The sequence below is a fragment of the Monodon monoceros genome, unplaced genomic scaffold, assembly GCF_005190385.1.
Source record: "Monodon monoceros isolate NGI ecotype Baffin Bay Population unplaced genomic scaffold, NGI_Narwhal_1 Super_Scaffold_19, whole genome shotgun sequence".
In the NCBI taxonomy this organism is placed as follows: domain Eukaryota; kingdom Metazoa; phylum Chordata; class Mammalia; order Artiodactyla; family Monodontidae; genus Monodon; species Monodon monoceros.
The window spans coordinates 72,565,782-72,633,382 of NW_021703775.1; the positions used below are offsets into that span (position 1 = coordinate 72,565,782).

General features: G+C 46.1%; 1 protein-coding gene and 1 long non-coding RNA gene across 3 annotated transcripts; one reads left to right on the forward strand and one right to left on the reverse strand.

The window, feature by feature from the left end:
- Positions 1–11,822: 11,822 nt before the first annotated feature.
- APOB (apolipoprotein B) lies at positions 11,823–51,407 on the forward strand. 2 transcript variants are annotated; one of them, XM_029232060.1, is made up of 29 exons: positions 11,823–12,005; positions 12,294–12,332; positions 13,365–13,480; positions 14,533–14,678; positions 16,966–17,119; positions 17,973–18,128; positions 18,577–18,701; positions 19,685–19,770; positions 21,243–21,462; positions 22,219–22,446; positions 22,668–22,785; positions 22,875–23,021; positions 23,716–23,927; positions 24,183–24,420; positions 24,981–25,157; positions 26,570–26,761; positions 28,325–28,492; positions 28,950–29,161; positions 31,702–31,884; positions 32,591–32,712; positions 35,665–35,875; positions 36,442–36,617; positions 36,740–36,927; positions 37,396–37,541; positions 39,327–39,700; positions 40,222–47,778; positions 48,158–48,272; positions 48,371–48,557; positions 49,463–51,407. In XM_029232060.1, the coding sequence occupies exons 1-29, from the start codon at positions 11,939–11,941 to the stop codon at positions 51,101–51,103; spliced, it is 13,701 nt and encodes a 4,566-aa protein (XP_029087893.1). In that variant the 5' UTR covers positions 11,823–11,938; the 3' UTR covers positions 51,104–51,407. The 2 variants fall into 2 exon arrangements, with proteins under 2 accessions (XP_029087893.1, XP_029087894.1); XM_029232061.1 differs by having other exon boundaries at positions 11,832–12,005; positions 13,365–13,764.
- On the reverse strand, positions 26,750–44,288 carry LOC114900703. Its single transcript, XR_003794925.1, has 3 exons — positions 44,249–44,288; positions 40,262–40,384; positions 26,750–26,925 (listed from the first exon to the last, which is right to left on the reverse strand). It is a non-coding gene; the product is annotated as an uncharacterized LOC114900703 (long non-coding RNA).
- Positions 51,408–67,601: the final 16,194 nt, after the last annotated feature.

The window sequence follows — 67,601 nt, forward strand, 5'->3', positions numbered from 1 at the left end:
GCGATGATAAAGCACACATGAAAGAGGAGGAAGAATAGGACAGACAACCTTAATAGAGAAAATGGAGATTAGGGCTGAGGTTTGGTGACCAGGGCAGGAGAGAGAGTTCACTGAGGGAGTGAGAGCAGGAGTGAGAAGGGGCAAAGTAAGGGAGAGAGTGGGAGGGGAAGGAGGTCCCGTAAGGAAGTGCTTCCTCTGCCTCCGTGGGAGGATTTTAGGGAGGGGTTTATTAGGGGGTGAAAGCAGGGCAGGTGCTGCTCTGCCGTAAAGGTGGTGGTGCGCTCATCCATGGGATGGCCTTGGAAGCTGCTCATGTTATCTGACTCTTCCACCCCTGTACCTCCCTCCTTTGAGGAAGGTTCTAGCTTCTGTGAGCAGTAAGAGTGCACATAGCTCCTCTGCCCTCTAACAAGGAGACACAGTTCTGTTATTAATGAAGTGAGAATGAAGTAATTATCTGGATAATTCAGACATCCATCACCGTATTCAACTAAGAAGTCCAGGTAAAAAAGGTGTAAGAGTCTAGAGGAATATATTGATTTGAATTAATTGCCTCAATTTACCATTTTATATTGGACTTGTCCAAATTAAGTTACATAGATGGCCTTTAGCTTTGCCTGTGGGTCAGCCAGTGTTCTGCCAGGGGCTCCAGTCCCAAGAACTGGTCCGGAATAAGAAGACAGACATATCAATTCATACTGACTCATTCTCAGAGATATTTTCTGGATGTGATAACAGTGTCTCACATTCCAGAGTGTTAATCCATAGGAATAATCGTGCAAGGCCATTATGTGCAAGATAAGTATGGAAAAAGAACTGAGGTGTCTGAGCCAGCGTCTTGTTTACCTACTTAATAAAAATGCATGGGGCTTCCCTGGTGGCGCAGTGGTTGAGAGTCTGCCTGCTGATGCAGGGGACACGGGTTCGAGCCCTGGTCTGGGAGGATCCCACATGCCGCGGAGCGGCTGGCCCCGTGAGCCACAATTACTGAGCCTGCGCGTCTGGAGCCTGTGCTCCGCAACGGGAGAGGCTGCGATAGTGAGAGGCCCGCGCACCGCGACGAGGAGTGGCCCCCGCTTGCCACAACTGGAGAAAGCCCTCGCACAGAAACGAAGAGTCAACACAGCCATAAATAAATAAATTAATAAATAAAATTTTTAAAAAAATGAATGAAGGCATTTAGAAGGGGACAATTGCAATAAACAGCATTTACATTAACACATCCAAGGAGCAGCGACCACAGGTGTTTCACCACGTCTTTGCTTCTTCCCTAAGTACATTTCATCAGACATCAGGATGTTATCAAAGGCAGCCCCTCGGAAATGCCGCCAAGCCCCATCTCCTTCTCTGGCAGTGGTTTGCTGCGGTATTTCTATGTTGCCTCTCTGAGTGTCCTCTCTGGGAGCCAGCTACGGCTCAGAACCCCCATGCCTTATCTCTCTACCAAATTCCATAAAAAGTCCTGGGTTCCCTAATCCTCTCATTAAGATTCAGGATGGTGGAGTATGAACTCCTTGGGATATGAAATCAGAACACCTGATTTTGAGTTCTAGCTCAGCTAGTTACATGCCAGGTGATCTCAGAAAGTCATTTAACTCCAGGGAGCCTCAGGTTCCTCACCTGTGATATCTAATATAAAACTCACAGGGTTATTAGAAAGATGAAAAGAAATAGTGAATACCAAAGCCTTTAACAAACCTTAAAGCAACATGCAATTTCAGCTCTTGTTAATAAGACACTAGCTTATTTCCCCAGATAAAGGGCAACTTAAGTATATGTGCCCGGGGTCACTGAGATGAACCTTATGTTGCTCATTTGATCCTCTTTTACATTCATAGTTGCCTCTTCTAGGGATCACAAGGAAGACATTGCATAACTTATGTAGACTTTAGCCCTTGCTTCCTTATTTGTAGGAACGAGGGTTAAAAATACCTATTTTGCAGGTTTTATCTTTTGAATATTAAATCAGATAATTTATGAAAGTGAACTGTAACAATGATTAGTACATTTTGAGTTCTTGATAAATGTTAATGTTTTTTAACATTTATAATGATAGGACTGTTGTTCTGTTACCACTCAGGAGGAGACATGACTATCCCCCCTCCTCAGCACCTGGCACACTGGTACAGGTCTGCAAGGGCCCCTGTCTCAGTTTGTTGATTTATTTGTTTATTTTCCATCCTAACTCCCCATCCCTGCCCTCCAACTCCTGATCTTCTCCCCTTCCTCCCCAAAGCAACCATTCCAATGTGTTTGATGTCACTTTATTCTATTTATTTATTTGTTTGTTTGTTTCTGGTTCTGTATATTTCCTTGTAAAACATGTGAGCTGGTTTGGGTACAGAAAAGCCTCATTTCTCTAACCACTGGATACTTTCTGAAGGAAAAAGGAAGCATGGTTATCAGAGTATCATGGACTTGAAAAGGAGCTTGGGATTTTAGCTTCAGAGACCAAACACATCATTTTTCCTTCTGAGAAGACAAGGCCTCAGGGCCTGTGCCCTCGGTGACTGTGGCTCTCAGTCACTGGTGACTGGTCACTGCCTGGAAAGCACCAGGGAGGAGCAGCACCCAATAAGGGACGATCTGCTCACTGTGCAAGGGGACTGACATCATCCTCGTCAGGAACAGGTCACGCCCTATTAGCAGAGAGGTGGGAGAGGTTACTCAGAGTCAGGTACAGGCTCACAGAACCTAGAAATGTCCAAAAGCAAGGCTTAGACGGTAACTTCTATGGACAAAATTTAACTCTAAATAGATCAGACATAAATATAGCACCTAATACTATACACCTCCTTGAAGAAAATATAGAAGTAAATTTTCTTGCCCTTGTTTTAGGCAGTGTCTCTTAGATATGACACCAAAAGAACACGTAACAAAAATAAATAAACAGAGCAGACTTTATCAAAGGAGATGTGGGGATATATGTATATGTATAGCTGATGCACTTTGTTATAAAGCAGAAACTCACACCATTGTAAAGCAATTATACTCCAATAAAGATGTTAAAAATAAATAACGAGGAAAAAAATTAAAAATGTACTTCAAAGGACATCATTGGGCTTCCCTGGTGGCGCAGTGGTTGAGAGTCTGCCTGCTAATGCAGGGGACATGGGTTCGAGCCCTGGTCTGGGAAGATCCCACATGCTGTGGAGCGACTGGGCCCGTGAGCCACAACTGCTGAGCCTGTGCATCTGGAGCCTGTGCTCCGCAACAAGAGAGGCCACGACAGTGAGAGGCCTGCGCACCGCGATGAAGACTGGTCCCGCTTGCCACAACTAGAGAAAGCCCTCGCACAGAAACGAAGACCCAACACAGCCAAAAAAAATAAAAATAAATAAATTAAAAGAAGGCTCAACCTTTAAAAAAAAAAAAAAGGACATCATCAAAAAAGTGGAAAGACAACCCACAGAATGAGAGAAAATATTTGCAAATCCTATATATAATAAAAGGCTTGTATCTACAATATGTAAAGAACTCTTACAACTTAATAATAAAACGTGAAAATAACTCAAAAAGTTTAAAACCCAAAGGATTTGAATAGACATTTCTCCAAAGGAGATATACAAATTTCCAGTAAGAGCACAAAACTATGCTCGATATCCTAGCCATCATGGAAGTGCCGATCAAAACCACAGTGAGATACTGCTTCACACCCACTAGGATGGCTGTAATCAAAAAAACATACAATAACAAGTGTTGGCCAGGATACAGAGAGGTTGCACTACTGATGGGAACATAAAATGGTGCAGGCACTTTCGAAAAGTCTGGCTGTTCCCCAAATGATTAAACATAGAATTACCATATGACCCAGCAATTTCACTCTTAGGGCATATACTTAGGAGAAATGAAAACATATGTCCTCACAAGAACTTGTACACAAATGTTCATAGCAGCATTATTTATAATAGCCACTAAGTGGAAGCAACACAAATGTCCATTAGTTGATGAACAGATAAATAAGCTGGTAAATCCAAACAATGGAATATTATTTGGCAATAAAAAAGAATGAAATGCTACAGCCTGGGTGACCCTTGAAAATGTTATGCTGGGTAAAAAAAAAACCTGTCACAAAAGACCACACATTGTATGATCCCGTTATATGAAATGTCTAGAATAGGCAATTTGTGGCTGCCTAGGGATGAGGGAATGGGGAATTTAGGGGGTGCTGGCTAATTGGCACAGGATTTCTTTTTGAGGTGTTAAAATTTTTCTAAAAGTCGGTTGTGGTAATGGTTGTACAATTCTCTGAACACACGAAAAAACATTGAATTATATACTTGAAATGGGTGTATTTTATGGTATGAATTTTATCTCAATAAAGCTGATAAAAAAGAAGTCCTTTTCCAAGGTAGATCTCAAAACAGCTGAACGTGGCCATTATTCTTTTAAATAACTATTAAAAGCTAAGTGCCACTATTAAAAAGAAGACAGAGATACTAAACAGCACGTTTCTACCCACCTTCTGCTTCGAATACCAAGACACCAAACCAGATTGGGTTCTGGGGATGGCCTGACTCCTCCCCCCATGCTAATAGGAAAGAAAGGATGTACAGATGAAAATAACATCAGCCAGTCGGGCAGTTATTTGCTCTTGACTTCAAAATACAGGTAAAGACAGTATCAGAAACTTCCATCCCCAAACTGGCACCTTTCACAGCTTTCACTGTGATGGATGGTCTGACCTGGACAGAGGACAGAAATAGAATAAACCTGAGATATGACCACAAGGCATTGCTGTCCATACACAGGATCCATCTGGTCCTCTGCAGATAAACAGGCTAGAGGAATGTCCCTTTTAGGGACTTTTAATTGCTGTGCTGACTAGAGCATCATGTAATTTCACAAAATTCCACCATTTAGGCAGCTTGCTAATGGGTGCCCAGCTATTCTCAGTCTGATGAGATCCCCGTATTAGGAGATGAGTTGGATGCAGTGACTTTAATGGCCCTTTGAAACCCTGAATCTCTGTGATTCTATGTAATTAGTAACATAACAATGTTTATTCTGAATACAAACCCACAAAAAAATCAATTAAGTTTTTCACTTTTAATGAGCAATAGATTATAAGGAAATACACTGATGTCAAAGATTCATTTTCAGTAAAGCAATCTCCAAGCAACTTTATGTAGTCAACATAGATTTAGTGCAATTGGAGTATAATGAATATTCTAAATTATAAACTAGGGGACCCAAGTTCTTGCCCTGCATTTGCCCGTGTTTGGGAAAAACAACAAGAACAAGAAAGAACCTCAGGCTGTCGAGACCTCAGTTTCTCTGTCTATAAAGTAAGAATATTGTCTAGAGTCTGCCTCTAAGACCCTCAGTATGGGACTTCCCTGGTAGCACAGTGGTTGAGAATCCACCTGCCAATGCAGGGATATGGGTTCAATCCCTGGTCCGGGAAGATCCCACATGCCGCGGAACAACTAAGCCCGTGAGCCACAACTACTGAGGCTGCACTCTAGAGCTTGTGCTCTGCAACAAGAAAGGCTACCGAGAAAGCCTGCGTGCGGCAACAAAGACCCAATGCAGCCAATTAATTAATTTTTTTTTTTTTTTTTGTGGTACACGGGCCTCTCACTGTTGTGGCCTCTCCCGTTGCGGAGCACAGGCTCCGGACGCACAGGCTCAGTGGCCATGCATGGCTCACGGGCCCAGCCGCTCCGCGGCATGTGGGATCTTCCCAGACCGGGGCACGAACCCGTGTCCCCTGCATCGGCAGGCGGACTCTCAGCCACTGCGCCACCAGGGAAGCCCTAATTAATTATTTTTTAAAAGACCTTCTGTTTGTCTGACACTCTGGGAATCCCTGTTCCTCCATTTCCCTTCACAGCTCTGGACAAGGAGAATCCAGCCCAATAATCATAGCCTTCTATACTAGCTAGAGTTTCAATGCCATATGTTCCATATTTAATGCCAAATGTCTAATGTGCAGTTTACACAGTAACTCACAGTTAAATCAAAGACTGAATTAGCCAGCATGCTCTCTGTCCTGAGCACAGCAAGGTGTGCTCCCTGCCGATCCCCATCCTGCTTTTCCCCAGCCTTTTCCATGGACTCAGCTGGCTGGCTGGGTTACAGACTGTCAGGCGTGTCAAACAGTGTCAGCTCCCTGCCGTTGCCCTTTCAGTGGTGCCACCCAGTCCAGTTACCCAAATCCTGCCCATCACCCACCCAAGATCCACTCAAGTCCCACCTCCTCCAGGACCTCTGAGACCCACATCAGACCACTGAAGTCTGGCTGTGCAGACCCCACTCTGGATGCTTTATCTTTTCATTTTTTTATTAGCTGTGATGTGTATTCAGGCCCTTCTCCTCCCCTGTAAGCTCTCCGAAGACAAAGTGCTCAGAGGCTTCCTAAATACCTGAAGAGAATCAGTAGTCACGTGGGGATGGCGAGGCTCATCTAGCCAGCCAGCCATCTGTTTATCACCAGCGCCAGTCAGCCCTTCAAGGCTAGCGCATTCTGAGCCTCAGTCCATGAGAAGACAAAGAAAACTTAGGGAAAAAAAAAATCAGCGAAGAGCAGCCAACCAAAACCAGCAAAAAGTCTTTCAAAGGAAAAGCTAAGATATACCTAAGGAAGGCAAGACAAGGCAAGGATGAAGCCTGAAGTTAGACATGAGGGAGAACTTCCCGAGAGTCCCCAGTATCCCCAGGAGGGCATGGCCTCTCTTTATTTGGAAATCTGTTTAAAATGGGTGAAGGGTTATATTCCTTGCACAGTACTATGAGTGCAGGTCTTTGAGGTAGGTGGCCTTCTAGAAATCCATCCCGCTCAGTGATTCCAAATCCTTAGCCACAGCTCCTCATCACAGTGAGGTCCCAGTACAGGATAATTTATGTGTTGTTTTCTTTAAGTTCCAAAGTCTTCACAGAATCAAGGTAGTCAGAGCTGCAATGGGTTTAAAAGGACACCTAGGGCTTCCCTGGTGGCGCAGTGGTTGAGAGTCCGCCTGCCAATGCAGGGGACGCTGGTTCGTGTCCCGGTCCGGGAAGGTCCCACATGCCGCGGAGCGGCTGGGCCCGTGAGCCATGGCCGCTGAGCCTGCGCGTCCAGAGCCTGTGGTCCGCAACGGGAGAGGCCACAACAGTGAGAGGCCCGCGTACCGCAAAAAAAAAAAAAGGTCACCTAGTCCTGTCCACTCATCACACAGGTGAGGGACCATACTCAGAGTCTGAGACTGTCCCATGATCCCGGCTCCGAGATCCTGACTCTCTCGTGCTGATTCAGGTTCACCATGCAGTCTAAATTAAGATATAAGCATACGCAGCGGCACCTGAGGGTAAAACTGAGTTGCAGGTATGAAAAACACCTGTCTCACAAGGACCATCTCACATTATAATCACAGCGTTTACTCCTTTGCTACCATCTGCCTTGCCTAGTGCGAGGTGCTGGTGAGGGAGAGGGAAGGGGAATACAAAGGTGAAAACGACGCTCAGTTCTCATCCTCCAAGCTTATCTCTCTGGTTGGCAAGTTAACATGTAAACACATGAAAAGTTAGATAATATCACCAGAGAGAAATGTAAGTTCAGGGCAACAGCAGGTCTGTATGAAGGCCCTTCAGGATCACTTGCCCTGTGAAGAAACTGACTGATAAGAGACCAGGGTCAGACGCCATGAGGTCTTACTGGACTGGAGCCAGAGGAAGCCTCCTCGAAGGAGGTGGGGCTGGAGCAGGCCCTGGCAGGGTGGAGGGATGAGACCTTCATGGTCAAGGAAGTGATAGCTGCACACACATAGAACCTGACTGCACGCTGAACGGTGCTGACTTCGGACTTTTCTCCCCGGTAAGAACCGCTGCTCAACATTCTGACCTTATCTCTTGGATAGCAGAATAACAAAGTAGGAAAGTTTCTTTCTGCTTCCTCACCGGAGGTTAATCATCCATCAGTAATGTCTTCATCTGGTTGACACTGGGCCCATCCCACCATCTTTCACTTGTACCACTCACCTCAATGCACTTCTTTTCCCCTGACATTTATCATTTGTGTATGTTTTTGTATATATGTGTGTGTGCACTTGTTAATAGCATGCACAGACCACGCTGGGCATGGCTCCATCTACAATTCTTGAAGTTTACTTTCCAGCTTCTGGGCATCATGTGCAATTATAATGCTGTCATAGGCAGAAAAGAGATAGGCTAATTAGTCATTGTCAGCACTGGTCCCTATTTGCCAGATGAGTTATTTGAATGGTACAGCTGGGAATAATTTGCATCAGATTGTATCTCCTTGTTTTATGTGACTGTAAAGATTTATTTAGCGTCATGGTCACTGTACATAAATATCCTGGAAGCAGTGGGGTGTAACTGAATGGCGTAGATTCGTTTGTATTCGGCAAATATATATTGAACACCTATTTCAGTATATGAACTACACTAACTCAGGATATTGGGCTGCTGAGGGGCTTTTAATAGTCTCCATAGGTCCCTGAACTTGACCAGGACCCTTCTGGTCACCTGCAGATAAACAATGCGTAGTTTCACTTCTAGAGGCTGTTAACTGGAATCCTTGGCATTATCTAATTCCTTGAAATTCCATTAACCAGGCGACTTTCTAATGGGTACGCAGAGCTTTGTGATTACTCAGACTGAGGGTTCACCTTATGGGACTTTGCATTCACAGACTGTCAAGTCATAGCCACTAGCTGAGATTAATCTTTGTGATATCAGCACGTGTCTCTGCTAGAGTCACTAGGCTGCTTGCTGTAGTAAGGCCTCCATTCACCCCCAGAAAGGACAGTGATTTCACATCCCCAGAAAAGTTAGGAATCATCAGAGACAAATGGATGTTCTGTCTCCCCTATGCGCAGCCCTCAAGGATGCCCTGTCTTGTTTCTGCTCTCTTTCCCTAATGCGATTTCCTGTTTTTGTTCTGTCAATCTCTGTCTCTATATCCATTGTGGTTAGCTAGCTCAATAGCTACCCTCTAAATATACTTCCACTCCAACACACACACATAATAAATGATAATTTATCATTCATTGTCTTTTTTGCCAGGCATCGTGCTATCAATGCAGTTATTTACATAATTGTTTCACTTAATTCTCACAAAAATTCCTATGAGGAAGGTTGCTATTTTTAATCCGGTTTTAGGGATGGCTAAACAGAGGCTTAGGAAAGTGAAGTCACCCAAGGTTACAAGCCCCACAAGAAACCCAGCTAGGACACAATCCCAGGTCTTCTTGAGTCTAACACTCATACTGCTTTCCTTTACATCAGCTGACCTCGCTCGACCTGGGTTTTCTCTATTCAATGAATACCTTATACTAGATTTCCTGACTCCTGACACCATTTGATGTCTCTGTGAAGACAGGTCACTGTCCTTTGAAACTTTGAATGTGTTTAGGAGAGGGAACTGAGAAATGTTCTTCTTAAAGGCAAAGAGAGGAAGGGTGATATCTGTGTTCACAAATAATGCTATATTTTAAAATAGCTTTTGACAAAAGATCTAAGTGGATTTAGTAATGTAAGAATAGTCTACGCACTAATCCTTACAGTATTTCTGTAAGTGTACCCAAGTCAACTCAACGATCAAACACTTCCTCTGTGGTGCTTCTGTACCTGACCTTGTCAGAGGATGAATACTGCTGGCTGCTACCCAGCACTAGGGTGACCTTTCAGAGAAAATCAGGGGAAGAAAGAGAAGCTGAGCCCGATGCTTCCAAGTCTCCATTTAGATATGGTGACAGTCAGCTCAGGGGCATCTAAGCAACCCACAAGTTTTCCCTGCATCCAAGTTAGCAGATTCATTTTCTGATTCCCAAATCATAAAAATGATGTTCTCTACTTTTTTACATCATAATAATTCAGTATTTGTGTATGTTGTGAAATGATCACAATGCCAACATCTGACACTATACATGCCCCCGCACAATTTTTTCTTTTCTTGTGATAAAGACTTCTAAGATCTACTCTCTTAGCAACTTGCAAATACACAAAATAGTGCTATGAACTATGTTCATCATGCTGTACATTACATCCCCAAGTCTTATTTAATGTTCTCTACTGACAGACTATAGGACAGTGGCTTCATCTGTCATCCAACAGAGAAATCCTGGCCTTGTGCTTATAAATTGAAGTTAACCATCTCGTTTCAGTTTCTTTATACCTAAATATTTTTACCCACATGCATGGGAGCATGACCATTTCCTGATATACTAACAGCAGCTCCTCCTGTGGAAAGACAATCCACGTAAAATAGTTCAAATAGTGTTCAGAGAAATGGGGTTTGGGGGCAGTTACTTTTTCCAGACCTTTCTGAATTCAGTGGTGTAGGTATGAGCAGCCTTGGGTTGAAACCTCTGTAATATCCACTTTTAACAATATTAATATACCTTGCAGCTCATCACTGAAGGGAGTTTAGCTGCCCACAGGGAGTTCCTGGCTAAGGAAAATACATGAATTGAGGAGAAGTGTGGCGACCCAAGTGCCAGTAACAAGACGAACATCCTCCTGCAAGTCTCGGCTAAGGTAATGGGGGGTTTATACACTGTTACTATCTCAGAACTGACCTTTCTGACCATCACATTTGGCACCAGAAGATTTAAATGACTTCACAGGTAGTTTGTTACATCTGGATACGTCTCATAAATAACAAATTGTAACAACAAATACTGACTTCTGCCTCCGGTGCTTCATGTCCCCGTCAGTCCACAGCCCCTCTTCATTGCTCCAGGACCCCCGTCTCCCACGCCTCCCTTTGCTCTCCTCCAGCAGTTATACCCCACACAGTTTAGCATTGCTTTCAGCCTGCCTTCATTGCTCACCAGCAGTTTCCTGTCTACACACTTTGTCTCCCCAACCGGATTGGAGGTGCCTTGTGGACATGGCCAGTCCCAGATATTTGTCCATCCCATCACAGCACCATCCCATCATTCACCCTTTATAATCACTTCTGGGTCAGTAAGTCAGTGTTGCTGAAATATCTATACTGTGCCTTGGCAAAAGTTTCCTGTGGGAAATGGACAGTACCTAGAAAAGAAGGGAAGGATTCATGGAGACGTTTCCGGGATGTTTAGGAGGAACATTATGCATCCACCCACTACTGTACTTCTCCTCGCTGGCCTCCCCCATCCGTGAGGAAACCCAGAAGCAGTTCACGTAGGGAAAAGCCTCCTCTCCTCAATTTCTGAAGAAGAAATTGGGCTGCTGGGGGGAAGATGGGGGAGGCTGGTCTTTTCCAAAGGCCCCACCTTACTGGGGTTTCTAGAAGATTTAGGCTGCTGGATTTCTGCTTTGACTGAGACGTGGTCCCTCAGGTCGAGTGGGGGTCAGTCCCTCACCAGACCTCTCTCCTTCCCCTTGCTGTTTGCTCCCTCCAGATGGGCTGAATCCAGGGCATGTGACCCAGAGCCACAGGTACTGACCTGGGTTACAGGCCCCCATGCAAACTCAGAGTCCACTAAAGGGGGAGGAAGGGGTAGGAAAATGTCTCCACCAAGACGCTGTGAAGGACTGGCTCCCCAGTGGTTACAAAGCTCAGGGAGCAGGGGTGAGATTGGCTCCTGTGCTTGCATCTCCCGGAGGCACCCCTAGCTCAGGTCAGGCGCTTCGGGTGCTGAGCCCACTGGCCTGGGGCCCTGAGACCCCAGGGACAGGAGAGGCGAGAGGCAAGGCCCCAGTGGCCCTGGCTGAGTCCAGGCTGAGCCCCCTCCTCGGGGCTCAGAGCAGGGCCTGGGGCGGAAAAGCAAACAGGCCCGGGACGCTGCCCTTTGGACCTTTTGCAATTTGCCCGGCGCTCTTTCAGCTGCAGCCCTGCGCGGGCGGCCTCGTATAAATCGGGCCCGGGCGCCGGCCCCGCATTCCCAAGGCGGGTGCGGGTGCGGGTGCGGAGCTGCTGCCTGTGGGCGCCGGTCCCTAAGGAGCCAGCGAGCAGCGCGGAGGCCAGGCCCAGCCAGCGGACGGGAGGGAGCCGCCGTTCAGGTCGGCCATGGGCCCCCCGAGGCCTGCGCTGCTGCCGCTGCTGCTGCTGCTGCTTGCCGCCAGCGCCCGGGCCGGTGAGTGAGGCCCCCCGGCCGCTGGGGCGCCAGGCCGGGGGTGGGGGGCTGGGTTAGCTTGGGCCTGGGTCAGAGGGAGGACGGCCACAGGGTCGGGGGACAGGGGCACAGGACCAGCTGGGTGGCTCCTCCAGACTCAGGTAATGGGTGGGGCTGGGGATTGGGTTTTTCAAAACCTGCTTCCCTCCAAGACACTGAAAGTCCTCTACAGTTGTCGTCCCCGTCAGACGCTAGGACCCATCTGGAAGGACGGGAACACCCACAGTTGTCGTTCTCCCTTTCTTACAGGAGACACCGTGCTGGAAAATGTCAGCCCGAGCTGCCCAAGTAAGGCATTTCCCGGTGGGGCAAGGAAGGGCCCCCCCCACCCATCCCCCACCCATCCCCCTGCACCTCAGGCCACTTAAGTGCTGTGATGCTGTGATTGGCGTACCCTGCTCTGAGCCCAAGAAGCCAGTTCCTTGAGCCTCTGACCCCCTCCAAGGGGTCTCCGCTCTCTTCTACCCACCCTTCCCATTGGTCCTAAAAGTTCAGCCTGGGAGTAGGGTGGGGAAGGGACCGCCAACTGTTGGTCCATAGACACTTTAAAGAGACATCTGTCCTGTTTGTCAGCGGCTAATCATTAATTTGAAGCGCAGGAAGGTGAGGAAATGCTGACTTTAACCTTTGTGCAGAAATCCAGATGCCCACCCCTTTGTATTTACCTGACCCCTAGGGGTCAAAGGAGCTGGCCTTGCAGTGGTACCCTGTGTTCTCCCAAGAGCCGGAGGCTGCCCTCTGATGGAGCAGCACTGCCATCTCGTGGGCGTCTGGCATCACTGCATCTGGGCTCAGAACCCAAATGTTCTTTTTCTCAAATTGTTCAGAAAATGCCTCTCGCGCCCTGTGGAAACCTCCGGAAATTCCTTCTTGGGTGTTTCTTAAATCAGCCGGATACCCTTAACGCTTAGTGAACTTAGCCTCAGATGTTTGGTAGAATCAAAAAAGAGCCACAGAATTATGGTATTTTCAAGCTGAAAAGGCAATGAGAGATATTTGCTTTTATGCTGTCAACTCTTAATTTTCCAGGGAGTCTTTCTTATAGACTTTCTGAGCCTCATTACTTGACACTCCCTGCCTTGTGTCTCAGATTATATATTCAAGGATTACCAGCTAATTTAAATATTAGCCTCAGCAAAATCATAATGCAGAAGCTAAATCTATAAAGGAAAATTAAGTATAAGCCAAAATCAATTAAAAATAATTTGAGTTTAATTACCATTTTTTATTATCTTTGCCACTACCCCTCTCTGCCCAGGACTGACTGTCCTCGGGCGAGTTATTTCTGCTGTGTAGCTGACTGACTTCTCCTCATTGCAGAAGATGCAACGCGATTCAAGCACCTCAGGAAATATGTGTACAACTATGAGGCTGAGAGTTCCAGTGGAGTCCCCGGGACTGCTGATTCAAGAAGTTCCACCAAGATCAACTGCAAGGTATGAGAGGAGATGGAGGGCCACTGGAGGACCCTGGAGCCCGGGGCTGAGCAAACCAGCTTGTGCCAGGACTGTCGTAATCTCCAAGTGCTGGACTGGCCCTCAGTTTGAAAGTCAGCCACTTTGCGGAGAAGTTGTCTGCCACAGAAAAAAAAATTTTACCCACCAGGTTTATTTTCCCATTAGCTTCCAAGATGTAATTAGAATATGTGATCTAGAATATCAGGATTGCAGACCAGAAGATTTAATATGTTGAGAGATGTCCAGCGGGTGAGCCAAGGGAGGTGAGCATCCCAGGAAAGCATTCTGGAGAGCGGTTTTTATCATCTAAGTCAAATAGTGTCTGCTACTACTTATTGTTGAGAATGGCTGTACTCCTATCCATGTTCCTGTGGAACAGATCTAAGGGCCACTATCGGGGTTCGTGTGGGAAAGAGAAGTCAGGCTGGGCCACCCTCTTCTTTCTAGGGTCCCAGCGTCTGTGCTGTCAGATAAGGTAGCCATTAGCCACGTGTGGCTATTTAAATTGAATGAAAGTAAAAATTCAGATTCTTAGTCACACTAGCCACATTTCACATGCCCAATAGGCACCTATACCTAGCAGCCCCCATGTTGGATAGTGAGAATATAGAACATTTCCAGCACTGCAGAAAGTCCTTTAAACAGTGCTGGATAACAACTAGGGATCTGTTTAAACTACAGCTGCATGCAAAGCTCTGAATAGGCCCTGATAGGTACAGTGGTCTTAGATTTTTGGTTTTTCTATTTATATTAAGGAAACATTCGCTGTTGAAAGCAATGATAGCCCTCCTCCTGCCTCCTGGTTTTCTTCCAAACCCTCACTCCTAGGCTGCCTTTCTTCTAGCCAGTTGTACGTCTTTAAAGGGAGTACATTTAGAACCAATAAAAAGATACCATCCTTTGCATGCATAGGGGAAAACTTCAGAAGCATGGTACCCTAGGACGTGGAAAAGGCCAGAAAGCCCTGGGCTGAGGGGGGATCTGGTGTTCTTGATGGAGAGTCTTAATGTGATGTTACCCTCTGTTGTCAGGTTGAGCTGGAGGTCCCCCAACTCTGCAACTTCATCCTGAAGACGAGCCTCTGCACCCTGAAAGAGGTGTATGGCTTCAACCCTGAGGGCAAGGCCTTGCTGAAGAAGGCCAAGAACTCTGAGGAGTTTGCTGCCGCCATGTCCAAGTAAGACGTGGGCCTGTGCATTTACATTTCTGAGCTCTGAGTACCGCTGCACGTGTTGTGCATGAGCGTGTGGGTGTGTGTCCACTGAGGCATGAATGTGTGTGTTTATGTTGGGCACGTATGTGAGTATAAGTATTGGTATTCTGTATTCGCCATGGATGAGGGAATTGCTGAGTTTTCACAACAATTCAAAAGAGGGAAGCAGTATTTACCCTCCCCTACTGAAGTTCCCCTAATTATCATTTAAATGTGGTTCTAAAAGATCTCACGTTTTAAAACTCCTTGAGACAGTAAAGCTGAGATGGTTTGTTTAAACAAGTGAACTCACGTTTAAAGAATGAAACAAGACTACGCCTCGTAGTCTTCAGACAGGGTCCCGGCAGGACTTGCTGTGGCCAAACATGGCAGTGCAGGGCCTGCTCAGCAGAGGGCACCAGCTTCAAGGGGCCCAGGGAGAGCTGAGGCCTGAGCTGATCTCCCTCCAGGGCTGGCATTTTGCCAGCGCACACTGACCAGGCCATTCCTCTTGTTTATGACTGGCATCACTTCTGACTGATCAGTGTTCACGTTGTACTGGTTGTTCGATTTTTTTATTATTATTATTATTTTCTTTTTGCGGTACGCAGGCCTCTCACTGTTGTAGCCTCTCCTGTTGCGGAGCACAGGCTCCGGACGCGCAGGCTCAGCGGCCATGGCTCACGGGCCCAGCCGCTCCGAGGCATGTGGGGTCTTCGCGCACTGGGGCACGAACCCGTGTCCCCTGCATCGGCAGGCGGACTCTGCGCCACCGGGGAAGCCCTGTTAGATTTTTTGATCATCCCTGCCTCATCTCCGGATCACAGTTTGTAGTGTCCTGAGTGTGTGCAAATACAGACAGTCATGGATTTGTTGATTTGGTAACATCGGAAACTCCCCCCCACCCCCGCCCCACCGTGCCCTTCTTTCAGTTTGTTAAACATTAGACTCGGAAGCCAGAGTAGGCCTTGATGCTTCTGTCTCTTACCAATACATCTTATTTTATACAAGACTTAGAGGCATCTGAGGGAGTGGGGTACAGTGACAGAAGGGAGTCACAGTTCTTTTTTGGTCCTTACCCTCCTGCAAAAAAGGACTCCTGCTTTTGGCCACCTCAAGGCTTTCCTGTGAGCCTGCATCAGTGTCTGCAATTTTCTGAGAGGATGGACAGCTGTGGGAAACATGCCTGGTCTTCTTTTCTTTACTCTGACTTAACTAGAGCAGGTGCTGCCAGGCCATGTGAAACCCCCTAAGGAAGTCCCCAAAGAAAGGTCCCTTAGATCAGAGTTGACCCAGGCTTTAGACATAGCCTGAGATCATATAAAAGAGTGAATGAATGTCCAACAAATGTATGGAAAGAAGCTCCAATTCGCCAGTGGTCAGGAAATGCAATTAATGTAACAATGAGATATTTATCACCTTATACCCATTAAGACTACAGAAATTGAAAACAGCTATATCACTTGTTGCTAACAAGCCTATGAGGAAAAGTGTACCCTCGTGCACTGATGGTGAGAATGAGTGCCATTAGTCAATATCTACTATAATTAAAAATACTTGTAGCATTTGACACAGCAATTTCAAATGCTGGGACTCTAGCCCATGAAAAGAAAAGTAGTAATGTGTGACAATAGATGCATAAAAATGTTTATTTCAGTGTTGTTTGTGTGGCAAAAAAAAAAAAAAACTAAAAAATCTAGGAAGAGAAAGTGAATGCCATCAAACAGGGGACTATGAATAAAGTATATATAACCACAGAATGGAATGTTATACAACTTTTAAAAAAGAATCTGTTAGAGCACTACCAAATGACTCAGAAGGATTTTCATGGAGTATAATTAAATGAGAAAAGCAAGATAAAGACAAGTATGCATAATACCATCCCATTTGGATAAAACAAGGAACGACAAACTCTTTCTATGCAGGTGTTTTCACTCCCACGCTTCTATATGGGATTGTCTGAGTGTGGAGATACAAATGGGGGATGCCCAGTAGGTTGTTCTGTGGGGGAGTGTGACTGCAGAGACCCGATGTGGGTAAAAAAGAGTGAGAGAATGAGTGAGCCAATCAAAGAAGGAAAAGAAATGAAAGAATACCAAAAGCATACACATATTTGTATGCTCTTGAAAAACAATATATATGTGTTGATATGTATGAAGAAAAAATGTAAAAAGAAAATAAGTAAAAAGGAGGCTACAAAGCCACCCAGCTTATGTCCATCAGGTTCATGGTGGAGAAAGGACACTGAGTGACCACACTCTCTCTGGGACAGGTACGATCTCAGGCTGGCTGTTCCTGAAGGGAAGCAAGTTTTACTTTACCCAGAGAAAGAAGAGCCTAAACACATCCTGAACATCAAGAGGGGCATCATTTCTGCCCTCCTGCTTCCCCCGGATACAGAAGAGGCTAAACAAGTGTTATTTCTGGTGAGAATTTAGAAAGCTGATAACAGTGGCCCTTTGAAGGCATCTTCACATATTGGAGCCGGGTCCCACTTATACATCAGGTGGATCGTTGACTCAGCTGCATGGCTAGTTACACGGGAGGCCCGATATTGGTGTGAAGCACAGTGCCCAGGGCTTGCCCCAGCCTCTGGGCTCACTGAGGGCTCAGCCCACGCAGCCTGAGCAGGTTGGGTCTAATTTTATAGCAGTTTCTGGGGAGTCCCAACCACCCTACTCCTTTGTTTGATTTTGTTCTGTTTCCACAAGGTATAGCCTCTGTGTGTTTTAAACACAGAAAATAATTGAATCTACTTGCCAGCCTCTTTTAAGAATTTCAGGTTTTGATCGGAGAGAGAATTCAATTTACTTCAGTCCCACTAACACTTTTGAGCCCTTACTATGTTCTGAGTTCCATCCTGTGCTACTCGCAGAGAACTCACTGCTGCATCCTGCAGAGGCCTCTCCTCAGGGAGTTCTCAGGGCCTGGGGTGAGAACCAAGACACGTATAACACAAGGCAGATTGGAATGCGAGCCATAAATGAACAGCAGAGAAAATGCTCTGCGAGCACAGAATATAAAACCAGCATTGGCGAGGTCCTAGGAGGGCAGGCAGGTATGCCTCAGAACCAGGATCACCTGTAAGTGGTTTTCTCACTCCAGCTCTGGCCGCCCTTGGAACCAGCAATACCCACGCTCTGTCAAAGAGGATGAAGCTTTCTCCCAAAGCCACGTTGCATCCGCCTTTTCTCCCTGGCTCCTTTCCCAGCCCCACCCCAAGAACCTAAAGATGTTTCCCCGTGTTGAATACACCAATTGTATCTTTTGCTCCCATAGGACACCGTGTATGGAAACTGCTCCAGTGACGTTACCGTTAAAACAAGGAAGGGAAATGTGGCAACAGAAATATCCATTGAAAGAAACCTGGAGAATTGTGATCACTTCCAGCCCATTAGCACGGGAGTTAGCCCCCTTGCTTTGATCAAAGGCATGGTGAGTTTCACGTCAGCATTGCTATTCACCCTGGCAGCAGCCTCTTTATTATTAAAATGATGGAATGTTAGCGCTATAAGGGATCTCAAAGAAAAACTTCTAGGCAAAGAAAACATAAGGAGCAATAGCAGCTGTGAAGTGTTTTATTTTTGGTGGGATGGACAGGCGTGTGTAGGATACCAGGTTATATATACTTTGTGCAGGATCATAGGTCCACTGGGGTAGAATAAGAAGAGTCTATAGCTTGACTCAGCTTTGGATCTGCCAAGTTGTTGCATCCCCTTGTCAAAATGTCAAGTACCAAGCTCTCTTCTCTAACTGAATTTATCTAGTGGTACAGAACCCGCATTCCCCCACCTTCTTCCCAGAAGGTAAATACCTATGGCAGGAGACTCAGGTTCAAGCCCCAGGGACTGATGAAAATGCTTCTCCCCGATCTCATTCACAGGCCCGCCCCTTGTCAATGCTGATTGGCAGCAGCCAGTCCTGCCAGTACACCCTGGATCCTAAGAGGAAGCACGTGACAGAAGCCATCTGCAAGGAGCAACACCTGTTCCTGCCTTTCTCCTATAAGTAGGTCACCCTCTGCAGCCTTGATTCATTATTTATGGAGCCAGTAGGAGCTGAATGCTTCTCAGGTGCCCTCTTGCAAGCTAGGCTGTGCCTGGGAGGGGGTTGTGAAGAGGTACAAAGCAGAGCCCATCCCTGTCCTCCTGTCTCAAGCTAACAGGCAATTTGGTAGGAAAGTCTTAGGCATGCAAAATAATTTGGAACCAACAAAAGATAGCTGAGACCCAGACTTTAAGGGCTATAGGTCAGGGAAAACTGGGGATCATTACAGCCTGCCCTGGTTATAAAGGCTTTGCAGAAGATTTGGGAATTGGTGTAGAGACTTGTGTATCCAAATCCATTCTGAAAAGTGATCAGTCAACTAATGTATATGGAGTAACTGCTGTAGTCTTGGCACTGTGCTGTGGGAGGTGCAAAGGAATTTCAAAGCACAATGTTAGTCCATTCCCTCTGGGCGCTCCAGAATGGTGGAGGGTGTAAGGTACATATGTCCTTCTGGTGGAAGGACAGCCAACATGACCAGAAGGAGGTGGTACTGTTCACCAGGGGGATCAAGGACAGTTGGCTTTTTTTTTAAATTGGAGTATAGTTGCTTTACAATGTTGTGTTAGTTTCTGCCGTACAGCAAAGTGAATCAGCTGTACGTATACATATATCCCCTCTTTTTTGGATTTCCTTTCCATTTAGGTCACCACAGGGCACTGAGTAGAGTTCCCTGTGCTATACAGTAGGTTCTCATTAGTTATCTATTTTATACATAGTAGTGTATATATGTCAAACCCAATGCCCCAGTTCATCCGACCCCCTCCCCCCTTGGTATCTATATGTTTGTTCTCTACACCTGTGAAGGACAGTTGGCTATAACTATGGGTTGAAAGGTGAGCAGAATTTGGGTAGAAGCAGAGGTGGGGGAAACATTCAACGTGAAAAGAACAGAATGGTCTGGGGAGCCGGCCATTGATGACATGATGTGCCTTTGTTACTAGGAATAAGTACGGGATGATGGCACAGGTTACACAGACTTTGAAACTTGAAGACACACCTAAGATCAACAGCCGCTTCTTTGATGAAGGTAAGACTTTATGTGCACCTGGTTGCCAGGGCTGGGAAATCTGCCCATGATGTACCAACCATGGCTTAGCTCCTTGCTGGGCCCGATGAAATGTCTGCTGGTGATGAGGTCATGGGCTCCAGTGTTCTGGCCGTTCTACTGAGAAAGCACATTCACTTCAGAATGTCAGGTGGCAATGGGATAAAGGAAAGCGAGTTCCCCAAAGCTACCTGGGTTTTTGTAAGTAGGAACCTGGTTTCCTAAGTCAACCTTTGGTAGATCTGACAACCTCATACGCCCCATGATAAGGCCTGGGGCCTGGACAGGGTGGGGCAATGAGAGAGACCCTCAGGGTCAGGGATCAGTCTTAGAGCTGAAAGGAACTATAGAGACCTCTAGTCCAACCCCAGCCCTGCATGTGTCTTGTACGTGAAGCTGTCGTATGTCTTACCTCGTCGTTCTCAGCAACCTGTGATGTCAGGTGGTAGCAACGTGTGCTTTTGTACCCATCAGAGGGGAGAGGGACCCAGAGAGAGGCTTAGTGATGTGTTCACAGTCACAGACTATTAGAGGTGGTAAAAAATAGGCCTCCAGGTCTACTCTAATCTAAGTGGACTCCTTCCATTGCACCGTATGCCCGTGCTGATTCACCTGCCTCCCTGGCACAGGTGAGAGCAGGGTGATGGAGGGGACACAAAAGCATCTTCCCCTCCCCCACAAACTGCCATTAGATCCCGCTGGAAGAAAGGGTGGGCGAGCAGCAGTGAGTCAGCTTCAGCTGTTGCCACATCAGCAGCAGCGCCTCCTCACCAGGTCTTTTAGGCAGAAAGGTTATCCGATACCAGAGTCACAGAAGCCTGGATTCAGTTCCAGCTCTGCCTCTCACACCCAGAAAGGTCTTGGGCAAGGTGAGTGGCTCGCTTCTGGGTCTTAGTTCCCTTATCTTTATTTTTTTTATTTTTTATAAGTTTATTTATTCTATTTATTTATTTTTGGCTGCATTGGGTCTTCGTTGCGGTGTGCGGGCTTCTCACTGAGGTGGCTGCTTCTCTTGTTGTGGAGCTTGGGCTCTAGGCGTGCGGGCTTCCGTAGTTGCAGCACGCTGGCTCAGCAGTTGTGGCTCACGGGCTCTAGGCGCACGGGCTCAGTTGCTCCACGGCACGTGGGATCTTCCCGGACCAGGGCTCGAACCCCTGTCCCCTGCACTGGCGGGTGGATTCTTAACCACTGTGCCACCAGGGAAGTCCCCCCTTATCTTTAAATTGAGGAATACTACTACCCTCAGGGAGAGTGTGATGAGTCAATGAAAATACTGAAGTCAGACCCCTAGCACAGAGCCAGATAGATACGTAATGGGCATCAAGTACAGTACTGGATAGTTTTCTTTTCTTTTCCCCTTTGCTGACCCCTCCTTGATCTCCAGTTTCCAGTAGAAATATGAGGGTGAGAAGCAGAGGTAAGCCAGAATCCCTCTGACACATTCCTCCTTCCAGGTGCCGAGGCGGTGGGTCTTGCCTTTGAGAGCACCAAGTCCACATCACCTCCAAAGCAGGCCGAGGCCATCGTGAAGACCCTCCAGGAGCTGCAGAAACTGCATGTCTCCGAGCAGAACGCCCAGAGAGCTACCCTCTTCCATAAACTGGTGACTGAGCTGCGAGCCCTCAGCAATGAGGCAGTCACATCCCTCTTGCCGGAGCTGATCGAGGTGTCCAGGTATTTCTTGAATGGTCGCAGCTCAATCTTTCATAGATTATACACCTGTAGTAGCTGGCCGAGACCTCGGCCAAACAGAGAATCTCAGGGACCACTGAAATTTCAACCCAGTTAATCAATTAGTCAGTCAGTTAACGTTTACTGGATAGAGAAGTATCGGCTAAGGTGTCTAGAGTTCCATGGGCAAAACACACATACACACATTGCATCCAAGGTAGATACATATTTGTGTATTAAGACAGGAGGAAAATATTTCCCACATTTTGATGTGTATCTTCTAATTCCTAGTTCTATAATGGGTACCCTGGAGTGTTTGAGAGAAAAAGAAGTCTGTGCTCTCTGGAAGCCTATAGGCTAGAGGAGAGAGAACTCAGGCAAACAAAATAATACCGTGCCTTCTCTTTACTCCAATGCACTCACTGTTAGTGCCGTGAAGACCAGAGAAGGGACTGAAGACTGGATGAGTGTTTGCCTGGCATGTTCTGTCTTCTGACCAAAGGATGACAGACCTTTCTGGATGTTGAGTCCAGGGGGTCCTTCTTCAGGCTTTGCTCCGTGGTGCTTCTCTGGTGGATAATGCTTATAGGGAAGGCTTTCTGGTTCTAGGGATCTGAGTTAGATTTTGGAAGATGGTTGGATTTGGATTGTGAATAAGGGGAATAAGGGCATTCCTGACAGAGGGAACACCATGGGCCAAGGATATTTTAGCTGCCTAGAAGGTGATGTTTATAACTCTCTCTGCCCTTTTCTTCTCAGCCCCATCACTTTACAAGCCTTGATTCAATGCGGACAGCCCCAGTGTTACACTCACATCCTCCAGTGGCTGAAAAGTGAGAAAGCCAACCCCCTTCTGATAGATGTTGTGACCTACCTGGTGGCCTTGATCCCAAAGCCCTCTGCCGAGAGGCTGCGAACAATCTTTAACATGGCAAAGGAGCAGCAGAGCCGGGCCACATTTTATGCTCTGAGTCACGTGATCAACAAGTGAGTTTTACACTGGTTCTCCTCGTAGGAGCTAAGGAAGACCCCGCTTCTCTGTATTAAGTTTGTACCCTCCCTCCACTTTCAAATTATGATGCTTACTCTTTTGTTTTTCTACTGCTCATTTTGAGAGTAATGATTTGAAATAAGAAATCAGCAAATATAAGTGTATATTTTAAGATAAATCTGGCTATGCTCGCTGAATCCTACCTCTTATTCTGTAGCTATCATAAGACAAACCCTACGGGGACACAGGACCTGCTGGAAATTGCTGATTACCTGTTGGAACAGATTCGCAATGACTGCACTGGGAACGAAGATCACATCTACTTGATTCTGAGGGTATTTTCAGTTTTTTGTATGAAATGCAGTTTTCCTGTACACCCCTCACTACTTCTGTGCCGATTCCCTCTTGTTTCTTTTCAATGCAGGTCATTGGAAATATTGGTAGAACCATGGAGCAACTAACCCCAAAACTCCCATCTTCAGTCCTGAAATGCGTCAAAAGTAGACAGCCGTCACTGCCGATTCAGAAGGCTGCCATCCAGGCCCTGCGGAAAATGGAGCTTAGAGACGAGGTAAAGGCCACAGAAGAGGACTGAAAGTGAAAAGTTTATTCAGACTGACAAGGATTTGGAATGAGATTCTAAATCTCATCATTCTAGTGACCTTATTCTACTGCTTTTTAATTGCAACTTTCAACACACCTGGTGACTGCCTAGCAGTAAGGTGGACCTGAGAGAAATATTTGAGCTTGTTGCTACTCCAGCAGGCCGAGTGTGAGCTGTTCACTATATGCTGTCCTCCCGCCAGATTGACCATCGTTCCCATCTTGGGAAAACGTGTCTGATTTTTCCCCAGTTTCCCTAGACTAGGATAGTCAAACTGGCCCCAGAACGTGGCAGTGGCTCCAGAGCTTTGCAGACAACCTGACTTACTTATTAGCACCAAATTCTCACTGTCCCTTCCCACCTTTATCCTCATATTGAGATAATTTATGTTAAAACAACTTTATCTTCAGTTAGTGGCAGATCTCCGACAAGTTGTAACTTGGCCGTAACTTGTGTATTTTAATGCAGTTGAATTCAACATGCATCTGATAGGTGTCTTCTGAGAACACTTCCTTCAGCTGGTTGCTCTGGGGGGAACACAGGCAAGAAGGTTCAGTACCAGCGTTTGAAGGATTCTTAGAGAGAGATTCAACTTGCGCATAATAAGACCAGGCATGTTCTGTGTTCTGACAGTGATAACAGTCTCCTCTTTTGGCTACAGGTCCGGGAAGTCCTACTTCAGACTTTCCTCGATGACACCTCTCCGGGGGATAAGCGACTGGCTGCCTATCTCATGCTGATGGGCGGCCCTTCCCAGTCAGATATTAACAAAATCACCCAACTCCTCACACGGGAAAAGAATGAGCAAGTGAAGAACTTTGTGGCTTCCCACATCGCCAACATCTTAAACTCAGAAGATCTGTATGTCCAGGAGTGAGTGAAGTCGTCCCCATCTGCCACAGGGGCCTGAAATTCCAAACCTCGATTCTGATTTAGCCGCTGCCTGCCCTTCATACATTGTTCTTTCTTCTGGAACAAACATCTGGGTGAAAGGGTGGCAGATCTGAGCCAAGCTCTTGGGGCAAATGAAACCCAAATAGTTTGGTAGCGATTGGAAATCCATATTTACTTGGGGGTGGAAGAGTAACGTGATGTGTGTCGGCTCACGATATCCTCCTCTTCATCTAGGTTGAAAAAGTTAGTGGAAGAAGCTCTGAAAACATCTCAACTTCCAACTATCATGGACTTCAAAAAGTTTTCCCGGAACTATCACCTTTCCAAATCTATTTCTCTTCCATCACTTGACCCAGTCTCAGGCAGAATCGAAGGGAATCTTATATTTGATCCAAGTAATTACCTTCCTAAAGAAAGCATGCTGAAAATGACCCTCTCAGTCTTTGGATTTGCTCCAGCTGACCTCTTTGAGGTATGTGTGAGATTGAAGCAGAGTCTTACGTTTTCTAGGCCATTCTGTTCTACATCATAAAGTCAAATCAAGGGAGCCGTGAGCCAGCTACAGAGGAACAAGAATCATCAGGCAGTGGTGCCATCACTTCTTTCCCTCCTCCCTTGCCTTCCTGCCTCCCCACTAGGGGCCATCTGAAGCATGACTCCTTATATGAATGGAAATGCAGATGTCTCAGAGAAGCCCTTAGACCCCAAATCCAAGGAAGTGCATGGGCTGCACAGTCAGACGGCTCTGGTTCAAACCCCAAGTCCACTCCCAACTCTGAATCTTTGGTTTAACTATTTATGCTCTCTGAACCTTAGCTGCCTCTTCCAGAAAACAGGCAAGTGATAAGTTCTGCCTGTCAAGATTCTGGTGAGATTTAAATAAGACAACTCACATGGAGTGCTAAGCTCAGCTCCTGCCCTGTAGTTGTCACCGAATACTTGTTTAATGAATTGGGCATAAAGAGGGGAATGGAAGGCTGACAGACAACAGAGAAACATGATGGCATTTTCTTGCCTGATTTTCTTTCTCAGATTGGTCTGCAAGGAAAAGGCTTTGAGCCAACATTGGAAGCTCTTTTTGGGAAGCAAGGATTTTTCCCAGACAGTGTCAACAAGGCTTTGTACTGGGTTGATGGTCAAGTTCCTGATCATGTCTCCAAGGTCTTGGTGGATCACTTTGGCTACAACAAAGATGATAAACGTGAGCAGGTATGTTCCTGTTAAGTATCCTCTCAATGAAAGCTTTGGGTTTCAATGCGAAGACATTCTTGTCTAAGCCTGGAAGTCACCAAGGTACTATCTAACTGAAGTGACAACTATGGCTATTATTAACCAGTCCAGTGAGGGTAAGAGCCAGTATCCTCTGTAGGTATGGGCCTCCTGGAGATTCAGTCTACCCACATCCAGACTCATTAGAGGCCTCTCTAACATAATTAGAGTTCATAATAGTGTGAACTCTGGGGCATGGGTTTGAAATCTAACCTCACTCTCTTCAAGCTCTGCATACCTGGGCAAGTTGCTTGATGTTATGTCTGTTTCCACATCCCCAGATTGCTGATAATAATCCGTACCCTTCATGAGGATATTTAAAGACTAGATGAACTGAAGCATGTAAAAAGTGAAGCAAAGTGCCTGACTCTTAAGTTGATTACTCTAGAAGAAAATAGTATTATACTCTTTATCTTCATATTTTCATTTTTAATAACTACTGTCTTTGGCTCTCACCGACACCAGTACACTAGCTTATGGGAGCACAATCCTCTTTGAAGCTAGCATAAGCCTCCACTTAAGGAGGAGAAAATAGATTGTATGATCTGGAGCTTCTTATGCTTTAGCTTTTTGCTACCCAAAGTGTGGTCATCATTGGCATCACATCAGAGCTTGTTAGAAATGCAGGTTCTCAGGCCCTACTGGGCTCCGCTGAATCAGAACCTGCATTATAACGAGACCCCCAAGGAACTGGTGTGCACATTTTCAGTTTGAGAAGCAGGGCCATAATTTACTCCTCCATGCTCGCAAATGGTCCCACCTCTGTCTTCTAATTTACTTACCTCCACTTGAGGCTGAGGGTCTTTGATCTGTTTGGAGCCTTTCAATCAATCACTCTTTTCTTCCTCAATGCCTAAGCATCAGTCTACGGAATTCTTATCTCTAAGAACTTACCTAGATGAGAACTTACCTAGACCAGGTGTTTTTCAAGCTTTTGGCCAATGTATGTAGCAGCTATGCGTTCCCAAGAAACCCCTAGAGTTTTTGCCTCGTCAAAGGAGAGAGGGAGTAAGCAGGGGAGGGGTTGGCAGACAGAGGGTCTTCTAATCTTGGGGAGCCGTTGGGATCCTGGCGTCCTGGAGAGCGTCCCTTACTATGGCTACATCCTTCAAGTTAAGAACAGAGTGGAAGCGCCGTTGTCCCCGAGCATCTTCGTCTCAGTCTGGAGGAGCTAGTATCTACCTTCTGATAAAAGGTGGGAGCCTGATTTCAGTGTCTGCCCTGTGCCCCCGCCTTGAGCATTTGTGTTTAGGCCCATCCCGGCTGCAGCAGGTAGGTCCCACATCTAAATCTATGGGTGTTTGTTTGACAACACTCACACCTCACTAGACATTTTGTTGTTAAAATCCCAGGACATGGTCAACGGAATTATGCTCAACGCTGAGAAGCTGATCAAAGATTTGAAATCCAAAGACTTCCCAGAAGCCAGAGCCTACCTCCACATCTTGGGCGAAGAGCTTGGCTTTGTCAAGCTCCAGGACCTCCAGCTCCTGGGGAGGCTGCTGCTGAGCGGTGTCCGTACCCTGCAGGGGGTCCCTCAGATGGTAAGTGGGCCAGGCCCCGGCATAGGGTGACGGGATTAGCCTGGGCTCCTTTTAGGTCTCCCAGGCTCCCTTAAGACCCCAGCCACACAAACCAGAGAAAGTGCTTGTACTTCCTTCAGAGAGGCAGGTTTGTCTTGAATTTCAGTGAAGAAGATTCTTGGATCCTAAGGAATTGATAACATTTAGAAATTAAGCTATTCATCATGTTAGATGTATCTTTTAACAGCGTTCATTTGCTCATCTGGAAAACAATGTTAAGTGTGTCTCCCTCTACCTATGCTACAGGTTCCTTTTAATATTGAAATGATGCAGTGATTATGAAACAACATATGTGGAAAACTGTAATCCACTATCTAAATATGAACTATAGGGTTGTTTTTTTTTTAAGATTTTTTTTTTTTTTTTTTGGCTGTGTCAGGTCTTAGTTGTGGTACGCGGGCTCTTCGTTGCCGCGCGCAGGCTTCTCTCTAGTTGTGGCGTGTAGGCTCCAGAGCACGTGGGCTCTGTAGTTGTGGCGTGTGGGTCCCAGAGCGCATGGGCTCTGTAGTTTGCGGCACGCAGGCTCTCTAGTTGAGGTGCGTGAGCTCAGTAGTTGTGGTGCGTGGGCTTAGTTGCCCCGCAGCATATGGGATCTTAGTTCCCTGACCAGGGATTGAACCCACGTCCCCTGCATTATCAGGTAGATTCTCTACCACTGGACCACCAGGGAAGTCCCTATAGTGTTTTATAATTATTAATTTATTAAAAAGGGAGAAAATATCCAAGTATACTCCCTAGGATATAATGAATAATAATGTGGCTTTAATAAAAGAGATCTCAAGTTATTTTGCAGGTGTGTTATAAAGAACAAAGAACAATACATACTTATATGTACATTATCTAAATAGCTCATCAGTTTTGTTTTTTTTATTATTATTTTTTAAAATATTTATTTATTTATTTGGCTGTGCTGGGTCTTAGTTGCGGCCTGCGGGATCTTCACTGTGGCGTGCAGGATCTTTTAGTTGCAGCATGCACACTCTTTGTTGCAGCATGTGGATCTAGTTCCCTGACCAGGGATCGAACCCAGGCCCCCTGCATTGGGAGCACGGAGTCTTAGCCACTGGACCACCAGGGAAGTCCCAGCTCATCAGTTTTTAAAAATCGGTTTTACCATCATATATTGTGCTGCAAGTTAAACCCTCGTTTACGTTTAGACTCCAGAAATCAGAATTACGCCGTGCTATGCAGTGATATTTAAAGTTCATAAATCTCAGAGAACCCTGAGATCTCATAAATCTCAGAGATCTGAAATTTCTCATTTCAGAAATATTCTGAAATGCCTTCTAAATCACCAGTTGAAAACAACATGATATTTACACAGGGCAATTTTTTGTATCCCAATTTGTTGAAATCAATAATCATTCATCTTTACTTATTAAACTATTCAGCTAATTAAAATATGCTGGTCCCTTCCTTTCTGGATAAAGAAGAATAACCATTGTCTAATGGTGGGGGGAGGTCGCATTTCACAAAGCCCACTTTGATGAGGCGTACTTTTCGTCTCCCCTGTCGGATCTACAGATTAAAGAGCTCGTAAGGAAAGGTTCAAAGGGTGACCTGTTTCTTCACTACATCTTCATGGACAATGCCTTTGAACTCCCCACCGGACTTGGATTACAACTGCAGGTGTCCTCCTCTGGAGTCATCACTCCTGGAATCAAGGCTGGAGTGAAATTGGAAGTAGCCAGTGTAAGACTCCGTCCACTTTTTCCTTCCGTAGGTTGTTCTTTTCCTCCAGGGTGGGTGTCTTGTGCAAGTTAAAAAATGTGTTTCCGGTTCAAGACGAAGTGCATCACCATTGGAATCACCTCATTAACTTTTACGACAGACATTAGGCTTCCACTAGGATGCACCACCTTGCTAGTTCTGCTGGGGCACAGCAGTAGCATGAGAACTCAGCTGTTTCTGCCGTCCTTGTGTCTTGTTATGCTTCAAGTTAACTTGGGCACTTTGCTATTCCTGGGTATCAGTCTGGCCCTGGACGACTGAGAACTTGGCTTTTCCTCCTACAAATGAATCTCAGTAACGTTTCCTCTGGTGTGAGCCATCCAGAGATATTTGCCCAGGGGTGGGAAGGATGGTTGATCTGACTGCAGGGGACTGAGGTTATTTAACAAAGCTGAATAGGTTGTTTTGTGACTTACAGATACAGGCAGAACTGGTGACAAAGCCGTCTGTGTCTGTGGAGTTTGTGACAAGTATGGGCATCATCATTCCGGACTTTGCTAGGAGTGGGGTCCAGATGAACACCAACTTCTTCCATGAGACAGGCCTGGAGGCGAGAGTAGCCCTGAAAGCTGGGCAGCTGGAGTTCATCGTTCCTTCTCCTAAGAGGCCAGTCAGGCTGTTCAGTGGCAGGTAATTCTTTCAGTTAGATCTGATGAGCCAGTTTGAAAGAAGGAATTATGACTACAGGGTTTGGCCAGGCTAGACAGCTGATTGAGATAATTCAGGCCCCAGTGGATCTGGGGGCGGTGGTGGCTGGAGAGAGAGAAGGTACTGGATTACCTATTTTTAACCTGGCCTAGACTCAGTATGTAATTACAGTTTCCTCGACTTTTCACATTTTACTAAGATGAGACTTAAGACCTACTGACTAATTAGTTGCTGTTAGGTTGTGTTTTCTTGTTGTTTGTTTTGAGAATGAAGAAGCACTAGCTATAGAGAAGTCATCTTTGGGAAATGGGTATTTTTCCCAGGAAAACCACCAAAGGACATACTGATTTGCAGTGGCTAGTTCAGTGCATAAAGCATGGAAGCCCTACTCTCCTGATTATGGGATGCTGCCTCCTATCGAGAGCTCCATTTTCAATGAAATCTTCAAACATTGATTTACCTTAGTTTCCATATTTTGGACACATTAATTTGTCCATTCAAATACAGTGAGGCAAGCAGTGACTATCAAGTGAGGGCTCGGTTAGAGGAAGCAGGAGAGGACCATGAAATTACGTATCACGGAGCCTGTGGCAGTTAGGGAAAACCTTCTGAAGAAAGCCACACTCGAGCTGATCCCTGGAAGCTGTGTCGGAGTTATGCAGACAGAAGAGAAAGGAATGAGTGTTCCCAGGCAAAGAGAAAAGCACATGAAATGGCCTGAAGGAAAAATGATACGGTTTGGGAACTACAAGAAATTCCATGAGGTCAAGTACACGGGGAACACGGGGAGAGAGGAAGTGAGAGGCTGGCAAGGGTCAGCCTTGTGAGCCGTCTTAGGGAGATTGGGCTCTTCTGAAGGCAAAAGGGTTTCAAGTGGGAGCATAAGTAAACTAAGGTCGGTGCTTTAGAAAACTCTGACTCCAGAGCGGGAAATGGGTGGAAAGGAGGCGTGACTGGCAACAGGGAGACCAGTCAGGAGCCTGTTCCAATCACATACAGGAGGGAGACGATAGTGGCCACACCCAACAAGGGCCAGGTTGACAGACGAGTGAGCCAACCCCAGAAATCCTTAGGAGGTAGAAACACAAGTACTTGGTGATTGACTGACTGAACATGGTGGGCGTGGGGGGGGGGGGCGCGGAGAAAGAGGCAAGAGGAGTCAGGGGTGCCCTTCACTGAAATAAGGACTAAAGAGGAAGAGCGGCTGGTGTGGGGGACAATGACGAATTCTATTTTCAATACGCTGCACTGGAAGTCCTGTGAGCCAGCCGACGAGAACACCCAGGTGTCAGCGGACCAGTGGGTCTGAGCTCAGTGAAAAGGTCTGAGCTCTGAATACAGATCTGGGCATCACTGGCACATAGCGGCGGTTGAAGTCCAACAGTGATTAGTATAGAGTGAGGCATGAGGGACTGGGTCAGAAACAGGCAGAACAGACACACGAGAAGGGGAGAGGAATAAGCAGCAACGAGTGAGAAGGGGTGACCAAAGCCCTAAAGGGGCCCAGAAGCCCAGGAGTGGCCACGGGGTGGATCACCCCGTAGACAGGCCAACACTGGCACGTAGGGTCCCAGCCCACCAGCAAACGTTGGTCTTAGGGCACCCCCTAAGATGAGGAAACAATACTGAGAAAAGAACACGATATATCAAAGATCCTTTCATCCTTGGATGAAATCAGGACATTGTTGAACTTTCTGGCACTTACTAATTTTTTAAGTACATACTTGGGAGGAGGATACCGTAATCTTTTCAGGGGGTTCAGACTCAAAAGTCTTAATCTGGCCATAAGTGAGCAACTCCACTGAATACTTCCAAGAGATCAAGGAAGACAAAGCCTCAAAATGTCCTTTGGAGCTGATTGGAGCTGCTGATGAAGGCAATTCCAGAAGCACCATGGGGGTGAAAGTCAGATCCCTGTTCAGTGAGACGGGTGTTGAAAGAAAGTGGAGACTGCAAAGGCAGACAAATTTCTTGACTGTGAGGGAGACAAGAGGGGGCTAGAAGGGAAGGAAAGGTGTGTGTGTGTGTGTGTGTGTGTGTGTGTGTGTACACACACAGTGGGAGAAGAGACTTGAGCGCGTTTAATGCTGGTGGAAAGAAGCTAGTAGAGAGAGATTTCAGATGAAAGAGAAGCAGGACACCTCTTATCCACACTTCAGGGAGGAAGGGGCAGCCCTGAGGTCAGATCCCAGTGATTGTTACTGACCCCTCTGAGCCTCTTTCCTCTGTAAAAGGAGACTCTTAATGCCCACTGTTGTGGAAATTACAGATAACAAATGTGATGAACTTAGTGCAGTGTCTTAGTGCAAGTTGTTTCGGGAAACATAAGAGTCACCGTGATTGTTAGCCTTGTTGATGTTCTTCTTACTATTCTTTGTTTCTGAGCAAATCAAAGAATCTGAGGTGGGTGTGGACAGAGGGGAGACAGGGCAGGATAAGGGGGCGTTTGTGCTGGGAGAATCAGTGATGTTCATTTCGGTCCGTGACTTGAAGATAACTCAGGTTTTTTCTTCCTTCACCAGTAACACATTGCATCTGGTGTCTACCACCAAAACAGAAGTGATCCCACCTCTCATTGAGAACAGGCAGTCCTGGTCAACTTGCAAGCCTTTCTTTATTGGCCTGAACTACTGCACCACGGTCGCTTATTCCAACGCCAGCTCCACAGACTCTTCTTCCTACTACCCGCTGACTGGGGATAGCAGGTCAGAGACGTCTCAGTGTCCCCACCCAGCACGTGCTTACCTCCTACCTTATGGCAACCGAGCAGGGCCAAGAAAAAACGCTGTGTGTTGTAGATGTCACGTCACCAGCCTCAGGAATTTGCACTGTCCTTTGGTTATTTAGAACAGTTGTCCTTTGCCCAACACACCTGAAGGGTACCTACCTAACCTTTGAGTCTAGGGTGGGCGTCTTCATAGGTGGGTAGGAGTGGGGCGGTGCTGGAAGGTGAGGCGTCATGACCCCTAAGGGAGGTCTTCGCTCAAAAAATAAACAACAAGGGACTTCCCTGGTGGTCCAGTGGTTAAGCCTCCACGCTTCCACTGCAGGGGTCACAGGTTCGATCCCTGGTCGGGGAACTAAGATCCCACATGCTGCACAGTGCAGCCAAAATATAAAATAAAACAAAATAAGAGTTACAGGACAAGTCTTATCCTTGTTCTCAGCTTTGCTGACACAACCAACCAACTCCTGCTTGTCCAAAAACCCCAGGCACCCTGGGATCTGCCCTTGCCTTGGGCTTTCGGAGGGACTGAAAGGGATCGTAAAGATCGTCATTAGTTAAGGACAAGAGACAATGTTAAATAAGGACCAGATTTTTGTTGCAGTTGAGGCTGACTTGTTTTGGGGACGTTGTCATCATCATGAAAGCTCTAACATTCCGCATCACACACATTGTAACATCTTTAGATTTGAACTGGAACTGAAGCCAACAGGAGAAGTAGAGCAGTATTCTGCCAGGGCATTCTACGAACTCCAGAGAGATGGTGAAGCTTTGGTGGACATGCTGAAGTTCGTAACTCAGGCAAAAGGCAAGTGCCCAGAAAAGGGCCCCTCTATCTCTGCCCTTGGTCTCAGGTCCAGGACTCACAAGCAGAATATATTTAATTTAATGTATTTAACAAATATTTACTGAGTGCCAGATAAGTGTCAGGCCTGTTCTGAGAGCTGAGGCTAGAAGAGTAAACAATGGAGAGAAAGTCCCCATCCTTGTGGAGTTTATAGTAAACAACCAAACAAGTAAATATTCAGAAAGTCAGATTAGTGCTGGGGAGAAGAATAGAGCACAGAGGGGTCTAGGGAATGTCAGGAGTGGCAGCAAGGAGGAAGGATGGGGGAAGCCAGTGCCATTTGGAATGATAAGGGAAACCCTCACTGGTAAAGGGAGCATAAAAAAGAGACGTGAAGGAGGGAAGGGGATAAGCCATGTGGAAAGAGCATGAAGGAGGGAAGGGGATAAGCCATGTGGAAAGAGCGTTACAGGCTGAGGGGCGAGCTGGTGCAGAGGCCCTGAGGCAGGTGCATGGCTACTGTGTTTGAGGAAAAGGAAGGAAGCCAGTGTGGCTGAAGCAGGGAGATCAGGGAGGAAAATGGTAGATGAAGTCAGAGAGGTAGGTGGTTGTGAGGGAAGGATAGTCTTCTAGGCTGTGTAAGGATGTTAGCTTTTACGATGAGTGAAGTAAGAAGCTACTTTTTTTTTTTAATTGAAGTATGCTTGATTTAAAATGTTGTGTTACTTTCAGGTGTACAGCAAAGTGATTCAGTTGTACATATATTCTTTTTCAGATTCTTTTCCGTTATAGATTATTACAAGATACTGACTATAGTTTCCTGTGCTATACAGTAGATCCTTGTTTATCTCTTTTATATATAGTACTGTGTATCTGTTCATCTCAAACTTCTAATTTACCCACCCACCCCCTTTCCCCTTTAGTAACCATAAGTTTGTTTTCTATGTCTGTGAGTCTGTTCTGTCAAAAGTTCGTTTGTATTTTTTTTAGATTCCACATGTCAGTGATAGCATATGATATTTGTCTTTCTCTGACTTACTTCACTTAGTACAATGATCTCTAGGTCCGTCCATGTTGCTACAGATAGCGGTGTTTCATTCTTTTTTGTGGCTGAGTGGTATTTCGTTGTATGTATATACCAGATCTTCTTTATCCATTCATCTGTTGATGGACATGTAACGTTTCTTCCATGTCTTGACTATTACAGATAGCGTTGCTGTGAACATTAGGGTTCACGTATCTTTTCAAATTAGAGTTTTTATCTAATGTGGATATATGCCCAGGAGTGGGATTGCTACATCGTATGGTAAGTCTCTTTTTAGTTTTTTAGGAAACCTCCATACTGTTCTCCATAGTGGCTGCACCAATTTACATTCCCACCAACAGTGCAGGAGGGTTCCCTTTTCTCCACACCCTCTCCAGCATTTGTTACTTTCAGACTTTTTGATCACGGCCATTCTGACTGGTGTGAGGTGATACCTCATTGTAGTTTTGATTCGTGTTTCTCTAATAATTAGCGGTGCTGAGCATCTTTTCACATGCTTGTTTGCCATCTGTATGTCTGTTTAGTTCTTCTGCCCATTTTTTGATTGGGTTGCTTTTTTTGATATTGAGCCGTATAAACTGTTTGTATGTTTGGAAATTAAGCCGTTGTTGGCCGCATCGTTTGCAAATATTTTCTCCCAGTCTGTAGGTTGTCTTTCCGTTTTGTTTATGGTTTCCTTTGCTGTGGTTATAAGTTTGATTATGTCCTATTTGTTCATTTTTGAAGAAGCTACTGTTTGATTTATGTTTATGTTGAAGAAAGACTTGAGGGGGACAAGAGCAGAGAAACTAGCATGTAGGCCGTCAGAGTAATCCAGGCCAGAGATGGTGGTGTTTTGGGTTGGAGTGGTGATGGCAAAGGCGGTTGGACTCGGCCATGTTTTGAAGACTGGGCAGACAACAATCTGCTGATACAGTAGATGTTCAGGCTGAGAGAAAAAAGGCAATCAGGACGACTCGAAGTTTTTGGCCTGAGCAGCTGAAGAACAGGGCTGCCACATCCTGAGATGGAGGCGCAGGTTTTAAATGTTCACTTTGGAAGATTTTTTATGTAGGAATAATATGTCACAAAATTCAACAAGGAAAACAAAACCCGCAGGAAAGGGGGGGGCGCACAAGGAAAACAAAACCCGCAGGAAAGGGGGGGGGCCCACACAGGGGGCACATACTGAAGAAAAGTGTCAAGTAATGATTTTACAAGAGATATTAAATGGGTATTGACCTGTGAATTGAAGGAAACCTGGAAATCTTGTGACAAAGAAAGGAGGAGCCGGGGAGAGGGAAAGGCAGGGCAGGGTGGCAGCGAACCAGGAAGGGTGTCGTAGGCAGACGATCATACAGAGATGTCACGTGTGCCTGACACAGAAGGACCCCGAGCCCTTACTGGTCCCTGAACACGCTGAGTTTTTCTCATATCCGAACGTTTGCCTTTCTGATTCCCTCTGCCTGGAAGGCTCTCCCTGCAGAATGCAGCATGGCTCAGCCTCTCTCTTCATTCAGGTCTCTGCCCACATATCCTCTTGTCAGAACTTCTCTGACCACCACACGTGAAATAGCACCTGTTCTATCCCTTTCTCTCCTTTATCACCTTATCCAGTTTTACTTTTCTTCTTAACAAACATGTATTGCCACCTGACATAAATAATGTACTTGCTTATTGTCTGTACCCCTCCCATTAGAATGTCAGTTCCATGAGGGCAGGGGCTTCCAGTGCCAAGAGCAGTGCCTAGCACGTGATAAGCAATCAATAAATACTTAGATTGAACAAATGTGCAAGTACCACTGAGTTAAAAATTTAAGGTAAAATCCTGAACTGTGTCCTCATTTGAGCACATTAAGTACTTGAGGTTTCTCTGCCTTTTTCTCTCTCTTTCCTTCCTAAACACGTCTTCTGCATAGACATCCTGATTGTCTTGTACACTCCTCCAGGTGTGAAGCAGACCGAGGCTACTATGATGTTCACATATAACCGGCAGAGTAAGACTTTGTCCAGTGAAATCCAGATTCCAGATTTTGATGTTGACCTTGGGACAGTCCTCAGAGTTCATGATGAATCTGCTGAGGAAGAAAAGTCTTACAAGCTCACCCTTGACATTCAGAATAAGAAAATCACTGAGGTCACCCTCACCGGCCATATGAGGTAAGGAGGGCTCAAGGCGGGGTCTGACTTGAGCTGTGGGCCTTCGTGGCTCTTTCCTTTCTTCCTTTTCAGCTTGAAAGCTGACCAAGGGGTCTGCACTTTAAGGGGCAGACAGAGCCCTCAACACTGTGACCCTCTGCACGTGTCCAGTTGGATCTGCCTACCGTTCATTGGGTACTTACTATTCATCAGGCACTATACTGGGTACTTTAAAGAAATTATCTCAGCTCTCATAATAAACCGCAGATAGGTATGAGTTTCCCTGTTTTATAGATAAGGAAATGGTAGCTCGGAGGGGTTAAATAACTCGGCCAAGGCAGTAGAGCTAGTAAATGGTAGAGCAGGATTCAAACAGTTTTCGAAAACCTTCTCTCTCCCATACCTCCCTGGAGTGTCCTGAATCTGTAGTGAGTTAGCTTTAGAAGTTAAGGAGTTCAATCTCTGGTCATTTCTCTGAGCGATTCATGTATCTCGTTTTCATCGCCACAAGTGGAACTTGCATTGAACCCTGCCTATCTCTTTGGAATGAATGGAGTCACTGATGTCAACTTTTTCTTTTTCAATAGTTATGACAGGAAGGAAGAAGGCAAAATCAAAGGTGTCCTCTCCATACCCCATTTGCAAGCAGAAGCCAGAAGTGAGATCCTCACCCAGTGGTCTCCCTCAAAACTGCTCCTGCAGATGGACTCGTCTGCCACAGCTTACGGCTCAGCAGTTTCCAAGAAGGTGGCGTGGCGTTACGGTAAGCACGCCTTCCCCACGTGAGCACTTCCAAGAGCGCGGTGTACTCGATGGCAGTGTCGACAGCCACAGGTGGGAGCCGACCTGGCACTACTGACAACTATTTCACGTGTGTGTTTTCAGACGAAGAGAAGATTGAATTTGAATGGAACACAGGCACCAACGTGGATACCAAAAAAGCAGCTTCCAGTTTCCCTGTGGATCTCTCTGATTATCCTAAAAGTTTGCATATGTATGCCAGTAGTCTCCTGGATCACAGAGTTCCTCAAACAAACATGACTTTCCGGCACATGGGTTCCAAATTAGTAGTTGTAAGTACACATCAGCCAGTCAATAAATACACGTTTATAAGTGCTAATTACATAGTCAGCTCTGAGTTAGGTGAAAGAGTATCCAAAGATGGATAAGGCATGCTTCCTACCCCCAGGGAATTCCTGGGGAGAAAAAGAAGCACTCACGTATGCATAGTTACCCAGTTACACAAGGCTATGTTTTCAAATACCAAATGATTCTGCTAAGCAGAAGAGTTACCCAAGATATCACAGGGAGCTTCAGGACACTGACTAGGGGTTTGACTGTGCTACTTATTCCTTTTATAAAATACAGGAAGAGATTAATTACTGACAACCAAAATTCATAATTTTTATGATTTATTTTTTAACTTTGAGTATACCGTCCTGCTTAATGATCGAGCTGCCAAATATGGAATATCACCTGATGTTAATTGTGTTTGATGCCCATCCATGCCCATTGCTTTTAAAACTTCTATTATTTTGTAGGCAACAAGTACATGGCTTCAGGAGGCATCGAGGAATCTTCCTTATGCCCAGAATTTACAAGATCATCTCAGTGGCCTACAAGAGTTGTACCTCCAGAAAATGGAATTGCCAGACTTCCACATCCCAGAAAACCTCTTCTTAAAAAGGTAAAAAGAGGAACCGGAAAAATTTCTTGAACCATGAAAAGTAAATGGAAGATTTTACTTAGCATGATTTAGACTTCTTTTAAATTTACATTTTTAAGGGAAACAAGGTAAGCATTTTAAGGAGATTAGTAACTGTCACATAAACATTGTGGCATTTTTGCATTATTAAATATGAGGTCAGAATGTGAATGCCAACCCAGTCCAAAAAAAAAAAAACCTAAGAAAGCAATTAGGAGATTCTGGTACTTTCACCCTAAGATGTTTTATTCACTTAGTTTTAAAACTGAATTTGAAAGCCATTCACTTTTCCTCTGCTATAAGTGAACTCGCCTTATGCTCAGGATCAGGATATACTCATAATCGTGAAGAATTCAAGAGTGGCTGGCAGACTTGTTGGCTACAGGCTTGCTGTTGAGCTCACAGGGTCAGAACAGCCATTGGGCATGGAATGAAGGCATATTCTGAGAGCATATGTCACTTTAGCAAAATAGCATCATCCTTATGGGGAAGTCAGATTGGAAAATGCTCGGTCCCCTTCTGTCCTTACAGAATTACATGTGATGCTTTGATTTCTGTCATGAAAATTTTAAACTCAGAGCATGAGCTGAAAAGACTACAGTCTGTTCTGGATTGACTGTTCTCTGTGTTATCTTCAGGGTTTAGAAAACAAGTGGCCTGTGTCACATGGGCCTTTCCACAGTCTGTGTCTGGGCAGCAAAGTTTAATAGACCAGATAAGTGTGTGAAAGGGCTAAAATCCACCAAAACAGTCATATGGACAAAATATGAAGATAAGAGAAAAAAAGTGGCAGCTTCGGAGGACCCAGGAACCTCTTCCTTCACTCCTAGTGTTTCCAACCAACAGTCTTGTCTGTGCTGTGCTGAAAAGGCAGGACCACAGGACCTTAGAAATGGATGGGGCCTTATCAAGCATGGGATCTTATCATGAATGTTGGGATCTGGATAGGCAGCATCCAGTCCTTGACGGAGTAATGCAATGAATAGTTATTTGTTTACTACACTTACACTCTACCATCCTACTTTCCTCTTGTGAGTTGTCAAAATAGTCCATTGTATGTGCATAGTACTGAAAAGATTGCAAAGTGCTTTTAGGTATTTTTTCTCATTTCCTATCCAAGACCAGTTCTGTGAGATCAGCAGAAACGGTACTATCACCCCCACCACACAGATAACATCACTGAGACTCAGAAAGGCGAATTCACTAGCATAGCTCCCACTGATTGCTGATACTAACATTATAACTCAAGATTACTGATGCCCATGCCTGTGCTCTTTCCACATGTCAAGATGCCTCAATTCAGTTGAGCAGATACGTATCAAGTATCCCGTGTGCAGTACTAGATTAGATTAGGTGCAGTGAGAAAATCAAAACTGGATAAGGTGTAATCCTTCCCCCCACAGGAAGACACTGTGTAGACACTGACAACTGAACAAATAAGTGCTAGTTATATAAGCAGATTATGAAAAGATCTTTCAGATAGGTGGAAGCGACTGTGTCACTATAAGAACAAGAGAAATTGACTGTGACTTAGATGGGATGGTAGAAATAAGGACACAGCTCTTGGGAGGGATTTGAACGGATGTGAGTGTTTGTAGGTAGAGGTTAAAGCCAAGGGACACCAGGCCCCGGGAGCAGCAGGAGGAACAGTGCAGTGCAGGATTGGAAATGAGACACATGCACTATTGCTTAGAAGCTCAGGTGGCAGAGAACTTCGAGGGCTTGCTGTCTTGACTGTGGGGACATTGTCTTTGCTCTTCATTTCAGTGACGGTCGGATCAAATACACCCTGAACAAGAACAGTGTGAACATTGAGATCCCTTTGCCTTTTGGTGGCAAATCCTCCAAAGATCTAAAGATGTTAGAGACTATTCGGACACCGGCCCTCAACTTCCAGCCTGTGGGATTCCACCTGCCATCTCAAGAGTTCCAAGTCCCCACTTTTACAATCCCCAAGTTGTATCAACTGCGGGTGCCTCTCTTGGGTGTTCTAGACCTCTCCACAAATACCTACAGTAACTTGTACAACTGGTCCGCCTCCTATACTGGCGGCAACACCAGCACAGACCCCTTGAGCCTCCAGGCTCAGTGCCATGTGAAGGCAGACGCCGTGGTCGACCTGCTCTCCTACCATGTGCAAGGTGAGCCCTGCCCAAGGGGAGGTTCACAGAGCGAATTTGCTGCAGGTTCCAATGGGCTAGCCTCCTCTGGGAAGGGAAAAACTTGGGCTTTCTTGCAGACATTGTTCTTGCTACTTGGAACCCTATTCTTTTTCCTTCCTTCCTACCTTCCTTCCTCCCTCCCTTCCTTCCTTCGGAAATATTTATTAAACACCTATGTATCAAGTATTCTACTAGGCAGTAACAGAGAAAACAGATAAACTGGCAATTAGAATTCAGTGTGAGAGGTGCTGTGACAGGGTATAGTGTGTGTAAGGTACAGTGGAGGACAAGGGAACCCAGCAAGGTCTGTGGTGGTCAGGGAAGGCCTCCAGGAGGAATGCCTTTTGCTATCAGATTTTGTGCTCATGTTATAAATGGAGGAGACTGTTGCGCAACTGACCCAGACCGATGGGACTTCCTTATTGAAAGACTTTCAACACAGAAATTGTTGTGGAAGTGCATGACTTCATTTAACCAATGTGTTTTGATTTTTATGCTAGGATCTGCAAAAACAACGTATGACCACAGGAATACACTCACGTTTTCAGGTGATGGGTCTCTACACCACAAATTCCTGGATTCACATGTCAAATTCAGTCACGTAGAGAAAACTGGAAACAATCCAGCCTCAAAAGGTTTTCTGACATTCGATGCATCGAGTGCCTGGGGACCACAGATATCTGCTTCAGTCCATTTAGACTCAAAAAAGAAACAGCATTTGTATGTCAAAGAGGTCACGATTGATGGGCAGTTCAGAGCCTCTTCGTTCTATGCTAAAGGTGTATATGGCCTGTCTTATCAGAGGGATCCTACCACTGGCCAGCTAAGTGGAGAATCCGACATGAGGTTTAACTCCTCCTACCTCCAGGGCACCAACCAGATAACAGGAAGATATGAAGATGGAACAGTCTCTATTACCTCCACCTTGGATCTGCAAGGTGGCCTTATGAAAAATACCGCTTCCCTGAAGTACGAGAACTACGAGCTGACTCTGAAATCTGACACCAATGGGAAGTATGAGGACTTTGCCACTTCGAACAAGATGGATCTGACCTTCTCTAAGCAAAGTGCATTGCTACGTTCTGAGTATCAGGCTGATTACAAGTCACTGAAGTTCTTCACCCTGCTTTCTGGATCACTAAACTCCCGTGGTCTTGAGTTAAATGCTGACATCTTGGGCACTGACAGAATTAATAGTGGTGCTCACAAGGCAACACTAAGGATTGCCCACGATGCAATGTCTACCAGTGCAACGACCAACCTGAAGTATAGTCCCCTAATGCTGGAGAATGAACTCAATGCCGCGCTTGGCCTCTCTGGGGCATCCCTGAAATTAACAACAAATGGCCGCTTCCGGGAACACCATGCAAAATTCAGTCTAGATGGAAGAGCTACCCTCACAGAGGTGTCACTGGGAAGTGCTTATCAGGCCATGATTCTGGGGGTCGACAGCAAAAACATTTTCAACTTCAGAATCAACCAGGAAGGACTCAAGCTTTCAAATGACATGATGGGCTCATACGCTGAAATGAAACTTGACTACACAAACAATCTGAACGTTGCAGGGTTATCACTGGACTTCTCTTCCAAACTTGACAACATTTATAGCTCTGACAAGTTTTATAAGCAAAATTTTAATCTACAGTTACAGCCCTATTCCCTGGTAACTACTTTAAACAACGACTTGAAATTCAGTGCTCTGGATATGACCAACAACGGAAAATTACGGCTTGAACCTCTGAAGCTGAATGTGGGTGGGACCATAAAAGGAGCCTACCAAAATAATGAACTAAAGCACATCTACACTGTTTCTTATGCTGACTTATCAGCAAGTTATAAAGCAGACACCGTAGCTAAGGTGCAGGGGGCAGAGTTTAGCCATCGGCTCAACACTAACATCGCTGGGCTCGCTTCAACCGTTGACATCAGTACAAACTACAATTCGGACTCCCTGCATTTCAACAATGTTTTCCACTCTGCAGTGGCCCCATTTACAATGACCGTCGACACGCATACAAATGGCAATGGGAAACTGGTTCTCTGGGGACAACACACTGGGCAGCTGTATAGCAAATTCCTGTTGAAAGCAGAACCTTTGGCCTTTACTTTTTCTCATGATTACAGAGGATCCACAAGTCACCATCTCGTGTCCAGGAGGAGCATCAGGACTGCTCTTGATCATAAAATCAGTGCCCTGCTCACTCTGGCCGAGCAGACAGGCACCTGGAAACTCAAGACCCAGTTGAACCAAAATGAATACAGCCAGGACTTCAGTGCTTACAACACTAAAGACAAAGTTGGTGTTGAGCTCAGTGGACGAGCCCTGGCTGACCTCACTGTGCTGGACTCCCCTATTACAGTGCCACTTTTACGCAGTGAGCCCATCAGTGTAATTGACGCTTTAGAGCTGAGGGATGCTGTTGACCAGCCCCAAGAATTCACTCTTGTTGCTTCTGTAAAATATGATAAGAACCAAGATGTTCACACCATCAACCTCCCATTCTTTAAAATCCTGCCAGAATATTTTGAGAAGACTCGAGAGGTAGTTATAGGTGCACTGGAAGCTATACAGAAAGAATTGAAACACATCAATATTGATGAACGCATGAGGAAATACATAGCAGCCTTGGACAAACTCCCACAGCAAGTTAATGATTATCTGAATGCATTCAACTGGGAGAAACGAGTTTTGAGTGCCAAGGAGAAACTAACTGCTTTCACAGAAAATTACAGAATTACAGAAAATGATCTGCAGATCGCATTAGACAATGCCAAAATCAACCTTAATGGAAAACTATCTCAGCTACAAACATATGTGATACAATTTGATCAGTATATTAAAGATAATTATGATTTACATGATTTTAAGGCAGCTATTGCTAAGATTATTGATCGAATCATTGAAAAATTGAAAACCCTTGATGAACTGTATCATATCCGTGTAACTGTACTAAAAGAAATCCGTGATCTGTATTTTTTTATTGAAAATATTGATTTTAACAAAATTGGTAGTACTGCATCTTGGATTCAAAATATGGATACTAAGTATCAAATCAGAATCCAGATACAAGAAAAATTGCAGCAGCTCCATGCGCAGATTCAGAATGTAGACATCCAGCACCTTGCAGAAAAGGTCAGACAACAGGTTGAAGCTGTTGATGTCAGAGTGCTTCTAGATCAGTTGAGAACTACAGTCTCATTTCAAAGAATAAAGGAAATTATTGAGCATGTCAAATACTGTGTTACACATCTTTTTGAAGATTTTGAAGTAATTGAGGAAATCAATGCTTTCAGAGTCATGGTCCATGAGTTCATTGAGACATATAAAATAGACCACCACATCCAGGTTTTAATGGATAAGTCAGTGCAGTTGGCCCACCAATACAAGCTGCAGGAGACTGTTCAGAAGCTAAGCAGTGTCCTACAACAAGTCAAGATGGCAGATCTTGTTGAGGAATTGATTGGGTTTACCGACCATGCTCTCAAGCAGCTTGAAGCATTGTCTTTTAAACAATTCATTGAGGAAATAAACAGATTCCTTGACATGCTGGTAAAGAAGTTAAGGTCATTTGATTACCACCAGTTTGTAGGTGAAACCAATAACAAAATTCGTGAGGTGACTCAGAGAATCAATGGTGAAATTCGGGCTCTGGGACTCCCACAGAAAGCTAAAGCACTACAACTGTTCACAGAGGACGTCAAGGCCACAGTCTCAGTCCATCTGGAAAACCTAAAGGCCACCAAAGTAACCTTGTTCTTTGATTGGTTACGGGTTTCTGTAGTTCACATGAAAGCCAGATTCCAAGACACCCTGGAAGATATACGAGACCGAGTGTATCAAATGGATATGCAGCAGGAAGTCCAGCGATACCTGTTCCTAGTTGGCCAGGTTTACAGCACACTTGTCACCTACATTTCTGATTGGTGGAATCTTGCTGCTAAGAACCTTACTGACTTTGCAGAACAGTATTCTCTCCAAGACTGGGCCAAAAACCTGAAAACATTAGTAGAACAAGGGTTCACTGTTCCCAAAATCCAGACCACCTTTGGGACCATACCTGCCTTTGAAGTCAGTCTCCGTGCCCTTCAGGAGGCTACATATCAGACTCCTGACTTCATTGTCCCCCTGACAGATCTGAAGATTCCATCCGTTCAGATCAACTTCAAAAAGTTGAAAGATATAAAAATCCCATCCAGGTTTTCCACGCCAGAATTTACTGTCCTCAATACCTTCCACATCCCTTCCTTTACAGTTGACTTGGTAGAAATAAAAACAAAGATCATCAGAACCATTGACCAAATGCTGAACAGTGAGCTGCAGTGGCCAGTCCCGGAAGTGTACCTGAGGGATCTGAGCGGGGTGGACACGGTTCTTGCTAGAATCCCTGTGCCAGACTTCCATTTACCAGAAATCACAATTCCAGAATTTGTCATCCCACATCTCAATGTTACAGATTTTCAAGTTTCTGACCTTCACATACCAGAATTCCAGCTTCCCCACATCTCACACACAACTGAAGTACCTACTTTTGGCAAGCTGTATGGCATTTTGAAAATCCAATCTCCCCTTCTCATATTAGATGCAAATGCCGACATTCAGAATGTAACTGCTTCAGCAAACCAGGCAGAGATTGAGGCTTCTGTCACTGCCAAAGGAGAATCCAAATTAGAAGTTCTCAATTTTGATTTTCAAGCAAACGCACAACTTTCAGACCCTAAGATTAATCCACTGGTTCTGAAGGAATCTATGAGGTTCTCCAGCAAGTACCTGAAAATGGAGCATGAGAGTGAAGTGCTATTTGTTGGAAATGCTATTGAGGGGAAATCAAACACAGTGGCAGGTTTACACACAGAAAAAAATACACTGGAGCTTAGTAACGGTGTGCTCGTCAAGATAAATCATCAGCTTGCCCTGGACAGCAACACAAAGTACTTCCACAAATTGAACATCCCCAGACTGGACTTCTCCAGCCAGGCTGACCTGCGCGGTGAAATCAAGACCCTGTTGGAAGCTGGACACCTAGCATGGACTTCTTCTGGAACAGGGTCCTGGAAATTGGCCCGCCACAAATTCTCAGATGAGGGAACACATGAATCCCAAAGTAACTTTACTGTGGAAGGACCCATCACGTCCTTTGGATTATCTAATAAGATCAACAGCAAACACCTAAGAGTAAACCAAAATATAGTTTATGAATCTCGCTTCCTCAACTTTTCTAAATTTGAAATCCAGTCACAAGCTGAATGCCAGTACTTGGGCCGCAGTGTTCTAACTGCTAAAGGTATGGCACTGCTTAGAGAAGGGAAGGCAGAGATAACTGGCAACCATGATGCACATTTAAATGGAAAGGTTATTGGAACTTTGAAAAATTCTCTTTCCTTTTCAGCACAGCCACATGCACTTACCGCATCCACAAACAATGAAGGGAACTTGAGAGTTAGTTTTCCATTAAAATTGACAGGGAAGATAGACTTTTTGAATAATTATGCACTGTTTCTGAGTCCTAGTGCCCAGCAAGCAAGTTGGCAAGCAAGTGCCAGGTTCAATCAGTATAAGTACAATCAAAATTTCTCTGCTGGAAACAATGAGAAAAGCATCGAAGCCCACATAGGGATAAATGGAGAAGCCAACCTGGATTTTTTAAACATTCCTTTAACAATCCCTGAAATGACTCTACCTTATACAAACCTCACAACACCCCAGGTGAAAGATATCTCCTTATGGGAAAAGACAGGCTTGAAGGAATTCTTGAAAACAACAAAGCAATCGTTCGATTTAAGTGTAAAGGCTCAGTATAAGAAAAACAAAGACAAGCATTCCATCCCAGTTCCTCTGGCTGTATTTTATGCATTTATCAATCGTAACATCAATTCCTTCAACAGGCATTTCGAGACAGTCAGAAACAAGGCATTAGATTTTTTTATCAAATCCTACAATGAAGCAAAAATTACATTTGATAAGTACAAGGTTGAAAAATCCCTCAACCAGCAACCCAGGATCTATAAAATTCCTGGATACACTATTCCAGTTACCAACATTGAAGTGTCTCCATTCACAGTGAAGATGTTGACATTCGGGTATGTGATCCCCAAAGAGATCAGTACCCCCAGCATCACCATCCCGGGTTCTGGCGCCTACGTGCCCTCATACACATTAGTCCTGCCATTCCTAGAGCTGCCAACCCTTCATGTCCCTAGGAATCTTCTTGAGCTTTCTCTTCCAGAGTTCAAGGTATTGAGTACCACAAACAAAATTTTAATTCCAGCCATGGGCAATATTACCTATGATTTTTCCTTTAAATCAAGTGTCATCACACTGAATACCAATGTTGGTCTTTATAACCAATCAGATATTGTGGCTCATTTTCTTACTTCCTCTTCTTCTGTCATTGATGCACTGCAGTACAAATTAGAGGGCACCTCAAGTTTGACAAGGAAAAGAGGGTTGAAGTTAGCCACAGCTTTGTCTCTGAGTAACAAACTCGTGGAGGGCAATCATGACAATACTATTAGCTTCACCAAGAAAAACATGGATGCATCCATGACAACAACTGCAAGAGTCCAAATTCCACTTTTGAGAATGAATTTCAAGCAAGAACTTAATGGAAATACCAAGTCAAAACCTACTGTCTCTTCATCCATTGAATTGAATTATGATTTCAGTTGGCCCCATGTGTACACTACTGCTACAGGGGCGTTTGACCACAAGCTCAGCTTAGAATGTCTCACCTCTTACTTTTCCATTGAGTCATCTACCAAAGGAGGTGTCAAGGCTTTTATCCTTTCAAGGGAATATTCAGGAACTCTTGCCAGTGAGGCCAGCACTTACTTGAATTCCAAGGGTACTCGATCTTCTGTGAAGCTGCTAGGAGCTTCCAAAGTAGATGGTATCTGGAACCTTGAAGTAAAAGAAAATTTTGCTGGAGAAACCACTCTCCAACGCATATATGCCATCTGGGAACAAAATACGAAAAACCATTTACAGCTAGGGGGCCTCTTTTTAACATCTGGAGAGCATACAAGCAAAGCCACCCTGGAACTTTCCCTGTGGGAAATATCAGCCCTTGTTCAGGTCCGTGCACGTCAGCCCAATTCCCTCCTTAATATCAATTACCTTGGCCAGGAAGTGTCCCTGAATGCTAACACTGAGAACCAGAAAATGAGCTGGAAAAGTCAGGTCCAGGTTCATTCTGGGTCTCTCCAGAACAACATACAGCTTTCCAATGGCCAAGAAGAGGCACGCCTTGACATGGCAGGCTCCTTAGAAGGGTACCTATGGTTCCTCAAAGATGTTGTCCTACCAGTTTATGACAAGAGCATATGGGACCTCCTAAAGCTGGATGTAACCACCACCAACGATAGGAAACAGTATCTCCGTGCTTCAACTGCCCTTGTATATACCAAAAACCCCAATGGCTATCCTGTTTCTATCCCCGTGCAAGAATTGGCTGATAAATTCATTATTCCTGGACTGAAACTAAATAACCTAAATTCCGTTCATGTCACACCTACATTCCACGTCCCCTTTACAGATCTTCAGGTTCCATCCTACATACTTGACTTCAGTGAAATAAAAATCTACAAGAAGCTAAGTACTTTGCCATTTGCCCTCAACATACCAACACTACCCAAAGTGAAATTCCCCAAAGTTGATGTGTTAGCACAATATTCTAAACCAGAAGTCTCCTCAGTTCCCTTTTTTGAGATAACTGTGCCTGCATCTCAGTTAACTGTGTCCCACTTCACCCTTCCAAAAAGTATTTCAGTTGGCAGTGCTGTTTTGGATCTAAATGTGGTGGCCAGCAACACTGCAGACTTCGAGTTGCCACCAGTCACCATGCCTGAGCAGACTGTTGAGATTCCGTCCATGAAGTTCTCTGTACCTGCTGGAATTTTCATTCCTTCCTTTGGAACACTGACTGCACGTTTCGAGGTGGCCTCTCCCTTGTATAATGCCACTTGGAGTGCTGGTTTGAAAAATAAAGAAGATCACGTTGAAACATTCCTGGATTCCACATGCAGCTCCACCATTCAGTTCCTGGAATATGACCTAAACGGTAAGGAAATTTCCTGCCTCCCCACGCGCTTTATTTCTTCAGTGCGAGTTGTGAATAAATAATTATGTATTTAGATATGACTCGAAGCAAAATTGCTCTCTATAGCAAAATTGAAAAGAGGCGGGAAGGAGACACATGTATACCCCACATGTGAAAACCATCCTTTTGAAAACCTACTGACATTGCAGAAGAATAGTTTCAGAGAAAATAGATTTTTCTGTAATCATTTTAGGACTAAAAAGGTCTCCTGTTTTTTTAAATGAGGACCGTATGTTTCAAACATATAAGACAGTTAAGATGGAATTCTCTGTTTTCACAATGAAAATGTTTATATCCTGCAGTTACTAATCTAATGAAATATAAAATCTTTCCCGTACAGTTGTGGGAACACACAAAATTGAAGGTGGCATGTTAGTTTGTAAAACTAACGGATCATTTGCACACCATGACTTCAGTGCAGAGTATGAAGAAGTTGGCAGATATCAAGGACTCGGGTATGGAACTTCTATTTTCATCTCTTTTCCAGTCATTGTGATGTTTGCCATCTCCACATCCCTTTCGTGACAGCCCATCTGCTTTCTTTTGCTTTCAGGTACTGGAATGGAAAGGTCGACCTTAACATCACCAGCCCGACATTAACTGATGTCCGTCTGCGCTACCAAGAAAGCGAGAACCACCACTCCTCCTCAGTAGCCTCCCCAGCCATAGGCACTGTGGTCATCGACGTGAAGAACATTAACGATACCTTATTGAGATGGAACCTCTACTACCGCCCTCAGGTGAGTCCCATCTAGTGGGTTACACACCCCAAGAGCAAACAGAGAATATGGGCAGGTAATACAAAGTATTACCTAGGGGCTTTCCCAAACTAGGTGAAACACAAGCAATGAGCAGGTTGAACTTCTCTTCTGAGGAGCTATTCTCCAGAACATATTAGGAGTCTTTTATTGATTGTATTAGATGCACACATGACCTCATATTACCACTATTATTTTATTACATTTGGGCAGTTCTAGAAAGATGAGAGTTTTGCCTCATCACCTAAATCATGGAAAAACTCTGCCATATGCTGAGTACATTTTTCAGACTGGGGCTTCTTGGAGTATTTGAGGCTTCAAAATTCTTCCCCACAGTAGGATTGTTAGATATGCCAGGTTTCTCTCACGTACTTTACAAGCTCTGCCAGGGCCCAATCAAAGATGCCATTAGTAGAGGAGAGAAAATAATTGGGTTCTGTCACTAAAGTTTATCACAGGCTTAGAGGATGGATGGCCCCTGATATTGGGCTTCTAGGTCTCTGCTCGGTGGGCCCTGGACTTTTTTCTTTTTTGTTACTTCTCCTTTCTCTGAATTAGTCTTTCCCTGTGATTTTCTCCCCGTTCTTTTCCTCCTTGTCCTCTTCTGATCTTCAGGCCTAGAAAGGCCTGAATGTTAAATGTTACTGGGTAAATGCCTTACATAATTTTGTCCTTTCTGGGGCATGTGTTAAAGGGGAATTAACAAGAGTGTATTTGTTTAACCGTAAGACAAACACATGAACTGACATATGAAAGATAAATCCCCATCAGAATATGAAAGATCCTCTGATCTTTACTTTTAACTGCTAATGAAGTTTTAGTGTAGTATATTATGAAATCAAGATAATTGAACACATGTTCTTTTCATCCTTTTTTGCTGGTTTTAGTCCTCTCCAGATAAAACACTCAACATAGTCAAAATTGAGATGAGGGCCCCAGAATCGGATGATGAAGTTCAGATTAAAGCTAACTGGGAAGAAGAAGCAGTGTCTGAATTGCTAAGCTCTCTCAAAGACAATATGCCCAAGGCCATGGGGGCCTCTTATGACTATGTCAACAAGTACCACCAGGAGTACACGGGACTCGATCTGAGAGATGCTTCTTTAAAACTGAGAAGAGGTTTGCAGAACAGCGCTGAGCAGGTGTATCAAGGGGCCATGAGGCAGATTGATGAGGTGGACGTGGGGCTCCGAAGGATAGCCAGAGGCACCACTAGAACCTACCAGCAGTGGAAGGACAAGGCCAAGAGTCTGTACCAGGAACTGTTGGCTCAGGAGGACCACAGTGGTTTCCAGAGACTCCAGAAGAAGGTGTTTGACAGCTTAATAGGAGTTACTCAGGAATACAATGTGACAGTCAACCGTGTGATTGACTCGTTCATTGATTTCCTGAAGTCCACCAGATTCCAGCTCCCAGGAAGAGCCGGGAACTACACTGAAGACGAACTCTACACTATGGTCCTGAAGAAAGTAGGTAAGCTACTGTCCCAGGTACATTCAAAGATCCATAGTGGGTTAGAAATACTGTTTTCCTATTTCCAAGACCTGATGGAGAAATCTGAATTAATCAAGGACCTAAAGAATAAATTTCCCTTTGATTCAGTGTACTATCAACTAACAGGTATAGGCTCAGAGTACGGAAAACTGTTGAAATCTTTATCACAAGAGATCCAAAAGGCACTTAGTGACCTCCAGTCTGTCAAGACTACAGAGATGCTAAGTAATCTTAAGAGGTTTCTACAAAGCATTTTCCAAGAGATAGAAGAAGACCTTAAACGCTTGAAGGAGAAGAAATTTACTGATCTCATTAATGATATCCAACACGACATCAGCACAACCTTCGACATATTCATTTCATTTGTTTTTAGACTCCTGAAAGAAAACCTAGGTCATAACTTTGGTGAGTTTAATGAACTTGTTCAAAACAAACTTCAGGAAGCCTCTCAAGAGTTACAGCAGCTCCATCAGTATGTGCAGGCTCTTCGCAAAGAATATTTTGATCCAAGTATGGTTGGCTGGACAGTGAAATATTATGAACTTGAAGAAAAGTTCATCAACCTGATCAAGAACCTAGTAGATGTCCTTAAGGACTTCCATTCCAAATACACTGTCAGTGCTGCTGGCTTTGCTTCCCAACTCTCAAGTCAGGTTGAGCAACTGGTGCAGAAAGATTTCCAGGAATATCTGAGCATCCTTGCCGATGCAGATGGAAAAGGGAAAGAGAAGATTGCAGCTCTTTCTACCAGTGCTCAGGAAATAATTAAAAGCTGGGCTGTTGCAGTGAAGGAAATCATCTCTGATTACCGCCAGCAGTTCACATATAAACTACAGGATTTTGCACACCAACTCTCTGATTACTATGAAAAACTCATTGCTGAGTCCAAAAGACTGATTGACCTGTCCACTCAAAACTACCACATGTTTCTGAGATATATCGTGGAGCTACTGAAAGAGCTACAGTTGGCCACAGTCAATGGCATGAGCCCCTACATAAAGGTTGCTCCAGGAGAGTTTACTATCACCTTCTAATTTTTTATAGCAATTCTCATTTATTCTTCTGCTCCAATTAAACTTCCACATAGTAGGGAAAAAATTCAAACTGTATGTATTAATATAATCATCCACCAAGCCAGCCCTGTAGCAGGTAGCTGACTACAAGCAGAAACACATATGAACTGGACCTGCATCGAAGCTGGCATCAGATCTCTGAAGGTCTCTGAACTCTGGGAAATGGCATTTTTTGCAAGTTAAAGAAAACCAGGATCTGAGTTATTTTGCTAAACTTTGGGAGAGCGAGAACAAATAAATAAATTCTTTATTGTGTATCATACCACTCAATGTGACTCATTCATATTGAAAGATAGAGAAATGAGGTAATTTATTCAAATGTCTGGCATTTCAAAACCTCTAGAACACACACTGTTTTGAGTGATAGGGGAAAAGGAGAATTTGGGGAGGGAAACACTTTGCCACCTTGAAGAAAGTAACTGATCTCAGAGACTATTTGCCAAGTGAGAATGAACAACTATTTGTAAAGGCTTTCACATAATTTGACCCACAGGAGCATCTCATTATGTGCCACACAACCTTCCTCACCAACCAGTCTGCTTTTGCCAGGCAAGGCGCTCTGCTAGGCTCTGAGATAAACCATCAGGCCCTTTATTTGACTCACCTGCCAGCAGTGGAAAAGGAATGGCTAAGAAAGAAGTCCTAACGGCAAGGGCTTCATGGCAGTAGGGATCCCAGAAGGCTCCCTGCAGCTCGGCCAGGATCCATTCGTGGCAGAGGAAGTAAGGGTAGGAGAGGAGACTTGGGACATGGGTTCCTAACATTTCTGGGACCAAGCATACATTAATGCTCTTGAATTTATTTCTCCAAACTTAATATCCGGTAATCCTAAGTGTAATCAAAACCCAAGCGTTTCCCCTACTACATCCACTCACCTCAAACTCTGATTTTAAACACTGGCAACATCCAGTCAGAGCATCCAGGATGAGCTCTGGTGAGGGAAGGCTGCAGAGAAGCTGTGCAGCCCAGCTGTCACTAATGTCATTGGGAAGGTCAGTGATAACTTGCATTTCAGTGGCACTGGAGGACAAAGGAAGGGTGTGACCTTTGGAGAATAGGAAATTGGAGACCACCCCAAGTCCTACATGAGACCTGTTTGGAAAAGGCCCTTTTTATCCCCAGATACCTTCAAGCTGCAGCATTCTTTCATAAAGCCTTCAAATTCCCTTGGTAAAGGCCACTCTTAAAATGCACAAGCATTACCTGGAAAAGAAAACACATTAGCCTCTTGGTACCTTAGCAGGATTCTTCTGTCTAGAACCGAGGAGCCAGAAAGAGTCATAGGGAGGTGGAATATGTATGGATCTGGTGCTCAAAGAAAGTCTTTTGGCTAATGAATCAATAGATGGATGGATGGATGGATGGATGGATGGATGAGTGGATGGGTAGATGGATGGACAGATAGTTGAGTGAATGAATGAGAGGGTAGATAAGGGGTCAGTTCCAAGCGCGAGATAAGGGGAGAAATTAGGCCCAGGTCCCACAGCAGCACGTGAGCGGTTCCAGACATAACTCTGAGACTTTCCCTGATGAGCTGTGAGCAGCAAGGATCTACTGAGTGTTCAAACTGAAAGGAGGCCTGGGATTATGGCTTAATTTGGAGGGAAAGGAGGAGTCCAAGCTTCCTGGTGCTCACGTGGCCATATCTGGGTCTGGGTCATGAGAGGAGGAAAAAACAAACACAAATTCAAAATGATCATAGAATCACACAGTGCCACCTGTTCAGTTCCCTGACTGGTATCCCTTATACGAGGTGCCCCTGGCTGGCTTAGAGTATCTTTATCATGCTCAGTAAAGTTGGAAGAAGGGATCTTTGGCAGGGCTTGGACTTTGCTTGTCCTCTACCTTGGTTTTCCACTACATATCAGGATACTTCTCTGGGTTCAGTTAGTGGCTACATTCCTTACTTGTTTGGAGCTTTGAGCATCTTATTTCCCCTCTGTGAGCTTCAGTTTTCTTATCTACAAAATGAGGATAATATCTATCCTACCTGCCTTGAAAGGCTGTCCCATGAAAATCAGTTGAAATAATAATGTGAAAGCGTTTTGTAACCTTTAATGTTGTGTAGAAATGAAGTGTTATTAGATGATTATTTAAACAAGTTTATGGCAAGGAGAGAGAATGGAGACAAGGAGAACTGGCCAGTTTAGTGAACATTTATTAAATGCTTCTATGTGCTAAGCACAAAAGCTCTACAGAGGAGACAAAAATCAGCAAGACACAGTTCCTGGATGTCTGTCTGTCCATCTGTTTATCAAAGGTGGAATGTGTTGTCTCGTGATGGGTATAAACAAAGTACTATGAAGGTTTTATAACAGGAAAGGATAAGAATCAAGAAGTTTTCATGGAGACCATTGAAATGGATCTTGAAGTTACATAGACTTTAATAAGAGATAAGGGAGAAATGACATTCTAGAAGAAGAAAATAGCAAATAAAGATAGATGGGTGTGTCTGAAGGTGGCCAAAGCACAGAAGAGTCAAGGGGAGACAGGATTGGAAAGGCAGCAGAGGTCTTGAAAGCTGGAGTGAAAGGTGGTACTCTCTTGGCTGGAGAGGGCATCCAATGAAAGTATTTGAACAGGAGGGTGTTATGGGTTGTGACTTAAGAAAACTGATAATGGCAGCTGTTGCAGGATGAATTGAATTGTAATGAGATGAATCTGGGTATGAGGCTGTTCCAAGGTCCAAGTAAAAGATCCTGAGCATCTCAGCCAAGTCATAGGTGCTACAGATGGTGAGGACCGGTTGGATACAAGAAGCATCATGAGGACATAAGACAGAGCCAGGGGGCTGATTGTTTAGGACAGAAGGGATGGATGGGTACAAAAGCTATTAGAAATGAGCTGCCTTGGAAACTCACCGGAACCAAAAATTGGAGGGGTTGCTGGAGTGACCTGAAAACAAGGAAGAATGGCTAAAGCAGACTTCAGAGTTACGAAATTTTGAACCTGCGTAACTTGAAGACCTATGGGGCATCACTAGAAACAGGAGAAACGTGTTGAGGGTAGACTATTAATGTAAGGCATGGACTCACAGATGATCAGTGACAGCTGGAAAGGGAGTGTGGGATCGCATGGTAAGTTTCAAGTTGCAGTGGTATGTGCAAGCAGAAGTATCTCCAATATTAAATTGGAAATGTGGGCTAGAAAAACAACATCCAAAGGAATGGGGACTAAGGGGAATTTTAACCAATTGTATTGATTTTATGTCTTTATACGTACCTTTAGAAACATAACAAGAAAACAAAGTTTGTCCTCTTGTACCATTAATTGGCCTATTGACCTGAGAGTGAGCCAACATGTACATGTCCTGAGAACATACTGTGAGATGACTCGGAAAGTACTATACTATAAACACAGCTATTCCTCCCGCAAAACAGATATCCAAAGTTTAAAACCAAAGGAGAAACAAGATAATGGTGCCCAGCCCAGGTCCCTGGAACTCTGGAAGCGTGATCAAGCTGTGTGCTTTGGTTTGACTCCCAGGTCCTGCCTTAGACTAGTGGTGCTGTCCCCAGAAGAAACCTTGCGATCGTTGGGTCCACTGAGCGTGGGCACCACCAGGTGCATTTGGAGCCCCCTCAGTTCTCTTTGCTTTTCACCTGGCGGCTGGTCCGTTGGGGAACCCAGTTGCACTTTATTGGTGAGATGAGCAAAACCCCCTCTGACTTCTCATTCTAGGTCCCTCTTCTGGCTCTAATTTACGACTTAGTCCCCATTCAGTCAGAGAAGGGGCCAAGCTGGCCCTCAAATGGGGCCTGTAACATGGGAGCCAGAGTGGACAAACAGATGTTCCCTCTAAAAGTGTCTAATAACCAGAGATAAATGTGCAGAAACAGACCCTACCTCTTAGCTCATCTCCTTGTCTTGCTGTTTCACATTAAGAGGTCAGCTGCACTCCCTTCAAGCACTCCATTTGTTGGTGCGATGGTTGGGTGGTCACTAACAAATAACATTCCAGGGCCTCGTAAAAGCTGGTGGAGTAGGAGGTACACACGTTTCTAGGAGGAGAGGGCCCTGCCCTTCTCCTGTACAGACTGGCTCACGCCTCCTCCGAGTCTGAGCAGTGCTTTGGGTCAGTGATACCCAGGCACTAGGCACTGAGCTCTGACCTTTGTGTCAACTTTACCCCTCCACTGGCACCACCGAGGCCCAGTTTTAAGTGAGAGACACAACGCAGGCCTTGGAGGTAGCCTGGTCCGTGAGCTGTAGACCTGTGTCCCCACCCTTGCTTCTAAGCTGTGTCTGGGCCATAGCTGTGCAGCATGAGTACCACACAGAGAGCAGAGGCATCCACAGTTCAGACTGTAAGCTAGAGAGCAGCCTGAGGAAAGGGCAGTTCAGTCAGCAGCCCAGCTCCCCAGTTCTCCCTGGCCCCTCAGGTGGACTCTCCACTCCTTCTCTTCCCTTCCATCAAGCAGGTCCCACTCAGGTCGGCACCTAGGCCCCTATAGAGCAGTGAGGTCCAGGACAGCTCCAGGAGCCTTGTACCTGGGCTGGGCTAGATGGATCGGAGCTGAGGTCATTAGAACACTCCTGGAATTACATGATGCCTTGGAAGTTCACGGAGAGAACAGTAGAAAGATGGCAGAGTTCTGCCTGTAATTCTGCTGAGCTGGGGCAGCCACTACTTCCCTCTTCTCAAAAGAAGGCTAAGCTCTGGAGCCAAATTCAGGCTTCACCATTCATGAGTTATATAACCTCAGGAAAGTTACTTGATTTTTCTAGTTTCACCTTTCAAATGGGAATAATGAAAGAATAGGTTGAAGCAGTCTGAGCAGGAATAGAGGGTGGTTCCCTCTTACATTATAGGCTTGTAATGAAGGTGAAATGAAATAATGTATCTGAAGTACCTGGCACACAGAAAGTGGATTAATTGAATGTATCATATTGACAGAAGTTAAAGCGAATGAAGTATAATTACAATTACACACAACCATGTAGAGGAATTTTACCAACATAAATGGAGTAAGAAGGTAAGTCCCAGAAGACTAAACACAGCATGATACCCTTTTAATAAAGTTAAAATCAACTAAAACCAAACAATTTATTTTCTGGAATTATAGTTTTAAAGGAAAGGAATGGTAGACTCAAGATTCAAAATAGGTTACATATGGTGGAGGGAGACAGGGGAAAGGATGGGTGTATTAGTCAGACTTCTCCAGAGAAACAGAATTAATAGTGTGTGTGTGTGTGTGTGTGTGTGTGTGTGTATGTGTGTATGTGTGTGTGTGTATATATATACACATATATATATACACACACACAGAAACAGATTTAACAGGAAATTTATTATAGGAATTGTCTAGAAAATGGAGGCCAAGAAGTCCCACGATCTACCATCTGCAACCTGGAGAACCAGGCAAGCCAGCGGTGTCTGGGTTTGAAGGCCTGAGAATCTGGGGGCCAATTGTGTGAGCCCTGGTCAGAGTCCAAAGGCCCAAGAACCAGGAGCAGTAACGTCCGAGAGCAGGAGAAGATGGACGTCCCAGCTCAGGAAAGAGCAAATTCACCCTTCCTCTGCCTTTTGTTCTATCCAGGCCTCAACAGATTGGTTGGTGCCCACCAGTATTGTGACTGCTATCTGTTTTACTCAGTCTACCAATTCAAGGGCTAATCTCTTCTGGAAGCGACCTTACAGACACACCCAGAAATAATGTTTACCAGCTACTGGGTATCCCTTGGCTCAGTCAAGGTGACACATAAAATTAACTGTCACAACGGGTGAGGACACAAAGGTAGGTGTGAGTTATGTCATGCTTTCACTCTCATGCTGGATGATGAGTTTGGGGGCATTTATTATGTTATTAATTAATTTAAATATATTATTTTTTACTTTATTCAAAAATGTAAACAGAGAAAAGAAAACCTGCAAGGGCCTGACAAATATTAAGTACTTAATTTAATTTGTGGTTCCCTTTCTTTATGGCATCAACCTGGGATTTTTGGATGGACAAACTCCTCTTTCAAAAGAAAATTATTTCCTATCTTCAGCACCTATTCATTAAGCCCCTTCCCTAGGCCAGGCACTCTCGTAAGCATTCAGGACACAGAAACAAACAAGGCTCTGCAGTGGGAGGCTGGGGGAGGCCCAGATGGGAAGGACTCACAGGAACCCTAGGGTCCCAGGGGACAGTGGGGGCAGGGAGGGAGAGAGGGAAACTAGGTGTGGGGTCCTGGGAGAGTCACTCTGCCTCTCAGTCCTCAGTTTCTACATCTGCAAAATGGGAACACAAAAGTCATGCACTCCAGATAAACTGAATTAGTCTTGGTCCTCTGCACTATCTAAACTTTCTTATTTCTTATCTCCATGACTGATCCTTTTTAATATATACAATTTAATTGTATATATACAATGGAATATTACTCAGCCATAAAAAGGAATGAAATAATGCCATTTGCAGCAACATGGATGGACCTAGAGATTGTCACACTAAGCAAAGTAAGTCAGAGAAAGACAAGTACCACGTGATATCACCTTTATGTGGAGTCTAAAATATGACACAAATGAACTTGTCCATGAAGCAGAAACAGACTCACAGATGTAAAGAACAGACCTGTGGTTGTCAAGGGGGAAGGGGGACAGGGGAAGGATGGATTAGGAGGTTGGGACTAGCAGATGCAAACTATTATATATAGAATGAATAAACAACAAAGTCCTATTATATAGAACAGGGAACTATAGTCCATATCCTGTAATAAACCACAATGGAAAAGAATATGAAAAAGGATATATGTGTGTGTGTGTGTGTGTATATATATCTGAATCACTTTGCTGTACACCAGAAACTAATACAACAATACAACATTGTAAATCAACTATACTTGATTTAAAAAAAATATATATATATATATATATATATATGAAAATAATGGGTCTTAGTCCTTGAAACCCTCTCTGGTCACCTATGATGCACACCCAGGCCACATGCTGGCATTGACCCATGTTCTTTGCTGCCCCAGACCAAATTCTGAAATCAACCAGGCTATTGCAATGGGCTTCCACTAAGACTTTGTCAGTTTTCTTCTACGTTCCACCTTGTGGCTGGGTGCTTGAAGGTCCCAGCCTCTTTTGAGTATCCCCTGAGTTTGGTGAAACAACGATTCCCTTCTGTGAACTCCTCTGAGACAACCCACTCAGCCCTGCTGTGGGCTGTTCGTTGACTGCCTGAGTGACCATTGCACTGAAGTCGTACTTTCAGACTTTTTCTCTCACGGAAGGGTTTGAATGGAAGAAGGAGGGGGCTGAAAACCCACAAGGCTGCTGTTGGCTCTTTGGGGAGAGACTATCCATGTCCTCCAAGGAGGCTGAGCTGCCAGGGGCTGCTCAGGGTGGTGGGAAGCTGAAGTGTCTCTTCTTTCCTCCACACCCGCCCTGGAACTGCCCCTCCACACACCCACTCCCCCCAGTAAGAACTGGCCTCCTCCTAACTCCAACCCCCTTCCAACCTACCTGCTGCCTTCCCAGCCTCCACCCAGCCACCACTACTTCCTCTGCTCCAAGATGACTGGGTGTGCATTTTAATTAATCAGGCCAGTTCATTTGGTCCATTTTTAGTGGCATTTCCCATTGTACGTCGTTTCTCTGATGTCTTAGATCACTTCGTCTGCCTGCTTTATTACCTTGACCTCTGGTCAGGGCTCTTAACGCCCCAGGTGATGGATAACAGAAGGCCACCTTCACTGACTGCAGCCTGATACTTTGGACTGCCTTCTTCCCTTCCCTCTGGGTGCTTGCTACCAGGCCAGATTCTGTGTTTTTACCTCAGCTTTATCCTCCCCGGCCCTGGCACCCCGCCTCCCCATTCACAGGTCTCCTCGGCCATGCAGGACTGAGTCTTATTCTGTATCAGGTACAGATGCAAACTCCCCTCAGGTCTGTGTATGGGGCAAAGCCATGGGGCTAGGACAGAAAGCACGTAAAGCCTCAACTCCCCAGTGACACCAGAGGCAGGAATAATCCAAACATGGGACACACCAACCCCAACTCCTCACTCCTCCTCTGACGGCCGCTCAGCTTCTCCACGCTCCCCACAGGGCCACCGTTTCCTGGGAAACCCCAGTGGAAATCTGACCTCCCGGGAGTCCTCCATCTGGCCAGTGGGGCAGTCTCCATCTGTAAGCAGGGCCTCTACTCGGAGGAGTCCCTCCACGGCAGTCAGGAGGCCTGGCTCCATCTCTGCTGCAGACCTGGCTGGCTCTGTGACACTGCAGAGGTCACCCTGCCTCCTATGGTCCTCCCAGGACTGACAGCCTGTGGGTCCAGTATGACCACGGCATGCCCCACTTTGAGCAAATCCATATACACAGAACACAAACCTAAATCTCATTATGCAACCAAGTGTTGGCTGCCTGGATGTGCCCACATTATGCAGCCTCCAAGGTCTCTCTCCTCTTTAACATCAGAATCAACCCACTGAGCTCCAGCCCACATATGCCCCCTCCCCGAGGTCCCCTAACCCATGGCTGTCCTGTGAGCCAACTGCTCCCATCTCTCTAGGGCTCTCTTCTCCTCCCCCTTCAACTCTCCCCAGGTCCCCATACCCTGCCTGCCCACCCAACAGAGGAAGACTCCAGTCACTGTGGATGGCAGGAGGATTTGACTCTTCCTGGGGAGGCAGTGGGGCCTCCCGTTTTCCAACAAACGCCCATCGACCTATTTTCCTCGACAAAACAAGCAGCCTTCTTACCAGGAAACATTTTGCCTTCCTCTTAGGCCAGCAGGCTCCAACTGCAGCTGGCTTTAAAATACTTTTTTCCTACCTTTCACAAATAAAATGGGGCAGTGATTCATCCAACCATGTTTTTAAAAGAATCTGTTTATCGAAAAATCTTCACGCAGTTTTCCTGGGACAAGGTAGATAGGTAACGAGAGGCCCCCATGTGTGTCTGCCTTCTCCCAAGAGGGTGAGATGAAAACCTTGCATGGGGAAACTTAGTCAAGGCTTTGGTTTTGTTGTGAGAGGTGGGTCCTGTGGATGCAGGTTCCTGATAGAATATTCTCTGCGGGGGCTTCCCTGGGGGCTTCCCTGGTGGCGCAGTGGGTAAGAATCCGCCTGCCAATGCAGGGGACACGGGTTCGAGCCCTGATCCGGGAAGATCCCACATGCCACGGAGCCGCTAAGCCTGTGCGCCACAACTACTGAGCCTGCACTCTACAGCCCGCGAGCCACAACTACTGAGCCTGCGTGCCACAACTACTGAGCCTGCATGCTGCAACTACTGAAGCCCACGCACCTGGAGCCCGTGCTCCGCAACGAGAGGCCACTGCAGTGAGAGGCCCACGCACTGCAATGAAGAGTAGCCCCCACTCACCACAACTAGAGAACGCCCGCGCGCAGAAATGAAGACCCAACGCAGCCAAAAATAAATAATTTTTTAAAAAAATTCTAAAAAAAAAAAAAGAATATTCTCTGCATTCCCTTTTGGTGTCTAAGGGAAGGAAACAGGTAGGAGAGAGTGGAGGATAGAATTTGCAGGCGATTTTTCTGCTGCAAAATAGTCACTTACATTGGAAGGTGATTTCTAAGCCAATCACATCCCTGACTCACTTTACACATTTACTAGGTCCAAGAAAATGTGAGTGTTCACTTTGATAAATCAAAGAATATTTGAGGGACTTCCCTGGCGATCCAGTGGTTAAGACTCCGCATTTCCGCTTCAGGGGGCACAGGTTCGATCCCACACGCCGCACGGCGCGGCCACATAAATAAATAAATTAAATAATGAAGGGAAAATAAAGGGAAATAAGTAAAGTGTCTTTAAAGTAACATTTCAGTAGCTGATGTTGCCAAAGAATATTTGAAATGTACAATATAAGAGAATCTGATGGGAAGATTCTCGTAAAGCAGTTTCCTCTTATCCTATGAAACATTCTCCCTAAAATGAATGTTCTTCGCAGTTTTCAGAGTTTTATGGAGTTTTCTTCAATCAGGGTGGTACCCAGCCACGTCCTACTGAGGCCACTGGAAGGCACTGGAAGACAGTGTGCAGTAAATATACCAGGTTACATCAGGGAGGATTTGTTTCTACTGTTACAGAAATACTTCTAGGAAAAATCCAATTGAGAAATCAGGCCGGTCACTTGGTTTGTACATATGGTGCATTTTCCTCACAGAGGCCCCAGTCTGACACGGAGGCAGGAGGTGTTTCCTGCCATGTCATCATCACCGGCACATACATGAGGGCAAGGTTACCCTGGGGAGCCCATCAGCGGATCCAGCCTCCTCTCTCACCTAGAGCGCGGGCTCCGCCGGCCCCCTCTCCTGAGCTCCCTAAGTCTTGACTACCTGTCTGCCCACAATGCAGCCCCACTGTCTCCATCGTATGATGTGTCCTCTGGGCCTGACACAGGCTGCTCTCGCTGTGACACCTCAGCAGTACCGGCCTGGGGCCCTCTTCTCAGAGTACGGACGAGGTCCCCCACTCCCCTCAGCTCACTGTGGGGACAGAGCTTGGTTGGACTCCCCCAAGAGGAGGAATGACGGCGCACCCCAGCCCTGGAAGCGGCCCTGCTTCCGGCCAGCCAGCAATTTCTCTGTGGTGGAAAGGGCAGGTCGGGTGGAAAGTAGCCTGGACTTGGGGGTCAAGTGGTCTGGGTTCTGGTCCCAGCTCATCCTCACCTGCACCTCTGACCTAAGTCTGGGAGGTCACGTAACCTCCCTGAGCCTCCATTTCTGCATCTTACAAAAATCCCTTTCACAGGAGCATGGAAACACCGGTGCCCGCTGAAGGCATGGCACACTCAGCCTGCCCACTGCCTGGCACACAAGGAGATGCTGAGTAACGTGTGTTGATGAGGTGAAGGATGGTGCAGGCTTTCCCGGAGGGCTGAGCCCTCCCCTGCCGGCTCTGACCCAGGCACGGGCCTGGCTCACCGGCCTGCCCAGCAAGGCTGCTTCTCTGCACCATCTTGATTCCCCAGAAACTTTCTCTTATCGGACAGAACACACGCTTCCCGTCATCTTTTATTTCTGTGAGGGCTTGCTTACGAGCAGGGCATTCTGTTCTTGGAATTTCTTGTTAAAATATTTCATTTAATTAAGTTTTTACAACCAGCTCTGCTTTGTGTCTGTCAGAAGGTAGGGGCCACGGCCGCCCTCTCCCCAGCTCCCTGGGAGGCCAGGTCACAGAGCCTCTGGGGAGGGACAAGCCCAGGCCTAGGGGCTGCGTCCTAGGTCTCCAGGCATGCAGCCACCAAAGCTGAAATTGTCAACAGGTGGACGCCCTCGACAGGCCCCAATGGAGAACTCAGTGCCACCAGAAAGGTTGCCGAGGACTCCACGTGGATATCTCTCTCTGCCCAGGAACTGCCCTGTCTCTGAGCCAGAAACACAGTCCAGGGCAAGCACACTGTAGATGATCACAGCCACCTCTTAGAACCTCTGAAACTCCAACCAAGACCAACACCTTGTGGCCTTCCTTCCCAGGCCCCGGCCTCGCCCACTCCTCTGCCTGTACAAGCCTTGCTCAATTCCTTCTCTGCAGGCCCCGTGGTCAGATCTGCCTCCCCCCTCCAGCCACATCATGAAATGGAGACCGTACCCACTGCCCAACTGGTTGTTCATCCATCCTCTCCTCCGGACCGACAGACCGTTGCCTCCACCACACCAGGCCATAGCAGGGTCACCACGTCCATGTGGGCCCCAGCTCATGGCCTTGCTAGGGAACCTCAGGAGATGCTGAACTCACCATGCCCTTTCTCCCCCAGGGCCCGGCTGCCACTGGGCAGGAATCTGTGGGCAGAGAGGAGGCAGGAGGTGCTGTGCCCCCCACACTCGGGTTTTGGAAGGATACAGACCATGGACACCTAACAGGTAGAACATGAGGTCACTTAGATGGGGGCGGGAGACCCAGGTGAGCAGATGGGTTTGTGCAGGGACGTGGCTGCGCCCAGCACCCAGCACGGAGCCTTAGGAAACTCTCTTACACAGCAAACCAACCGGCGCTCCCCTGCTAGTCTCCCGTGCTCCCTGGCAGAGCTCCCCCAGTGCTTCTGGAAAGCAGGACCCAGGGTGAGGGAGCTTAGGAGGGGTCCGTCCTGTGCCCCAGGCTAAGGCCGCACCCTGGTCTGTCTCAGGAGCACTGGAGGCCAAGGTTCCCCCTTCCCTTCTCCGGACCCGGCCTGTACCTGCCCTAAGGGAAGCACCGTGGCCCCTGGATAATTCCAGGCTCCTGGTGGCGTTGCTAAGAGCCCGGCTGCCACCTGTCAGGAATTTGCGGTCAGGGATGTGGCAGAATGCGCTGTTTTCCCACACTCATATTTTAAAAGGTTACAGACCATGTGTGCGTAACAGGCAGAACATTAGGTCACTTGTCTCACTTAGAACAATAATCCGTTTTGCTAGGGGTCAGGTTGACACAAAGAATCTGTCCAGACCAGGTCTCTGGATGGGACTTAGCCCTCCCCTCAAACTAATGAAATTTTCAACTCGTGGGTACTTGAGTTAATAAAGTGTGCCACACATCTGCTCGGGCCGCTGGCAGAAGAAAGCCCTGGGGTTCAGTTTTGAGATCACTGACATAATGTTTGAGTGGCCTCCCGCTGCTGCCCTGCGGGACACCAAATTAAGGAAAGCCGCACAATGAATGTGTGAGAAAAAACATTAGTGTCTAAACACAGAGGCCAAGGCTCCCCGAGGAGAGGGTGAGTGAGGGGAGGCCAAGGAATTACAGAGAGAGGGTCAGTGGGTGCTACCGCTGGGATTTCACACCAGCGGCCTACAGGTAATGAATTATTTTAAAGGAAATTGGCACCAACATGATCTTAGGTCAAAAAGATGAAAAAAGTAAAAAGAGCATATTTTCTGTGGCTGTTGAATTAAGTGCTAAAGTATAATGGGAACAGTTCTGAACGAAACATAAAGCTGGAGGTGAGAATATAAAACGGCCCCGGGAGAGGTTACGTTTCAAGGCCCACCGACCCCTGAGAATCAAGCCACCGCTCCCCATGTCACCAGCCTGGCAGGGGCGGGGTCATTGGGCTTGACTGAGACCTACTCAGGGCGGGGAGGAAGGAGCCTATCGCCCGTGGGCACACTCTCCACAGGCTTTCCCAGCTGCCCACAGACAGAAAATCAAACTTAAAGGTCTTCAGGGTATGTAATTCCTGATGACTCCTCTGCTAGAGATGTGGAGAGGACGGCGAGAGGCCTGCCCTGAATTTTCCGTGGTGTTCCCTTGGCGATGAGGGAGAAGCCTTCTTACTTCCGTGGCCTGGCTCCCAAGAAACGCCACTGTGTTTGCTTTGAGGTCAGTCTAAACCAAGGTAGGGCCAAGGGTGTTCCCCGCCCCCCAAAACCAATGAGTAAGGGGAACTGATCAGGGCTGAGGCCCCCTGCTGACACTGCCCGGCATCTCCCCCAGTCCTGCCTGGTGACAGGGTGTAAGGGGGAAGGGCGCTGAGGGCTCCCCAGGGCCCCCGGCCAGGTGCCTGGGCTGAGGGTGGGACCCTGGAGGAGAACGCAGCACCCTCAGGGTCAGCTGCCCCATACACGAATCCAGGGCTCAGGCGGGCCAGAGAGGCATACAGCTAAGGTGAAGGAAGACCATGCTTACGTCCTCCAGGCTTGGCCCGGGCTTCTGCTGACGGCAGGCTCTGCTGGGGTGCCAAGGTCTGGTGGGGAATCACCCGGTTACTTGTCCTTAGTTCCTTTGTTCCTCTAAGTGCTGCCCATGTGCTCTGGGCCCTGCCCCATGGGGCGCACAGAGGGGTGAGGCCAGTACACAGGGGTGAATACCGGAGCCTGCATGATGGGGCCCTGTGGCCCAGCACCAAGAGGGGTCTCAGCCCTCCTGATCCAGGAGGAAAAGGGCTCAACAAACGTGGCCCCAAGGGCTTTGCCAGCAGCCCCTGTCACTCCCACCCTTTTCCCAGTAGCAGGCCACACCTGTCTGCTCACCCCTTTGCCACAAAGCTCCCAGATTCCCCGTCCTCTGGGAAGCCTTCTCTGACCCAGTGCCCCAACCCTCAGGGCCCCTGATGCTCCTGTGAGCCTGCCCTCTCGGCTCCTGGCCGTGTGGCCTGTGCGTGCCCTGGGCCAGGCCTGGGTTTCATACATCTCATCCCATCCATAGCCCACGACTGGGCCTCGTGGACCCAAGCCCCTGGCAGGGACACAGAAAAACCTTAAAGATCAACTTTAGGGCAGAGGTGGTTCCAACTACACACCCGTGGGAGGCCAGGAGCCCACCCTTCAGGGGAAAGCCACTCTCCCTTTCTCAGTGAGAATTCGGCAAGTGAGAGAGAAGGGGCAGGGCGGGTGGGGCCAGTCCCCACGAGGGGCCACGCCGTGATTAATGATGCTCCCCAGAGGCTCTCCAGGCAACCGCGCGTGGCCGCCGTGGAATGCAGAGTAAGCCGCTTCCCAAGCTGCCCAGCCCTGCGCGGAGCTCCAGGGCTTCCTGTGCCGAAGAAATGCCCATGCTTTCAGTTTCCCAACACGCGGCCCAGATCTCACTCTGGGGAAGGAAGGGGCCTTGTCCTTCGATCCGATCCTCCAACAGAGGACGCAGAGCAGACTCCAGGGCCTGGCCACCTGGATCTAATTCCAGTTCCCTCGCGTGCCCGGGCTGTGGGCTTCTGAGATCTCTGGGCTATTCTGTATCTGCATTTCCTCAAATGTAAAATGGGGATTATAATAGTACCTACCTCAGAGGGTTCTTGGGAAAATTATAGGCATTAACACGTGTCAGTTGCTTAGAGTGGTGACTGACACAATGTGAAGGCCATAGAAGTACTTGCTATCTTTAGTATCTCATGATCTGACTTCTGAAACCCACTATTCCCTGAGAACCACCTGAACACCTTGTGCGCCATCAGCCTCCACCTCCTTCACCAGCCCCAAAAGGAGCAATAAGTTCCTGTAACCTTGGTGCCTGGGGAACTAGGAGGCCTTGTCTTGACTCAGTTTCTGCCTCTAACTTAAAGGCAGCATCTACACAAACCTCACAACATGGAGAGGATGTTTCTCAGGTGACGGGGCCAGGGCAGCCCTGACCTGGGTAAGCCAGCCAGGCTCCTGCTGTGTCCAGCAGAGAAGAGGCTCCATGATGCCCTCCCCGCTCCTCCCCTTGCTCCAAAGTTACTAGGAGCCCAGGTTCCAGGGAGGCTACTGACACAACACACATACGAAGAATGGGACTGAGTTGTCAGCAATGAGCAACAATTGACAAGCTGATCAAAAGTAATGAAAGGCATGTGTGGCACCAACGTCTTGCAAAGTCCCAAGGTCAGCTGCGGTCACACAGGTCACAAGGTCACTAAGTCCCAGGACTCAGCAAAGTGAAGAAAGCCATCCCAGCTGAAGGCCCATTGGCCTTCTCCTGCCTCAGTGGGCCCCTCAGGAGGTCAGTTCCATGTCACATTTCTCCAGACCACAGCAGAACCAGGTAATGTCTAAAGGCCTTCAGGTTCTGCTAGACTGTGTCTCTTCTTTTACATCATCAGAATTAATATTAATGGACTCATCTATAGATTACCTGCTATGTGTGAGACAGTGTTCACAGTATTACAACAATCCCATCGCAGCACACTGTGGTCTTTATTTTACAGACAGGGAAACTGAGGCTCACAGAGGTTGAGTAGCCTCAATTTTACAACTTATACACAGAAAACTGGCCTTAAAATTCAGACCTGTGTGATCTCCAAAACCATACCTGGAAGCATATACTGTGCCATTTGTATAATACAAATGATAACACCAATAATTTTAACAACTTTCCCGCCCATGCACACTGCATGGGTTTATCTCGTTTCATCTTTACCTCATCCTTACATAAAGATGGGTATGGTCATCCCAGTTTTACAGGAGGATTAACAGAGTACCCTTTCTAACATGTAAATCCGATCCTATAGCTCCCTTTGTTGAAAACCTAACAGAGCTGAAATATATTTTCCTAGTTACTCACCCAAGTTTATTTTTGGTGACATCAGAACTGATGCACTAGGAAGGCCATACCAGCTATTAAAATACTGAAATATATCTGAACCAGTCAGTACCTCTGCACATGCCTGCCTCCTGCCCCACCCCCCGTCACCCTAGGCCCTCCTATGGGACCCGCTGGACCACCCTACCCCCACTCCAGCCGCTGCCCTGTTACTGACAGTGTCATTCTGATTGGTCAGTGCCTGTGCTAGTCTGAGTGTGGGCCCTTGGTGACAGTAACCTAAGCACACACACAGGCATGTAAGCACACATGTTACATCGACCAGGGCCGTATGCATTTGTGCACGTGGGACACAGGAACGCAGAAACAGAAATACCTGTTAAAAATTAAACATACTGAGGTGGTTCTAATGCCTCAGTAGCCTATGTAAGCAAACCAAAATTGAAACCTAAGAACCACCAGTCACAAGCAACCAACTAGGCGCTCCCAAATAAGGCAACCCCTTCAGCTGTAGCCAATCAAGTAATAGGCGCTCCCAAATAAGGCAACCCCTTCAGCTGTAGCCAATCAA

What these genes read in the sequence shown, in the direction of transcription:
- APOB (XM_029232060.1), top strand. Translation starts at nt 11,939, where the DNA reads ATGGGCCCCCCGAGGCCTGCGCTGCTGCCGCTGCTGCTGCTGCTGCTT. An exon ending in CCGCTGACTGGGGATAGCAG is followed by an intron (nt 31,885 to 32,590) that starts GTCAGAGACGTC and finishes TAACATCTTTAG; the next exon opens with ATTTGAACTGGAACTGAAGC. An exon ending in ACCCTCACCGGCCATATGAG is followed by an intron (nt 35,876 to 36,441) that starts GTAAGGAGGGCT and finishes CTTTTTCAATAG; the next exon opens with TTATGACAGGAAGGAAGAAG.